A 70,171-nucleotide genomic window follows, 5' to 3' on the forward strand; every position below is an offset into this window, starting at 1 on the left:
AGGTGTATACATTTTTTTTCTATTTTTAGTTTGAAAGGAGAAAATTTTGACTGAGATACTGATAATTTCAGCACACCCCTCTCAAGTGAGAAAACTACCACCCAAAAAAACAAGAAAAAACCAACCAAAAGAAAGAGCAACTGAAACAAAACAAAGGAGAAGGCTAACCAACAGAACTAGGATGCAGATACTTGTACCTATTGTTGTTCCAATCATGTACCAAACCAATCAAAATATGTCACTTAATTGAGAAAAAAATTATAAAAAATAGAAATTAATATTTTATATTATTTTGAAAAATGTTATTGGTTAGAAACATATGAACATGATATTTTTGGGATAGAAAATCCTTGTCCACCAAACTAACCCAGAAAAACCAGTTGACAGCGAACAAAGCCAGAACCAAATACATGACTTACTTGAAAAATTTAGTCTAATATACAATTTATAGACATATCTAATATAATGTTTATCCGTCATGGCATATAAAGTATAGTAGGATATATTCGATAAAATATGTTATACGATCATGCATGATATGACATATTCCATCAAATATGTGTGTAGCATACATATTTGTTATTATGTTTAATAGTTTTTTTAAATGTTAATTAGTATTTGTTATCATCAAAACTTGATACATTAAGGCATTAGAGATGCACACATTTACGTTATACTTTTCAAATGTATGCTTATATAAGTTTTCTATTTAAACAAAATAATCTAACATTTTAATGAAACTAAGCATGTGTACTTAACTATCCTCTAACACTCAAAATGATATGATTGAATAATAACCAGTAATTCTGAATTTCAAATGGGGTGGGAGTTGCTAAGGAATTTGTAAGAATATAACAAATTTTTAAATATAAAATAAAATTATTAAATTAAGTGTAAACGTTTCTTCCAAGCACAACCTGATCAGAAAAGCTATTCAGCAACATTTTCTTGTCTCATTCAATACGGTCAAACTCATTACTTGGGGGAATCTCGAGATAAAATTAAGTCTAAAAATATTAGAGTAAAAATATATTTTATTCTGTCATCCTTAAAAAATTAAAAAACTCAAAATAATTCTTATAAAAATTAGGTATGAATCAAATAAGTACACTTTAATATCTTTTATAATCTTCTCCAAAAACTATTTTGATTCATAATTATAATTATGATGTTTGAGTATTAATTCTGACTTTTACTCTTCCATAATCAAAATTGGATAGTGGAAAATGTATACAGAACAAATTGATGAGAAAAAACAAAATAAAGACTGAGTCAACTTCCACATGGAAATAAAAAATAACCAGACGGTGACCAACCAACCATGTGCTCCATGAACCTGAGAGGGAAACTTCCAGAAAGCGAAATACCAATATTGACCCAAAACTATGTTAGAGTATGTCATAAATTATGAGATTCTGTAGGGACATTTCAGTCTACAGCGTGTAACGGTGGTTTTCTTAGAAAAAATCAACCAAACCAAACACGTTTAACCACTTACATAAGTCAATTTCCACTACCCCAATAATCCTCATTTTTCTTCACTTTCATTCATAGAACATAATTGCAAGCAGAAACTTCTACAGTTTAGAGAGAGACAAAGAAACTATGGAAGATGAAGGATGCGAATGCAGGCCATTGGGTTTCTTGCTTGGATTGCCCTTTGCGTTAGTAGCTTTGGTTTTATCTCTTGTGGGTGCAGTTATTTGGGTTCTTGGGTAAGTAACTTTGTATTTAATGTTCTATCTTTAATTTTTGCTTATACTTGTTTCTTTTTCTCCAATTTTATTATCTATATTGGTGTTAACTTTTTTAATTTGAACTCGTTTATTCATCAGATTCAGTAGTCCAATGTTGTACTGTGTGTTATTTTCTGACATATATGTTTTTTTAATGCAGGACAATATTGAGTTGCTTGTGCCCATGTTGCATTTGCTGTTCTGGATTGGCAAATTTGGCTGTAAGTCTTGTAAAGCTTCCAATTCGAGTCCTTAGATGGTTCATTCGAAAAATCCCTTGTTAAAGGGGAAAGGATCATATCTTCAACTGATAACTTTACATTTATATACAGGAGTAAAAATATCATTATATTATATCTTAGATATAAGAGTATTAAATTACATTATATGTTTTCTGTTTTTTAAGTATACTTGTCTCTCGATACATTTTTTTCACCTCCCCTTACGTGTTTGACTCGTTTGTAGCCAGTTTTTTTTAATATATATTTGAAGCAATTATTTGCCCTTGTATTTTATTTTTATTTTGAGATTTTGCCTGTGTTACGATTAATTGGATTTATTCCAATATTCAGTCTTTTATATTTGATTCTTTTTTATATAGATGGCAAATTCCTAATTTACATAGTTAATTTTATATAGTACTAATTAATCTATATGGTTCTTTCTTTCACGGTTAATCTTTCTATCTATCACATTCACATGTGATAACTATAATGATGAGTTGGAGCATCAATCTAAATGGTCATAAATACATTGGGAACAACCATCGACCTATTCTATTTTATTCTTTCTTTTGTATTCTATTGATCTTAATATTAAACCCAACCTATATCAAACATGGCCATGGTGTGCATTTGTTAAAATTTAGAAAGGTTTTGATTATTCAATTACTATTAGCATTGGTAATAATATGGGCAAAGTCTTTGGCTGCCAGTTATTTGGTTGATAAGGCATGAAAATTGTGTTTATTGACATTAATCTATTTCATGTGTTCATAGTACCCAGTCTTGCTTGTAGATAATTTTGTTTGTTATCCATTGAATATATTGAAATCTTATTTATATATATATATATATATATATAATTTATATTGTAAATTTTCTTTCTGATTTTTGTAATTTAAAAAAGTGAGATAAAATTGTTTTAATTTTATTCGATTTTAGATAATTTTTTATAATATTTTGTTTATTAGGAAGGGATTAACTGATTTTAAGAATAAGTGAAAAAGTCTTCATTTTAGGAAATTAATTCATTTTTTTCACTTATAAGTGGATCCCATCCTCCTTTTTATCTTATAGGATTTTCCTTAGTACATTTTTATTACAAAATTATATTAGGTAACCCACAAACTAGCCCACTCTAAATATTTGAGTAAGCAAAACATGATATTTCATCTATTTTCATTAATGAGCATGTTCATCGTGTCCTAGTTCATATAGGTATTGCATGGGCATTGATAGAGTAAACAAGATGACCATAATTATCAATGTTAATTGCGATTATGATTATTCACATCAAAAAATGGAGGGGAAACTTAAGAGATGTAAATGGAAAATGTGAGTAAGCTATTCCAGCTATATACATCCTTTTCTCATGCAGATTCTGTGTTGGGAACAAGCGAACAATCAAATAGTAAAGAGTATAGAGAAAAGAGAATAACACAAGATATTTGGTAACGAGGTTCGGCCAATTTGCCTACGTCCCCGGGAGCGTTGAGCGGCTACCACTATATATTATTAGAGAATAAGAATTAGGGTTTTTACTATTCTTTTCCTTGTTACATTAGGTTTAAATAACATCAATATATATAGTCTTCTACCTCAACTCCTTTACATCAGCCCAAACCCATAACTTATATTGTTGTTATCTAGATATATGAGTTATTGCACAACATTGAATGTTATTCAACACATGCATAAATTCTAATGAGTTTTATGATATGAGATATGATTACAAACAACTTGACATATTGTTTTTTATTTCATTTTAAGGTAACTTTTTTCTTAGAGACTTTTGAAATAGCTTGGTACTAATTTATGATTTTAGCTGTGCTTGATACTAATTTTAGTAATTTATTCAAACCTATCGGGCTCACGAATATATATGGGTTTAACACCCTTATTCATATCCATATACTTGGAGTAAGGTAAGAAATATAGGGAGTTTCTTAGAGGTTGGGGGAGTTGGTGGCCTACTCCACAACTGAAATGAAAATAGATGTGGTGATCAATTTTAACACCGGATATTTTTAAGAGAAAATAGGATATAAAATTACTATATAACGGTTTTTAACATTTCCAATATATTTATTATTATTCAATTATTTTTAATTTTTAAATATAAATCATATTGAAACAAGCAATATATTAACTCCGTTTTAAAATACATTTCTTTATAAAAGTCAAACAAGACAAAAAAAATTATGTAAACACATCACATTTTATAATTTTTTGGGATTGAAACCAGTGATGTGAAACCCAAGCCGGACGTCAAACCGACAGAGGTCCCGTATTAGGTTTAACCGATTTAAACGGTTAAACCGTCCGGTCTGACCGCGTGATTTCGTACATAATTAATAATTTTTATTTATAAATATATAGTTATATATAAATGTAAAACTTTATATAATTAATAATTATGTATAATTATATTGAAATAATACTTTTTTATCTTTTTTTGGACCATAGTAAAATAAAATATTAGAACATTGTCCCATTTTTTTTATTTTTAAGTGAGCCGTTCGGTTTACTTCCCGGGTTAATCCGGTTTAACCGGGTTTAACATGGTCGGACCGGATTTTTTCCGGTTCAAAGCGGTTCAACTTTCATTCGGTTAAGACAGCAAACCAGAGCCATTTTCAAGTCCGGTCAGCGGTCAGACCGGTCGGACCGTCCGGTCCGGTCCGGTTCCAACAACACTGATTGAAACTCCAAGTTTGTTTTCAAGTCTAGTGGATGGTTTGTATTCTACATTCCAATAAATCTTTGTTTTATTTGATTTTTTCTTTCCTATCTTATATTTTTTTGTTACTTTTCTTTTACTTTTTTTAACGGAAGCATATGAGAGATTCAAGGCTTTCTCTTGTCTCAAGTATACTCGCTTTCTAATTTTTCTTAACTATTTCATCATATTTGGAGATGTTCATCGTCATTGTATATATTTTTCCACCTTTTTCAAATGTTCAAATTTCTTGTATTCATTTATCTTTTCCCAAATATTAGTAAGATAAAATTTCATCATACGAAATCACAATATTTTGTACATCTACTCATGGGATCTAGGGCTGACAACATGCATTGGCAAACATGGATTATAGTAACCCGTTATCTATTCTACAAATCAAATTTTTTAACTATATTCACTCGTACCTGCATAGGCCGTATCCGCTTGCGGTTTTTATGCAATACCCAGAGATTTAACGGGTACCCATTGATATCTATGCTTTCAAATTGAAAAAACTTTTTAGAATGCTTAGTTGAAAAATGACAATGAAAATAATATTTGTTTCAACAATATAAATGTACACCACCAAATTCAAGGGTGATACAAATTTAAAAATCTAATTCAACAAAGATTTTAAAATTTATCAATATATTGCGGGTACATGCACACAAGTGTACCACTATACTTGTGCCCCTCAACCATATATATTGTGGATAGTCTGAAGAATCTGTTTCTAAAATTCATCAATATCTATTTGCAATATATGTTTGTACGGATTTTAACAACAAATAGTTACAAGTTTAGATTTTTTTGCTAAGAACAACCCTAATGACAAATAATATTTACATTCTTATGTGAGTCTCACATTATTTTATAATTTATTATAACTCCAGATGAAATGAGAACAACATCTTTATTACAATAGCAAACATAATTCTTATTCTTATTTGGGTCCCACCATTTACATCTCTCCTCCCGTTCCCTTGGTTAAGAACAACATAAAATATTCTTATTTACAAACAAAAAGTAAAAAAAAATAATAATAATGCCACAATAAAATTCAGAATAAGAATGTTCTTATTCTATTAAGAACAAACTATTGTATTTGTGCTAACATGTCAAACAAGTTAAGACAAAAAGAGACTAAAAGGATGGATAAGGAAAGATTTGGAACACAAGTGAAAAAGGCCTTCTTCAGAACTCAAATTGTCCAATCCTTTTACACTTTCCAACTATTGATGATATATTTGTCTTATAATATATGAGGCCGCCAAACAGCCTGGTAGTTAATGCTTTTATGGATCACGACATCGAGAAGGAACTATGCCAAATACAATGTGAGAAATTATTTCTTAAATTATAAAAGGACCCATTTGGCTCTAGTCATGATTAATAAAGATGAATGACAAAAATCATTAATTTCTTAAAATAATTCAATAAATACATATATCATTATTGATCTATATGTTAAATTTATTTTTAAACCCAAACATTATATACTATTTTTCAACTAAGGAAATTTTAGGATGTAGTTGTGCAAATGAGTTATACATACATCATTGTCTTTTTGGGTATCATACATACATCATTGTTATTTCCATTTCAAGGTATGGATTTATGTGCGGGTAATATTTGGCCCGAGCCCGCCCCATTACTTTTGTGCTTAAAAGGATTAAAGGTTATGATAATATATTTATTGTCCCACAAATTGTATTACTATATTATCATCAGTCTATGGTTGATTGAAAAATATATATTTAAGTTTAAAAAATTAATGATTAACTATTTTTTGACCAATTATAATTGATGACACATATAGTGACACAACTTGTGAAAATTAAATGTGTATCTATAACCTATATTAAGTATGAGAACATATCTATTGTCTCACTTTGTTAAAAAATATATAAGTTAAAAAACTATTAATTAATTAATTTTTTTAGCCACTCAAAACAAATGACAAATATAGTGATGTATTTGTGAGAGAGAAAATGTGCTTGCTTCTCATCAGATTTAGGATAATCTTAAACTTTTTGTTAGATATTATTGATTGAAAAATAGTTAGTGAGTTACATATTGGAGTTTAAAACGATTTTTTGACAAAATTATAGGAGTGTGATACCTTCACTAAGGTTTCCAACAAAATCAATTAATTTTAATTATTAAATGTTAAAATTTGAAGATGTTAAAATTTGATCTAATATCATGATGTTGATAAAGACGTTATAACTCTATGCACATCTAATCATCTATTATATTGCTATTTCTGGTAAATTCAAATCAACTTTTATGTCACCATATGATAAACACTCAAATTTGGTATAATATTATTTATGTTGATGAGTTCACATCACCAATCTCCCTTCTTTTCTTTGTTCATTTCTTAACTTAAACTTTAGCGAAAATCTGGTTTATCATTTACAGGAAACCAATTCACTAAAGAATCACCAATTTTACTTTCTCTAAGAGAATTGTTTTTGAATGTTAGTAAAACTTTGGATGCATGAAAAGTCTACGTGAAGGAATGAAATTCTGGTTGGCCCAAACTGTTTTCTTCAATCTTATGCTTACTTTTTCTGGTATTTTTATTTCTAGCTTTATCTACACTCCAGGGTGACATCAGACCTAAGTTCTCATTTCATGCTTATACATTATGTTGCCCAAATCCCACTCAACTCTTCTACCCATATTTTAATTGTTTCTTCCCACGTTAAAACTGGTTTTATTTTAGATTTTAGTTAAAGCTAAACTACCCTTTGTCAGAGTATAAAGGACAAAAAAACCTATATTTATTCTTCTACAAGCTTTCATACAAATGCAAAGCAACATAAAACTTGATATCAAAGCAATCTTATGATTTTTTATTGTTCTCTCTATGTGCAACTAACCCTGTCTCTAGTTGTTAATTTCATTCTCATTTTAGAATTCTTAGGTATCTCTCTTATTATTCCTAAGAACAAGAGGAAGTTGGGAAGGTATGCAACATTCACTCATGCAAAAGAAAGCACCAAAAAAAGTGAGAGAGAATTTAATTCCTTCCTACTCCTCTCAATATGAACTGGCATTAGAGTAGCAACCTTTAGAATAGACACACTTTTCTTTTCATCCTCTTATTAACTATTCCTACCTTAAGTTCATCTCTTATAGCACCAAAAGAGGAAACAAGGTGCTATATAGGAAATCACAAATGGAATGAAGGAGAAAAGAGAATAACAAGGAAATGACTCAGTGCAGTTACCCTGAAAACAATCATAGTATCACAGTGGAGAGGTGCAAAGATAGCTTAATTGGAACATGCCCTACATGTGGTCATCATATCAAATGCAAAGAGAAGGTTCATATATATAACTCCTTAGTTAATGAACATTTACTATTACTTCTTTCTTTGGAGAAATTAATGACCCAAGTGTCTTCATTTTGGTATCTTTGAGGCTAGAAAGACACCTTATTTTATGGTGCTATGCATCGTTAGACGAAAATCGGTTGGCTTAACTAGATTCTTATTTGTGCCTTTTGCTTATAATTTATTGAGATCGAAATTTAATACATCTGATTTTCATCTAATGGTGTAGATGAACTGAAGTTACATGACTTTCTTGTGTTAAAGCCATTGAATCCATTACTCTTCATTCTTATATTATGTTGGAGTGTTCATATATAAATATAAAACTGTTCCATTGATTAGGCTGCAGGAATGCTTGACTTACCTGGACTACCTGCTGGGGTGAAGTTTGATCCTACTGATCAGGAGATTTTGGAACATTTGGAGGCAAAGGTTCGCTCCGATATTCAGAAGCTTCACCCGTTAATTGATGAGTTCATCCCTACTCTTGAAGGGGAGAATGGAATCTGTTGTACCCATCCAGAGAAGTTGCCAGGTCCATTAAACACAAGCTATCAGATACCCATGATTGATTTTCATTTCATATAATTTATGATGATGAATCTCATGTCTTATATGTTACATTTTAATTTTAGTTTTTTATCATATATTGATTGGCAACATAATATACAAGTCATGAAAATGTATGCTCAGAAGTTTGTGTCAGCATAGAATGAATAGAAGAAAAATCAGTTTTGTTAATTTACATACTTTTGTGGCAGAAGATGTAACAATTTAGTCATGCATGTAACAATTTTTTTGGTGCAAAAATTCATATATAGCATCCACCAACTAATTAACCATGATATCCTAGATGCATGCTAGTGACAGATAAGGTGGAACCATTCACCCAAACCTTGCATTACAAGCCACTTTTCTCTTCCCTCACAAGCTCTTCATCTACTTGTTTTAATAAATTCTACTACAGGAGTTAGCATGGATGGTCTAATTAGACATTTCTTTCACCGGCCATCGAAAGCATATATGACAGGAACCAGAAAAAGGAGAAAGGTGCACACAGATGCAGATGGTAGCGAAACCCGGTGGCATAAAACAGGCAAGACTAGGCCAATCTATATCAATGGCAAGTTAAAAGGGTACAAGAAAATTCTAGTGCTCTACACTAACTACAAAAGAGAAAGAAAGCCAGAGAAAACAAATTGGGTTATGCACCAGTACCACCTTGGCAATAATGAAGAAGAGAAGGAAGGAGAATTGGTTGTCTCCAAAGTTTTCTACCAAACACAACCTAGACAATGTGGTTTACTGATGAAAGGTTCATTCCCTGCAAGACTAAATGGTGAAGGTGTGCATAATGTAACTAACCACATAAACAATGAGTTTGTTGAAGAATATAATACTTCTATTATATCCTTTGATCAAGGTGATCAACATAGACTTATCAAAAAACAAGGTGATCAACATAGATTTAGCAATGCAGAAGTTGTTTCCCATTTTCCTGTCCATGATCATGGTGCTTTCATTCCTTGAAAGAAGTAGTGGATAATAAGAGGGTGAGGCCAAGAAAAGGCAAAGGAGGAAATATTAAAGAGGTATAATTCTGTGGCATACAATTGTATTCTGCAATGAAGAAATAAATTAATAACAATCTGAAGTTAGGAGGGGAAAGATGGGATTGTGGGAAGGGATAAGGAGAAACTCTTCATCTGAAAATTAGTAGTCACATACTTCTGTAGAGGAAAAACAGAGAAGTAAATAAATGTTTTGGCTGTAACTCTTTTCTGTTTTTGTTTTCTTTTAACTTTTTGAAGGGTAGCTTCAATCATGTTTTGTACATTCATTAGCACACAAACAAATATGTCAAAGGTTTTATGTCCTTGGATAAATATTAACCATTAGTGTGTACAAAGTACAAACATGAATTTTACCTTAAGGAGTCTTTAACTACATATAGATTCTCAGTGCCTTTTTTGCTTGAGTTCTGATTATATATGGTGAGATTATATATGGTGAAATTATATATTGGCTAGAAAGTTTCACGTGTTATAAAAGTTTGCTATTTTCTAAGAAAAATATGTACATGCCAAAATAAAACCAGTATGATTAAATCAAAGTAGTCAAAGGAAACTATACAGTGTTCACTAACTTCACAACATTTCAATGAGACTTGAACAAAACAACTATACAGTAGAAAATTATTTTCCTCAATCGTGAATATTAGTCAACAACTCAGATCCAAATAACACATAATGTTAGTAAAGTGACACACTGACAGTCTGACACTAGCTAATGAAACATATATTTGAGTCAACTACATAAAAACAATTATGAACCGGTAGAACTAATGTAGAACATGATGCGAGAATGAAAACATAATATGTATTTCTTAAATGATTGGCTCATGGAACAAAAACCAAACATTAGGCTTCTATTCATCTGCATCTTCTTGGTTTTTGCCATTTCATCCACGGCAGACCTTATCCACCCTCCATGACCTCCTGTTGTTTTTCTTGAGTATGTAATCATATTGCCTCAATACAGATGTTGTAATTTACCTGATGCAATCAAGTCAAGCAACATTAGAACGAGAATTCAATAATTTTGGAAGAGTGGGATACTATTAATTAGTTAGAACTCCTGGACCTACAAAACACAGATATTGATGCGTGTACTGGGTACGATCCATATCCAATATGTCGATAAACATATTCTTGAAATGCAAGATATGATACGTTTGGAATGAGCGTATAAAACATGTGTAAAATTCAAAAAATATAACAAACATATAATTGTTCTGAAATTCTAAATCAAGTAAATATTTCTTCGAAATCACTAGATATAAAATGAAAGTCATATTGTCATAACTCATATGAAATGATTGCTTAGTGCCCTCGAATAGGAATAATATTGATCTCGTTTAATCAATAATCAACATCATGCATATGCATTTCTCCTTTCTTCTCTATGCAATAGACATGATCTGTCCTTTTTTCTCTCACTATAGTTCAAACAACTGTGTATGCACTTGTATCGGTGCAACATAGCTTAAAAAACACATACTAACAAAACATTGGTCTAGTGATGTAAGGCTCCATTAGATCCCCAGAAAGACCAAAAAGTCAAAGGTTTGATTCCTGATAACGACATTTGTTGGAGGGACAGTCACACACCTCAAAATAATTAGTTTCCTTAGTGTAGGACGAGGAGATACCCTTAACGGTAACAAAAAAATAGCTCGAATCACACTCTTGAAGCTTACAGCCTACATCTAGAAAGTGAAATTTGTAGAACTGGACATCTATGAATGGCCAATCATCAATCAAGATATGTCCTAATGCCATATTATAGTAACAAAGTTTAACTCCTTTGGAAAATCTAACTAATAGCGGAAGAGTTTCTCAATCTATAATAAACAGTTCTTAACTCAACCACATGGAACTTTTAACACTAAAAAAAGCCATCAACTTCACCAATCACCGTAAAAAAGGTCATTTGAAGAACACAATGCCTTCAACACAGTATCACTAAATCAAATCTCTATTTAGTAGGTCAAATATGAAATTCAAATTCAACTAACACTAAAAAACAAAAACAAATTTTTTTACCTATAACTCTTTCTTCTTCTTCTTCATTATATAAACATCAGCTTCCTCATACGCATATTCAGGATGCAAGTGATCATGAGGAACCATATCAATGTCAAAAACTTCATTACACAATTCCCAAAACCGTTTATGCGCCTCAGGGGACCTAACCTGGTACCCAAGCAAAACGACACCGTTTTCAGAAACAAGCGCCTCCATTGCCGAAACCAAAAGCCCCACTGATTCCTCAATATAAACGACGTCGGTTGCAATAACGAAATCAAACGGAGGGTTAAGAGCTCTAATCTGATCGATATTGTTCCAATACAGAATAGAGTGTTTCAGATTCTTCCCAAGCACGCGCTTATTAACCTTGAGGTTTCTCTTCAGCGCGGGCATCACGGGTGATATATCGGTGAGGACGATGTCAGTGAGGCCGAGGAGGAAGAGGCCCATGCCGGCGACGCCGCATCCGGTGCCGAGTTCGACGGCGCGTTTGGATTTGAAGTCTAGGAGGTGAGAGTATGGGTTTTCGGGAGTGGTGAGTGGGGCCCAGCGGTCTATGAATTTGACGAGGACGAGGGAGCATGGCCAGACGGAGGTGCCGACGTGCATGGAGCCGTTGTCTTGTTGAAGAGAGAGGACGGCGGTGCCGACGGGGAGTTCGACGACCGGCGAGTCTGTGAACTTCATGTTTCTATGTTTCTGTCTCTCGCTTTGGGAAATTGATTGGATTATATTTTGTTTGTGGTTGTGTGGGCTTTTGAGAAAGTGAGGTTGGTTAGAATGTTCTTCAATAACTGATTATGGGCTTGAATTTTATAGCCTTATAACAAGCCCAAAAGTTATCAAATCCACACAAACTTCTTGTACAATTAGGATCTGTTTTTAAGTTTTGGGTTTTCAAGAGGTATGAATCATCCATAAAATACAATAATAAGATAACTCTAAAATCTTATATCTTCAATCTAAAACTAAACTCATAATTTTTTTAAAAGATTTAGTTTTCTGGTTCATTTTCAACCACGGACAATAAAAACCCCTTCCCATTTTTATTATGAAAAATCTAAAATACCTTTCAATGTTAGACATGCGTGACCAAGGTCATGTATAGGCGAGTTTGGTCACAAATTGTAATTCTATATAATTTTTACATATTTGTAAAGATCACATATATATCACTAGGCTTATTATCTATAAAAAATTGCATCTACCTGAGTAAGTTAATGTACATATGGCCTATGGGGTAAATTTTATTGGGGTTAAAATGAAATCATTTTATATTGAAAAATAATATTGTTCTTTACTAGAACACAAAGATACGGAAAATGGTTGATCAGCTGTTGAGGAAGGAGAAGAGGATAGTCGTCAAAGTAGCAAGATGAGGTAGGAGGGCTGGACCCGCCGGTGGAGATACCTGAAAAGGTTCTCCGACGATCAAGTCAGTGTATGAACTAAGTAAAATGGGAATATGAGAGTAGTGAAGACAGATAGCAGTAGAGTGAGTAATGTTAAAGAGTAAAGAGGTTAAGATACTTCCTGTTGGTAGAGATCCCTATTTATAGAAGGGAGAGTTGACTTTGGGTTCTTGGTTGGTGGTGCGACGCGTGGCCGACCAAAGGTATTGTCGGGAGTTGCTTTTCCCGTGTCAGGCGGTCTGCCAGGACCGTACACTGCGCCACTCTTGTCTTTTAGTCTGTGGTTGGTTTGGTAGCTGTTCTGCAGCCTGCCTGCCGTGCTGGCAGGTGGGTTGGTGAGGTACTGAAGGCATGCTGTCTCTTAGGTCAACTCTGGTGGTCCCAACATGCGGGGCCCACCTCGGCGACCAAGCATGTGACTCTTCGGTTCGCCGGGAGGAACAAATATATTAAGTGAAGTAATTGAAATATTTTTTTCGTGATACTATCATTATTTTCAGTTAACTGTCTTTTAATAGTGTATCCCACAAGTTAAGAAATATATTGTTATTTTTTATTAAATTAATGTAATATATACTATTTGGTCTATAAATGAAAATGAGTTAAGTCGATGTTAGCTCGATTTATTAAGAAGTGGAGTTAAATTCAAATTACCTTTTCATTTTTAGGATATTTCAGTTAAAGTTCAAGTGAGTTAATGAGTGATAGAATGACGTTTGGTTTTAGATAGTAATTTTGTACAGTTTGATAGATGAAAAAATTATAGCATCTTGTTGGGTTCTTTTTTTTGTTTGTAATAAATTTTGCAGTAAGGTACTCTATTAGCATTATTTATTAGCATATAAGTTTCAACTCAATTTGTTAAAACCTACCATAAATTTATTTTTATTATTATTTGAAAGTAATGTAGTTAATAAATTCTAAAATAATTGATATAGTCTCAACATTATTATTAATTAATTAATTTCAACAAATAGATCGAGTGATATAGGCAAGAAAAATGAAAGATATGTTGAGAATCCTTCCTAATTGATGTGGAAGTAAGACTAACGAGTCTTGGTAGATGAACCATTGAGTATATGCAATGGTGACTATTCCAAAGTCTTGGAATTATTCTTTGACTCTTGAGAATTATGAAGTCTAACTTAGAAAGTTGGAGTAATACTTTTCAAAGTGTCTTGAAAAGTATGACAATAATTAATCATCCACAATATGTTTATGATGGAGCCTTCCTCCCCTTCACTATATATAGGAGACTTGTGAGGAAGAGAAGCAACAAGCAAGTAAGAAAGAACAACATAGAGAGAAAGTGAGAGAGTTTATATCCACGTAGTGTGAGATTTGTATTCCTAGTGATATACTAGAGAGAATTAGTATTTCCATCCTTTTTGGGTGAGATTGAGTGTTATCCTCTTTATAAGAGAGAGTCAAATATTGTAATCCTACTTTCTATAGTGGAGATATATTCTAGACTAGGTCTTGTGGTTGTTTCCTTCTCATATTGATGATGTTTTTTCCATGTTAAAAATTCTTGGTGTTATTCTTCTACTCTTCTCTATTTTCTTTATACACTTGTTGCTTTCGCAAGTGCTCATTTTGCATCACACAGAGAAGGGAAATTGATTATGGATTTCCCAACAGTGATATCAGAGCTCCCAGGTTCATTCAGGGAGCTTAGCCTGTCTAGCCCAAGATGGAAGAAGCCGCTAATATCTCATTTGATGGAGATATGTTCAAGTTGATAGCTGACAACTATTCCTATTGGAAGCCCATGATGAATGATCATTTATATTGCAAGGATACACATGAGCCTATTTCTTGCAAAGACAAACCATCCGATAAGGGTGATAGAGATTGTGAGCTTTCGAATCGAAAAGTTGTTGCAATGGTTCATAAGTATAATGATAGAAGTTTTTGAGAATGTGTCCACATACACAAATGCTTATGAGTTATGGTCGAAACTTGAATCTATGATTCAAAAGAAAACTCCCAAAAATAAAGCATCTATTGTCAAAAGGCTGGTGAAACTCGACTACAGAGATGGTCAGAGCATGATAGAGCACTTGAATTCTTTCAAGGGTCTTGTCAATCAATTGACAAAGATGGATATGAAGATAGATGATCAGGTGCAAGCACTTCTGCTACTGAGTTCATTGCCTAAAAGCTGGGATACATTGGTGGTCACGCTCAGCAACTCAATCCCTGATGGGAAGGTCTCAATGGACATTGTTTCAGACAGACTATTGAATGAAGAATCCAGAAGAAAAGAACTGAGTACATCCTTCCACTCTGAAGCAAATATTGTGGAGAGAAGTGGGATAAATGAAACTCATGGGAGGAATGGATATCGTGGAAAAAGTAAAAGTAAATTCAGAGGTCGCTTTCAATCTCGCATGAGATCAATAACATGCTATTATTGTAGTAAAGAAGGACATAAAAGGTCTGAATGTAGGTCCTTGAAGAGAGACCAAAAAGTTGGAAATGTCCATGAAGATTTAGTTGATCCAAGGAAAAATGGTCATAACTCTACCACATCCGTCGCCGTAGATGATGATGTTCTCCCCATTGGAGAAGACGATTACCTAAATATTGCATATGATGATTGTGCTTGGATCATTGACTCCAGTGTTTCTTTCCATGTAAGTCCATATGAAGGTTTCTTCTCAAACTACAAGAAAGGTGATTATGGTACTGTGAAAATAGGAAACCATGTTACAAGCAAGATTGTAGGAATTGGTGATATTGTGCTGCTAATAGACATAGGAGGAAAGCTTGTACTGAAGGAGGTGAGACATGTCCTAGATAAGCGTCTCAACCTTATCTCAACGGGTAAGTTGGATGATGCTAGTTTTGTAAGCCACTTTGGTGCTGGAAAGTGGAAACTAGCAAAAGGCAACCTCATTATTGCTAGAGGCTCAAAGGAAGGATCTTTGTACATTATATAAGAAGGAGTTTGTTACGGGGAAGCAAATGTTGCTACCGACTCCACAGATCTTTGGCATAGGCGATCGGGGCACATGAGTGAGAAGGCACTTCAGATGCTCGCCAAAGACCACCTTCCAGGTATAAAAGGTCAAATTTTAGATTCTTGTACTGATTGTCTTTATGGTAAACAACATAAAGTCAATTTTCAGAGAATAGACAATCCCTCACAGAGAGATGAAGTACTTGAATTGGTGCATTCAGATGTTTGTGCACCATCTGAAAGATCTCTTGGAGGAGCCTACTACTTCGTCACATTCATAGATGATCACTCGAGAATAGTATGGGTGTACTTGTTGAAAAGCAAAGATCGATTACTATCATCATTTAAAGAGTTACATGCACTAGTAGAACGTGAGACTGAGAAGAAGTTGAAGTGTTTGAAAGCAGAAAGTGGTGGAGAGTATCGTGGTCGATTTGAAGCCTATTGCAAGGTTCACAGTATTAGACTAGAGAAGACACCACCAAAGACTCCTCATTTGAATGGAGTAGCTGAGAGGATGAACTGCACAATTGAGGAGAAGATCATATGTATGTTGCAAGATGCCAATCTCCCCAAGCCTTTCTAGGGTGAAGTAGTGAAGACTACACTAGACCTCATAAATCGGACACCTTCAAGACCCCTGAACAGAGAAATTCCAGAGGAAGTATGGTACAAAAAGAAGGCATCCTTCAACCACATGAGAGTATTCAGATGCAGAGCCTTCATTCACATTCCAAAAGATGAGAGAAAGAAGCTGGATGCTAAGACCAAGGAGTGCATTTACCTTGAGTCTCCAAAAGATGAATTTGGGTACAAACTATAGGATCTGATAAACAAGAAATTTGTGAGAAGCAAAGATGTTGTGTTCTTTGAGGATTAGACGATTAAAGATGTTCATAAGAAAAGCCATTGCAAGTTCAAAGTTCGCATTGATTCAGGGGGACAGATTCCTCAATATACATATCGTGATCATCAGATAGATCCAGAATAGATAAACCAACAAGCAGATCTTGCTCACACGGAACTTGACTAGATTAATGAAGAGTCAGATCACGATGAAGTGGTGGTAGACACATAAATGCATCATGAATCCGAGCCAGTAGAGCATTAGATGCAAATTGAACCGAGGCGCTCTGGAAGAGGCATAATACCTTCTTCAAAGTATCATGAAGAATTTTATATCACACTCACAAATAATGGTGAACCTCAAGACTTCTCAGAAGCTATGCAGACATATGATAAATAAGAGTGGATTAAAGCCACAGAAGATGAGATGAACTCGTTACATGAGAACCACGCTTATGATCTGGTGGAGTTTCCAAAATGAAGAAAAGCCTTGAAAAACAAATGGGTTTATAGGCTTAAAGTTGAATAAGGAAGCTCGAGGCCAAGGTACAATGCTCAGATTATTGTGAAAGGATGCAATCAGAAGAAAGGAGTTGATTTTGATGAGATATTCTCACTAGTGGTGAAGTATTCCTCCATAAGAGTAGCATCGGGTCTAGCAATTAGCCTAGACTTAGAAGTTGAACAACTTGATGTCAAAATATCTTTCTTACATGGAGACATCAATAAAGAAATCTATATGGAGCAACCGGAAGGTTACAAAGAACTAGGAAAGGAACACTTAGTGTGTCGTCTGAATAAGAGTTTATATGGTCTGAAACAAGCCCCGAGATAGTGGTACAAGAAGTTTGAATCCTTCATGACCAAATACTATTACAAGAAGACAACTAGTGATCATTGTGTATTCATTAAAAGGTATGAAGATAAAAACTTTATTATCCTCCTCTTATATGTTGATGATATGTTAATCATTGGGCGTGACAAAATGAAGATTGCTAGTTTGAAGAATGCTTTAAGCAAGTCTTTTGCTATGAAAGACTTGGGTCCTGCAAAACCGATCCTTGGAATAAGGATAATCAGAGATCTTTCATAGAAGTTGTTATGGCTATCACAAGAGAAGTACATTGAGAAAGTTCTTAAGAGATTCAACATGGATATGGCAAAGTCTGTCAGTGTTCCACTTGCTGGACATTTTAAGTTAACAACAATGCAACGTCCAACTAGTGATGAAGAAAGGAAAGAAATGAGCAGAGTTCATTATTCCTCTGTGATAGGAAGCCTAATGTATGCTACGATTTTTACAAGACCAGATATTGCCCACGCAGTTGGAGTTGTGAGTCGGTTCTTGTCCAATCCCGACAAAGAGCAATGGAAGGCAATAAAGTGAATATTGAGATATCTGAGGAGAACTACCAAAAAATGTTTATGCTTTGGTAATGAAGATCCTATGTTAGTTGGATACACAGATGCTGACATGGTTGGAGATGTAGATTCCAAAAAATCTACATCGGCCTATCTAACTACTTTTGCATGGGGAGTTGTATCTTGCTAAGAATCCTACATTTCATTCTCGGACAAAGCACATTGATTATCGTTATCATCGGATACGAAATGCTTTGGAGGATGGTGAGTTGCATCTAGAGAAAATTCATACAGATGACAACTGGTCCGACATGATGACCAAGATAGTTTCACTCAAGAAACTAACTGAATGTTGCAGATGTGCAAGACTGGTGATACCCATCAATTAATTCAAGAATGGGGAGATTTGTTGGGAACCCTTCCTAATTGATGTGGAAGCAAGACCAATGAATCTTGGTAAATGAACCATTGAGTACATTCAATGATGACTATGTCTTTATGATGGAGCATTCCTCCCCTTTACTATATATAGGGGACTTGCGAGGAAGAAATATAACAAGCAAGTGAGAAAGAACAACATAGAGAGAAAGTGAGAGAGTTTATATCCACATAGTGTGAGATTTTTATTCCTAGTGATATACTAGAGAGTTTGTATTTCCATCCTTTTTGGGTGAAATTGAGTGTTATCCTCTTTGTAAGAAAGAGTTAAATATTGTAATTTTACTTTCTATAATGAAGATGTTTTCTAGACTAGGTATTGTGGTTGTTTCCTTCTCATATTGACGAGGTTTTTCCACATTAAAAATTCATGGTGTTATTCTTCTACTCTTCTATATTTTCTTTATACACTTGATGCTTCCACGAGTATCCATTTTGCATTACATAGAGGAGGGAAATTAGTTCTGAATTTCCCAACAAGATGAACACATTTTTTGAATCAATTGTTATTTGAAAAGGAAATCACTTGTTATTTGAGTTATGAAAATCTATAATTGGGTGAATGTAACTCGACAAACGTTATTTTCTATACACAAGTCAGTTAATTAATAAAAGTATTCACTAGATTTGGGCACCATATTTTGTAGCTGAGGTTATTTAAATTTTCTTATAAACATAGCATATATGTATAGACAAATTTCATGATTGATGTCTACTTGTATTTGCATAGGGCTAATGACAGAAACCTTAATTATCCTAGATATCTATAGACAAAATAAACTAATTGTGTTCAGAGGACTGCAGACAAATTTACTCTAGTGGTGTAATTTGACTATATTATTACCAAACTAGTGTAGCTTTTTTATTTATTACCAAAGTAGTGCACCTTTATGTAAATCGGTCATAAGATATGTGTTTTACTTATTTTTTTCTTCTCTTGGTCCCACCAAAATCGACAACCTTGTAGGAGATTTTTTATTTTAACAATTTCTTACGAACCTCATTAACAGGGAAGGAGTTTCATTCTTTATTCATTATTCCACCCAACTAAAATCGTCAATAGGGTTGGAGGTTTATTTTTTTTAACAATATCTACTCTAATCATCAATTGGAGATTTACTTTTTTTTTATTTTCCGTTGCAAACTCGTCTCCCACATGGGAGTTTTTAGTTTTTCTTTCTCACTCCAAAATCGGCACTTAGGTAGGAGTTTTATATTTTTTTTACTTTATAAATGGCCTACTCGATTGGAGTTTTATTTATACTCTACATAGTTTTGTAACAACATACTTTTCTATTCTTTTTTCCTATTTTTGTTTATGAAATATGTTGAGTAAAGCTTTTGCCTAGTGTTTTAATAAAGTTTGATTTGATACAAGTTAATTTTTCAAATTATGTCTTCATAATAAGGCTAATATGAGAAAAATTGTCAAGATTTTTGTTTGAAGTTGGCATTATGGAGTGATGATGATGGATGTTAATGACTATTTTAAGAAGCTTTGTCCGTATGGCAAATAAAGAAAGAAGCAATTTTGTCATTGAAAAAAAATTCTACACATTTGTTTCTTTGTCTTTAGAGTATCCCTACACGCAAGCAATGAGATTAACATATTTATGCAACTAAAATTAATATTGCAGGTGTTTTGGCATGGATTAAACAATAGATCAATTAATTAGTTTTCTTCATGTATAACACTATTATTTTTGGGGTACATTTTTTCAGAGGAAATATCATAATTCCTTTTTAAACAAATGGAACTGAGTTACTTTTGTCGTGTACAAGTTTAATCTAACTTATTTTAGGTTAAAAGTATCATACTTAAAATTATATTTGAAAGATTTTTTGAAAAACATATTGGAGTGATAAATAATAAATATAGATTTGTAATATTGATTAGATGTATTTATTAAAAGGAAAATGAAATATCCTCATACCTACGAGAAAATGACACATATCATAAAATTGTATTTTATTTATTAATGATTAATTTACAAGTGATATATTACTTTCTTGTGGGTATAAGAATTTAGTACGATATAGATACAAAATAAAACCTAGAAAAATAAATAAAACTGTAAAAAAATATAAAACTCCTACCTAAGTGCCGATTTTGGAGTGAGAAAAAAAACTAAAAACTCCCATGCGGGAGACGATTTTGCAACGGAAAATAAAAAAAAAAAGTAAATCTCCAACTCCATTGACGATTAGAGTAGATATTCTCAAAAAAGTAAACCTCCAACCTCATTGACGATTTCAGTTGGGAAGAATAATGAATAAAGAAGGAAACTCCTTCATTGTTAACAAGTTTCATAGGAAAATGTTAAGAAAATAATCTCCTACAAGGTTGGCGATTTTGGTGGAACCAAGAGAAAAAAAAAGGAAAACACCTATCTTATGACTGATTTACATAAAAGTGCAGTATTTTAATAATTAATAAAAAAATTACACTAAATTGATAATATTATGGTCAAACTACTCAACTACTAGAATAAATTTGCAGAGGACAGCATCACAATTGTGTTGTCAGATCACAAAGAAAGCAAAAATGCTTTACCACTGCACTCAAGCATGTCAATTACACGATTACATATCTTTCCAACATATAAATTAGCCTTTTAATTTATCAAATGCTGTTACATCTTTAGGCATGTCTTATATTTTCAATCGAATGTTACATTTTTAAGGTATAGTCGTGAACAGTAACTTCATAATAGGGAAGTAAATCTGTTATTCTACAATTTGTGTCATTCTATTGCCATTATATATAATTGTTTAAAAAATATATATTTAAATTAAAATTTTAATTATTAAATATTTTTCTAATTAACCACAATTAATAAAGTGACATAAATTATAGGATAAAATATGTGTTCCTAATTAATATTTCCCATCTATTATCCACCCATCATCATAGAGCAGAGAGTGTTGCGGTCAAAAGTCAAAAATGAAGAATGTGGCTTCTCTTTTACTGTTTCTTTCACTTTAATGCAATCAAGCATAGGGTCACTGTTAAATCTCATGCAAAACAGTGAAGGAGTCTGATACTTATACATGCACGCAAGTGTCTCTTGCCAACTGTTTTAGTACGCAGCATACATATAAAGATATAAATTAAAATAATGTTTGACTTGTACAATTACTAAATTCAGGAATTAAACTACGTACAAATGATGTTGAATTACATGGACTGATTATTTTGATACGGTGGTGTTTCCTTTCTTGTACTAATAAAGTTATATTTTTCTGATAAAAAAAACTAATCCTTAGTTTTAGATACATTATACTAACAAAGTTTAATCCAATTCACAAGGAATTTATTCATAACCCAAAAGGTTATGAGTTCAAAACTAGTACAAAACTTGTAATATCATTGTAGAAGTGGTTCTCAAATCAGATGCTAAGCTTGTTTTGTTACTTTGACTAGGAGTATTGATGTTGTAATTGGTGGCTTGGATTTTCATTTGTACTTAGATATGAGGTGTCTGTTGTATAGTCATTTAGGTGACAGAAATGGTAGCTCATGAAGTTGTTTGGGGTGCGGGGAGGGAATGCTCATGTTTGTTTGTTTACGGGTATGTGTAGTTGTTTACTTGAATCTTGGTGTACGTGTGGTAGGTCCATTTATCTATGTGCTTGCAAAAAATACTTTTGCTCATAAAATTGTGAGGTTTGCTCCATATTTGGGTATCTAGCTTACCTAAAATTTTATATAGAAGTTACACTATTAACTAAGAATCCACATTAGGATTTACCAAATACCAAGAGAATAACATTTTTTTGTACTACAAGTAGGATGAGCAGAACCCGACCCTACCTGCTTATTGTGTCTTAGTAGGTCCAGAGCTAGATTTGGATTAAAAAATTAGACTCATAAAATATTTAAGATCGGGAAGGAGACAAACATGACCCGACCCGTCCCAAGGTCACTCAATTATCATGTTTGTATGTGTCTCCTTTTAATTGTGTATAGAGTAATGCTATCTTTTTGGTCAAAAACATCATCGACTCTCTAATTTGTTCATCATATATCTATATATATATATATAATTAACAACATTATATATACATATGTCATTTGATATGTAAAATTACATATTTTTAATAACAAGTAAAATAATGAAAATACTTTATTTAAAAGAGATATGCATTATATTTAATCGGCTTTAGGATCGTGTTCAAGCTCAGAGGTTGTCCGAGTCGATATTTGAGGTCAGGTCTATGGCTGAGTCCGGGTTGAAAAAATAACCCTACATACCAACATTTAAGTTCGGGGAAGGGACAAGCCTTTCTGACCCATGCTCATCTCTACTATCAAATATATCATATCACCCTATTAGGTGAGAAGCTAATTTTTTTCTGGGTGTGTGATTGTCCCTCCCAACCAGCGTTGCTCCAAAGAATTGAACTCTTAATCTTTTTGATTTGGGATCTAGCAAAACCTTATATCACTAGATCAACGTTTTGTTGATACCAAAAGTATAACGTTTGTAACAACTTCAACACCATTAATACTTTTTTTTATAAATAAAATTTATTAAAAAATTAACAACATTAATACACTTACACCCCGCTTTACTCCTAGTAGCTACTGTTTTTCTTTCTTAATTATCATTTACAACTTCTATGTGGATTTTTTTCTTTATGCTCATAATTACATTAAGACAAGTGAATTTCAATACCACCTAGACGATGACAGCAAAAATATAACAATAGATTACTTGAAAATTTATTGTATGCTCCATATTCAATAGTCTCAATCATCCATTTTAAATAAAATAATTTACCTTGTGCATCTCTCCTTAATTAGTATCTATTTTTTAAAGTAAATTTATATAATAGATAGCTGGTCTCGTTATACTACACTAAGGCATTGTTGGAGGAATAAGAAGGCACATTAGTTTATTTTAATCAATAGGCTAAAAAGCCTAGTACTAGAATCATGCTTTTATGTGTCATTGAAAGTTCTCCTTTTGAGTCCAGTTTCATAGGCAACAAGCCAACAATTAACCACAACAGACATGAAACTAAGCAATAATGGAGTCAAAAAGTGGTCCTATCCTTTGCCCCCACTACCCCACAAACCCTCCAATCCCTTTATCATAAAAAATTAAAGCCACCCATTTTATAAAGGAGTCAGCTTTCATGATTCAAAAGAATATCTCTTCTTTCAGCCCTTCAAATAGTTTTCTAACAAACAAACTTTCCAGCCTTCATCAAGCACTCAATTCCCAACTTTTCCTCCCTGAAAAGGTTTAAGATATATACTCAAAGTCTGTGGTATCAAAAAGGTTTTAATTATATTATAGGCCTACGACTAACGACATTGGTGATCACAAATAGGACTACCATATTATTATGGTTTTAGTAGTCTTTACAACAACATTATAATTGTGAATGTCTTCCCACAATAATCCACAATGCTATAAATGCAACATAATTGTAACATTAAAGTTACCATATTTTAGAATAAGAGTTTAATATGTATGCATTAATGATGTAAATATTTATACATAGTCAATAAATCATTTATCATTTATTTGTATTACCTTTTTAAGAGTAAATGATGATTAAACATAAATGATATATAATATAATAAAAATGTATAAAACTCATACATTATCAATACATACATTTTTTTTCTTAGAATAATGCATGTAGATCCTTGTCAACTCTAACAACTTCATTCACCATTTTCCTCTTCTATTGAGGAAAAAATAACTAAAAATGAAATTCATATTAATTTGAATACATAATCAAATCAAATCCATCCGTTGATTGATGAAGGGTGGCAAATGGTCTGCATGGCTACACCAAGAAAATCTCTAGTTTGCCCCCCAGCTGCACCCTCTTCATTCTGTACATGCCTTCTTTTTGTAGGGGGCATATGTGACAAATAACTTAGAGAATTATCTTGCTCACTCCCAAGACTAGTGAGCGCTGAGCTTGAACCATACATGCCACAAAATTTGTTCCCATCTTGACCTTGACCATTACTGCATTTCAAACCAAAGCTCCCAAAGAATGATGGCTCAGTTGAAGAAGTTGCCCCAATTTGTGCAGCTTTTTGCAACAAAGCTGTGGCTGACATGTTTGCTGAAGTTGTTTGATTTGGTTGGTGTTGAGAACTATACAAGGAAGGAACACTTACAAGGTTGTTTGTAGTATCCTTAAAATTATTCACTAGTGGAAGTGAAGTAGTAGTGCTAGTTAAATCTTGATTTCCATTGGATGAGACCTTATTATCAAACACCCACTTTAGTTGATAATTAGAGGGTGGAGGGTTAGAGCATGAAACAACAAGTGGGTTGCCACCACTATATAGTGTAGCAGAACCAAGTGGATGAATCTCATGCAAATTGCCATTGACCAATGTTTCATGAGCCTGAGATGTTTGACCCATATTCCAAAGGGATAGTTCCCTATATGTTTGGTCACTTGGTTCCTCAGTGTTTGAATTTGGCTTGAAAATTGAAGAGAAACGGGTTGCCATGTTAGGCCTTATAGAAGTTTGCATGAGGCTGTAAGCCATGTTTGATCCTGCGTTAACCTTAGCTGTTTCTTCTGCTAAGGCATCACAGAAGGCCCTGTGAGTGATGAAGCTATCCCTCCTGCTCCATCAATATTGATAATAAGCAATAATTAAGATAAAATAAATGGAATAAGGCATGTAAGAATGCCAATATCAGATCCAATAATAATATTTATGCAACATTTTTATCTAAAACGTTTCGAAAATACTATCCAAAATCGAAAGATGTTCCTATTTGGTTGAATGTATCACATGGAAAATGTAAAAAAATGGTATCAGTTTTATGCTGGGCAAATTTAATTTTTGTATAAGCTCAAACAAAGTCTAAATGCAAGAAACTTGACAGTAATTGCCTAATTGGAGAAGAAAGTTTTATGTTCTTACGTAATAAGGGAGATGCACTTTTATACCATTCGGTGTATATTATTTCAATTATAACATTAAAATTATAATTAAGAAAATAACTAAATTCAGTATATACTAAAGTTCAATTATAATTAACATAAATTAAGTATTGATATTTGCACACAAGTTTTGATAACATCACTTTTCACACTTACCTTATAACTATTAAGTAAAAGACTTCTACTTTATAATAATTGTTTTCTTTTTTCATGTGATTATAAAGTAGATGTAAAAATTATATAAAGGAACTAGTGTGAATAGGAGATTACCATTTTCCATATAACATTTAACATATTTTCCGTACTCTTAAGAATCTGAAGCATTAGTTCAACCCCATATTAGTCAAGGCAAAACACAATTAATAATCACTTAAAGGAAATGTTAAAACTTTTGTCTTTTCATCATATGGTTGCAAAAAATAATAAGAACTTGTGGAGTTCTTTCAAGTTCTTTCTCTAACTCTACTACTATTATTCTCCTCGCGCAGATATACATCGAGTCACAACCACATACACCATAGACAAAAGGAGTTAGAAACAACGATATCACCACCACAGATTTCAGCTAGATGAATCATTTTTTCCCTCTATCTTTTAGGTTTGACAGCAACTAGATCTATCTTCTCTATCAATAATATTTTATTTTGCAGATAAAAAAAAGGTTTGAGAGCAACTAGTCCACTACTGCATGAAGAGAGCTATACTCTTTATTTTGTCACAAACTAAGATAAAGATAGTAATTTCCTATGTCATTTTCTTAAAAAATTTCAAGACCACTAGACAAGTTACCACTTTTGCATAAGATTTGGTTACTATCACTATTTACCCTATATATATATATATATATATATATTCTGATATGCAAGATAAGATAGACAGATAATTACCGTGAAAAGATAGTTCCACAGTCACATTTGTATTCTTTGGTGCCACAAGTCTTTGAGTGTGCTTTCCAATCTGACTGCACAGCATACCTTTTTGAGCACTTCTCACACTTCCATTTCTTCTCACCATGCTTTCTGCAGAAGTGCTTTTTAATCCCAGTTAAGTCTCCAAGAGCCCTTGAGGGATGGTTGTGCACACAAGTCTTCTCTGGACACACATAAACTCGCTTCTTTACTTCTTTGCTTGTTCTCTGCTTTAGCTTCCAAGGAAGGTTATGCCCACGTCTATGGAGTTGAAGATTTTGATCCCTTTGGAAACCCTTTAGACAAATTTCACAAACGAATCTGTTTGTGGCCATTAGTGTCTTTGGTGATAAGGCTATCACTTCAGCTTCAGGATCTGCAGTGCATAAATAAGATTCATATAACAAATCATTTTTTATTTTCAATAAAAAGCAATTGCTCAGCTTTGAATATACATCTGATTCAGCTTTGAATATACTTGTTTAAATGAAAATGTTTGGTTAAAGCTGATCGCCTAGTAACTTTTCATGTTTATGGCATAAAGTGCTTGCGTTTTGTACTATAAACATGAAAGATGTTGCCAAAAATATCACCCCTAAGTTTACACATTACAATGCTCTATGATTAAGCAAAAGGTAGAGAAAATAAGGAAGCTAAGAATATAACTATAAGCAACAATGAAAGAAAAAAACATGCCTGGGTTTCCAGGGAGGTTTCTCTTCCTCTTTAAAGCAGGAGTGTTACTAGATGCACCAGTTGTGTTCTGATGAGTGAAACCATATGAGATTTCTCCATCATCCATTTTTTCTAGCATATCAAAGCTATTTCTTCAACTATAGGTTTGACTCAGATTATAAGAAAAGAAAAAGCAGTTAAAATTATGAGTAAACCCAAGAGAATGGGGAGCTAGCCTTGTTAATTATATAGTTCCATGTTTCCAACCCTAAACAATACAAACTGATATATGCTATATGGAATCCTATGTTCTTGCCTTTCTCTCTCTTATATGTTACAGTGTCAATTTAATTATCTACTTTTTAGGTTGAATAAAAAACTAAGATGTTATGGGTGGCGTTGAAAAGCTACAGGGAAGAGAGAAGAAAAGGGTGAGAATCAAGACAGAGAAATATAGAGAAGAGGAGGTGAAGCAAGTGTGTATGATGACACATGATGAGGTCGGAAGAAAGTTGAACTCCTATTTGGAATGATTATCCCATAATTTGTTACTTTTTGGTTTCTTATTTTTTAAAAGAAACATGTTAACTACACCATCTCTTTCACAGTTTTTATGTTTTGTACTCAACTATGCTTATTAACATTTCTTGTTTCCCATTTATATGTGGGTATATGGTAAAAGCAAAATGTAGGTGTGAAAATTATGTAAAGTTGTAATCATATATAATGTGTGTGATGTAGAATAAGACTACATAAACTTATCTCTTCTTGCATTCTATTTGATAACTTTTTGTACATTAAGTCTCTCTTTACTATATATCCACTACAACAATTTTCCACTCCACCAATGGCTCCAAACAATTGTCAAATTTAGAAAAATGTACTTTTTACTTCAGGCCATAGTTTTATAACTGTTGTTATTTGGGGCGTTATCTATTGCTTTTTGTTTAGGCCATAATTTTTTGATACACTGCAACAGTTTTCCAAATTGTTACCCTAATAAAGAATATATACAATGATTTCCAAGATCATTAACACGAAATAAGAGTTAAATCTTTATAATTTATGAGTAAGGGGTGTTCTTTTGAGGAAATTGTTTATCTCAACATTTTGTCTATCAATTTTTTAGAGTTAAATCTTAATAATATATATATATATATATATATATATATATATATATTTATTGTTGTTTTAAAATATTAATAATTCACAATGCCAGATTTGGTCCTATTGCTAGGTTAATATTTCAGCTTAATCTTATCAACGACAAAAAGTTATTTCAGCTTAATTAATCTACTCTCACTTTCAACCATTTAAATCATAAGGAATGCTGTTTCTGTCAAAAAGTGAAAACGATTATGTTTCATAAATGAGCGTGACTGGAAAACAGAAGCCTACCACCTTTATTAATCTTCATTTTCCACAAAAAGGAAAATCTTGTGTCCTTTAAACCTACTCAAAGTGATAGTATGGGTCATTTCCCTAATTGATAGATGCCAAAATAATGTTGTAAAAATGCTTACAATGGAGTAGTGCCATTAGAATTTAAAGATCAGTTTGGCAAGCTATTTATTAATGGCATTCTATGCATTGAAGTATAAAACATTAATTTTTATTATTTTTATTTAAGAATTAATAATAATTGAAAATAAATAGTAAATAATCCACCGAAATAAAAGAAACTTTTGTATATATATATTTTTCTTCTTATATTATATTAGAAAACAACCATGTGCACGTGTCCAAACACTCACCATGCTGTCAAGGAAGGTAAATCCAAAGGAAACGACGAAAAAACATAGAAAAGGGAATAATCGTCCCTATGACAACATGACTATGTCTCACATTGACTGAATTTCTAGCCCATCCTGGTTTTTATACACATCTAAATAATTGTTGTTACTTGTATCTTTTATTAATATATATTTAATTTAAAGAATATATTAATATACATTTAATTATTACTATCATCACATCACGATGATGGTGTAACAAGCAGTCAAACATACTTTTGGTTTCTTATCATAAGTTGAAGACCCTCTTTGGGCAGTCACTTTTTGAGTGCATGGTACATATGTATTGAACCTTTTACCATTCTCTTGTTAAGTTTTAGATGCTAGATATTTTTTCTGATTTTAAAGCTTTTGGATCTTTAGCCCTAGTCTTTTCTTTTATCTCAAGATTAATTTAGATGGAAATGTTTAACCTGTGTGGGCATAAATAAGTATTTTATATTGTGGTTATGGTTAAGTTAACTATGGAAATTTGTGTATGATATGGACACAGTTATGATCACGATACTATTAAGAAGGCTCACAAAAGTATACTATGGTGGTCAAAATAGCAATTGCAGAATATAATTTAAAACACTATTATCTGTTGAATTTGGTGATATATTTTAAGGTATACTCTATTGATTTTAAGGTAAAAATTACTACTTCTCTATTTCTATTCTTATAACACTTACTAATATTTTTATAATGTTGGACTAAAACTAAGATTATTTGGTAAAATAATGTTAGGAGACAGCCAGGTGACAACGGCAGTGAATTTTTTAGAAGTGTGAGTAACCGGGTCCTTGTAGGCTGACTTTTTTCTGCAAAATTTGTACTCCTTAATCATAATCTAATGATGTTTTCCTTTCTAGCATTGAAAATATAAAACTTTGGACTTTAGCTGTTGAACTCTGGTGGCCCTAGAATATTATCTCCTCTCCAGCACTACCCTCAATGGCTTCAACTTTCAAGGCCTTCTCAGATTCCTATTCAAACTCCACAAGTCTTTGCCACACCCTCTTCTATTACCTCAATTCTTTTTATCACATCCAATTATTTTTCCTTTTCCTTTACTGTATAAAATATGGATGTAATATTTATATACAATCAGGTAAAGATTTATATATAATCATTGTATTATCTATCATTTATTTATTTTACTTTTATTTAAGAATCAATAATGATTAAACATGAATAATCGTTGATATAATGATAGTATAAAAAACTTTATATTATTGATGTATTCTACTTTTTCTCATAAAATATATTGGGTGATGAGAATGTCATTTTATGAGTCCTCTATCCCTTGACAATAAGATTTAAATAAGCTCAACTTATTAGAAAGGGTAATCTTGTAAAGTCCAAAATTTTAAATTTTCAAGGAGTAGGTTCAGCTTAATTAAATTTGAATGATTGCCTAAAAGTAGAACAGAGATTTAGATCTTGGATTCAATTACAGAAATCCACATGCATCTAATTATCAAAAGGTGAAGAATATTGCCTTTTAATAATAAAGAATTTCCTTTGTTTAATATTATGATGTTACAATTAACTTTATTTTTCAAAAAAAAAAAACAAATTTTGAATAAATTACATCCATACCCTTGAATTTAGTTAAATTGATGTAAGTAATTTATATATGAGTAAATTACACTGACATCCCCTGAGTTTTAGTGAAATTACACAAACCACCTCTCACTTTTCTAAACTTACACAAACCTCCCCTAGTTTTATACTTTCATTACACTGACCACCCCTGTATAAGAAATAAATAAGTGTAATTTTTTAAACAAAAAATGTGATAAATGCAATTAAGTTAAACAAAACATGATATATTGTGTAGACAAGTCTAAATAATATACAAATCAATGTATCTTTATTATTTTTTGTTACAAAATGCATCAACAATTATAAAGAAATATTGTTTAAATCACTCTTATAATGTAGTGTAACAAACCAAAAATAATAAATATACATTGATTTGTATATTATTTAGACTTGTCTACACAATATATCATGTTTTGTTTAACTTAATTGCATTTATCACATTTTTTTTAAAAAATTACACTTATTTATTATACAGGGGGTGGTCAGTGTAATGAAAGTACAAAACTAGGGGAGGTTTGTGTAAGTTTAGAAAAGTGAGGGGTGGTTTGTGTAATTTCACTAAAACTCAGGGGGTGTCAGTGTAATTTACTCTTTATATATATATATATTGCATAAGTGAAAAGTGTAACATTTTAAACCGTAAATAGTAATAAATATAATTAAGTTAAACAAAATATGTTATATTGCGGAAACAAGTCCGAATAATATATGAGTTAACATTTCTTTATTCTTTTTTTTATTACAATATAGTATAAAAGTTAGACAATATCTTCTTAGAATTATTGATGCATTGTGTAACGAATCAAAAATATTAATTCTTATACTGTTTGGATTTGTCTCAACCATATAATATATTTTAACATAATTATATTTATAACTATTTTTATTTAAAAAATCACACTTATTTCTCGTACATAAATAATTTGTATAACACATGTATATAATAAGGATAATTTACGGGCATAAAAAAGAAAGATATAATTTGTGTAATTTCATTAAAATTTGTCAATTTAAGTTAATCAAAAACTTTTTTGCTCATGTACGAATGGCAAGATGCTACAAGATCTTAGCCAAACAAACTTTACCACACACAGAAAAACACCACTTGACATGAATATTCTCTTTTCGATTTGCAACATAATTTGTACTTCACTTTTTTCGTAATATATGCACGGTTTCTTGATAACGTATACTTGCAATTTATATGTTTCCATCTTGGAATGTAAATGTAGCAAAGTTTCTTCATTTTATTTGTCATCAAATCAAAGATATGAGTCAAGGAACAGCAAAGTTACAATAAAGCAAAACAACTCATCCACTATATATTGTCTCAAATTTATGTAACACAAAAAATGTAGGCACATAAAGATTAACTAAATTAAGTTACGATTACAATCTAAGAATCATTCATAAATTATATGAAATTAGAACGCAAGTTGTACTAACTTCATGAAGGCATGTTCACGAATCCGATGAAATGTCATGTCTAAGTCGAGTTTAAAAAAAAATGAAAGAGAAGTTCATGTATGATCTGTTCATACGCTCAAATCACATCTTCTTGGGACTAAAGACCATGATAAGATTTAATAAGAAAAAATAGCATTGAGATTTAACGTGGTTCAGTTATGTGACATACATCAAAAGGTATTCGTTAAAATTTTCTTGTTTCTAAGAGAACTATTTACAATGAGACGAGACATATGTACAGTGCACCAAATATAAAGAATTTATCCTAAACCCAATAAAAAAAATAAAAATAAGCGGAAGAAATTGGATAAGCTAGTCACATATGATAAGCCAATAAGATAAGATAACTCTATGATACATAGTTACAAATTTATAATTTCTAATTAAGGTGAACATCATATACTTAATACAATTATATTGACTATTTATTTTGGGATTACAAAACAAGTGATGTAATTAATGACAACCTAAATGACTTTTGAAACTGATAGTGGATATGAGCTTAAACAATGGATACACAAATAGTTGACCTATAAGGGTTAATGAGAACCCCTCTAAGTTAACACATAAGGAACGCTTATGATCCTTAGACACCAAATCACAAATAATTTTCACCTCTCCTCATCAGAGAGAAAACGAAGGTCCCAAAAAGAATTAAAGATTTGGTTGAGGAAAGTCATCATACCAAAACTCTCTCAAAATGTATATCAAATGAGTAGATCAGAGAATATAGATTCAGGGATCTAGGTATGATTTTGTATTATTGTTTTATATTATGTGTGAGAATCATGATATTCAAGATCCTAAGATTGATATTTCACTAATCATCAAGAAATATCTAACAAGTGGTATGAGAGCTTTAGGTTCTAAATTTTATGGTTTTTCATTAAAGATGATTTTCCTCCCTTTTTTATGAACCCTAACTTTTAAATTTGTGAATTTTTATGCTTCCGCTATTGGTTATGAAATTGGGTATTTAGGAATAATGATGATAACTTTTATCCGCTTCCACTTATTTGAATTATGAGTAATTTGTATTATGAATCATTGCAACATGGGTTGATGTAATATTCAGATATGTACATGAACAATGCATTAACTTTTATGATTCTGTTATGCAATATGTATATTATATGTGCACTAATGTCTTACTGTTGGACATTGACTTTTGTCACTCTATAATTTTGCAATTTGTTAAAGTATATGTATAAGGTATATATGTGTTAAGATGTGTTTTTATTTTATACATATACAATCTAGAATTCATTACCTTTTATATATTGAGAATTAAAATATATACACATATATATACATATATATGTGTGTATTTTTTTCCAACTTGAGGTTGTTGTGATGTTTGAAATTACTTATTAAAGTTAATATACATATAATAGTTACAGTTAATGCTTAAAATTATATATATTTTACTATGTTATTGTGTGAAAGTGTATATATATATGTTTTAAGATATGCATGATCATATTCGATTTGGAATTTTTTATAATGAGTTGCATATATTCTTTTATGCTTTTCACTCTAGATCTATTTTGTATTTGATTAAGATTGCATTCAGTTTTATGCGTCGATATATATGTAATATATTTTTTTATTTGAAATTATATTATTGGATTAGATTTGTTAATCATAAAAGATACCAAATCTGAAGGTTTTAATTCCAAGATCATATTTTTTTTTCATAATGTAACAATTTTCTTTTCCTTTTGTATGGTAATTATTTTTGAATTAATTGATGCAATATGTTGCTAAAGTAACCTCTATTGTGGAAATTGATTAATACTGCACAGATGAGTATGAGATTATTTATGCAAATTTTGTTCGGCTCAAAGGAAGACACAATTTGGCCAAGTAGTAACATACATGTGACGATAAATAAATAAAAATTATAAAGTTTATTTTCATGTGAATAATAGTCGGTCCAAAGAAAGGCTATTGTTTTATAGAAGTATTTGTTAATATTTGATCATTATGTTGAGAGTACCACTTACAAATTAATTTTTCTGTCCAAAGACGTAAAATTGATGTTGTGCTAGGTATCTTGTGATGAGTCTATTTAACATGTCTTATTTATATATATTACCTGAATTGTTTGTTTAAATGGTTGCAACACTTATGGTTTGTTGCATTGGTTGGTGGCTAATTGCATTATTAAGTAGATGTTATTGTTGAAGTGTTGTTTAAATTTGGACAACTTGCCTTACCATTATTAATCATGTATAAAATGGTAATATTTTCTTTTATGGAAAATTCAAAAGGACCATTACTGGAATTCAAGATGAAGTCTTTATGATGAGATTGATGCAATACTACCATTAGGCTATAATGGATATATGTATTTATATGTGGATATAAATAATATATGTTTTGGTTTAAGGTTATGTTGAATCAAACTCAACTAAATGGTTTTTTTTTAGAAAATAAAATTGTTTGACATTTTAAGTGAACATATTCAACAAGAAGTTGACAAAGTGACATCTTTTTTGTGAATTATTCATAATAAATGTCAAATGCTAGTGCGTATATGTATCCATGCGAGTATTAATCGACCCAAAGGAAGATTGTTATTCGGCCGGATTATATACACACTTGTGATGGTAAACATGTAATTATTATAATGTTGAATATGTAAATGATAAATCAATCCAAAGAAGGATTTATTATTTGACATGCGTTATGATCAATGTATGACCATTATAAACAAGAATATCATTAGTGATTGATATGAAATATCAAGTCAATTGTATGTTTATATTTTATGTGAATAGTGATCGGCCCAAATGAAGATTTTTATTTGGCCCAAATTACTAACATACTTGTAGCAATAAATATGTGATAATCATATGACTTTCCATGTGAATAGTAAGTCAGTCCAAAGAAAGATTTATTGTTTGACAAGACTGATTATCATTGTTTGATTACTACATTGAGTGTACCACTTTCAAGTTAATATTTTTGTCCAAAGACTGAATATTAATATTGTAATAGGTAACTTGTGATGTGCTCCATTATCATTTGAATTTAAGTATTAAAGATGAATTGCAAGAAAGATTGCAATTTGTTTTGTTCTTTTACTAGTGTTACAAATATTTCTGCTCAAATTAAGAACATTTCATTGCTGAATGGGACAAACTTTAAGGTGTGGAAGGAAGCCGTAGAAATTATTCTCGGTTGTATGGATTTAGATCTGGCACTTCAGGTGGAGAAATCCATTTATACTCTGGAAATCCTCGATGATGTTAAAATTGAGAAATTGGAACACTCTAACTGAATGTGTATAATGATCATGAAACACTCTATTCTAGAAGCATTTCATGGCTCTATTTCTGAGGGTGAAAGTGCACGAAAGTTCTTTGAAGAAATAGAACCATACTATGTCAAAAAAATCAAAAAGCGTAGACGACTAACCTTTTGGTTAAACTCATCTCCATTAACTATAATGGTAAAGGGAACATATGGGAGTATATTATGGAGATGTCTAATCTCACATCAAAACTCAAGTCATATAAGTTAGATATTGGTGATGACTTGCTCGTGCACTTGGTTTTGATCTCACTTCCTGCACACTTTGGGCCATTCAAAGTGAGCTATAACACTCAGAATGACAAATGGTCTCACAATGAGTTTATATCTTAGCGTGTGCAAGAGAAAGAGAGATAGGACTGAAAGTGCTCATTTGACTATGACCTTTCAGAATAAGAAAACAAAGAACAATAAGGATGTTGTGAAATGGCTATTTGTGTTTTTCCTCAGAGAATGTGAAATTGTTCTGCAATACACTATGCTAGGAAAACTTAGCATGAAGGATGTTGTTGAGTGATTACACCGAGCTCTTATAGATATGGTGAGATGCGTGATTAGTCATTCTTTCTTACCAGCGTTTCTTTGTTGGAGCTTTGAAGACCACATTTTACATCCGTAATAAGGTGCCAAGTAAAACAATTAACAAAATCACATATGAGCTTTGGAGTAATAAAAGACCAAGCTTAAAACAGTTGCACATTTGAGGGTTTTCAGTTGAGGCACGACCTGATAGGTCGCATGAAAGAAAACTGGACTCAAGAACAATTAACTGTTATTTTGTTGGCTGTGTTGAACGCTCTTAGGGCTATAAATTTTATGATCCCACTTCAAGACTTTTTTTGAGACGGGAAATGCAAGATTTCTTGAGGAAGTTGATTTTGGGAAGGAAGAGAACATAAAGAATGTTGTCTTTGAGGAAGAACCTGTCACTAATGGTGAACAAGTTCTTGTGCCTATTACCATTCAAGGAATAAATTCAGTAATAGGAGATAATGTTTAGAATATTGTCCCTGGCAATATTTTAGAACAAGACAACAATGAGGTTCTCCTTCAAGTACCTATAGAACAAATTCAACAACCTCAAGAAGTAGAAGTGTCATTAAGGAGATCCACTAGAGAGAGGAGAAGTACAATTCTTGATGATTATATTGTATTTCTTCAAGAACATGAGGATGGCATTAGGTTAACAGAAGATGATCCATTGAACTTCTGCAAATGGATATTTAAAACCAAGAGGGATTCGAATGGTAATATTGACAGATATAAAGCTCTGCTATTATCTAAAGGCTTCACTGAGAAAGAAGTTATTGATTATAAAGAAATCTTCTCTCCAATATCTTCGAAGGATTCTTTTAGAATAATATTGACACTAGTAGCTCATTTTGATTTACAGCTACATCAGATGGATGTTAAGACAACGTTTCTAAATGGTGACATTAAAGAAATGATCTATAAGGTGCAACCAGAAAACTTTGTGTTAATTAGCTCAAAGTCAATGGTATACAAATTAAAGAAATTCATCTATGGTCTTAAACAAGCTTCTCATTAATGGAATCATAAGTTTCAACAAATTATTACCTCGTATGATTTTGAGGCAAATAAAGTTGATAATTGTGTTTACTACAAGTCTAGTGGGAGTAAAGTTATATCTCTGGTATTATATATCAATGATATACTGCTTGCGAGTAGTGATTTGGAACTATTTCATGAGATCAAGAGATTTCTAACGAATAATTTCTAAATGAAAGATTTTGGGGAAACTTCTTTTGTATTAGGTATTCAGATACTAAGAGATCGCTCTCAAGGCATCCTATGGTTATCACACGATAGCTGTATAGATAAAGTACTGGATAGATTTGGCATGAAAGACAGTAAACCAGGGGATACCCCTATAGCTAAGGGAGACAAGTTTAGTCTCGAACAGTGCCCTGAAAATGGCCTTAAAGATACGAGATGCAAAGTATCCCTTATGCATATGTAGTAGGAAGTCTAATGTATGCTCAAGTTTGTACACCTCCGGACATATGGTTTGTCGTAGGAGTTTTTAAAAGATATTTGAGCCATCATGTAATGCATCACTTGAAGGCAGTCAAACATGTTATTCTTTACTTAAAGAGAACAAAAAAGTACATGCTCACTTATCGGAGGTATGAGAATTTAGAGATCATTGGGTACTCTGACTCCGTTTTTTTTGGGTGTCTAAACAATAGACACTCCACCTCTGGATATGTGTTTATCTTGGCTAAAGGTGATATATCTTAGAAGTCTGCTAAATAGATGCTCATAGCTCCTTTTAACCATGGTTACAGAGTTCATGGTTTGTTTTAAAACATTAGACCATGACATATGGTTGCGGAGATTTTATCAGTGGCTTACGTGTGGTTGATGGTACTAAAAGACCACCAAGAATTTATTGTGATAGTAAGTCCGCGATTCTTTACTCCAACAATAATAGGAGTTCTACAAAGTCAAAATTTATTGACATCAAGTTTTTGGGTATTAAAGAAAGTGTTCAAAATAGAAAAATTTCCAAAGAACATATAGAGACAAATTTTATGCTAGATGATCTATTGACTAAAGGTTTGGTACCTAAAGTCTTTCATGAGCATATTGCTCATATGAGTATTGCTCCTTAGGATACCTTAATTTAGTGGGAGTCTATATGTTTTATGATATACTTTGGACGTCATATATAATTTTATCCATAATAAAGTTGATGTTTTTTTGTTTTTTTGAACTTATGCATTGTAACTATTATGTTGCAATTAAAGACTTTGGATTGATCTCAATAAAGAATAAAGAAGGACCAATTGAAAATAGACATGTTTGAGATCACATTGCATGGAATTTTCATGTCACTCATCCATATTTGATCTGTTATTAAGTATATTAATATGGTGATCATCGTAGTTGAGTCACATTTGAATGTGATGAAGGTCACAGTGGTTCCATAGTTGATATATGAGATGAACCAGATTGTGTTAAAGAGACGTCTAAATATAAATAGCATACAAATGTGTGCCTAAAGAATATGTGATATAATTGTTTCAGGAAAAATATAAAGTCCAAGTGGGAGATTGTTAGAAATTCATAATTTCTAATTAAGGTGAGCATCATATATTTAATACAATTATATTGGTTATTTATTTCGGGATTACAAAACAAGTGATCTAATTAATGACAATCTAAAGGACTTTTGAAACTGATAATGAATATGGACTTAAACAATGGATACCCAAACAGTTGACCTATAGGGGATAATGAGAACCCTATAAGTTAACACATAAGGAACAATTATGATCTCCAAGACACCAAATCACAAATATTTTTCACCTCTCCCCATCATAGGAAAACGGAGGTCCCAAAAGGAATTAATGATTTGGTTGAGGAAGACCATCATACCAAAACTCTCAAAAGGTATATCATAGGAGTAGATCAGAGAATATTAATTCAAGGATTCAGGTACATGACTTTGTATCTTTGTCTTATATTATGTGTGAGAATCATGATATTCAAAATTCTAAGATTTGTATTTCACCAATCATCAGAAAATATCTAACATCACAATGAATATTTAATTAGTTATTATTCTTCTTAGAAAAATATTCCTCTATTTTTCAAAATTATCATTATAAATTATTTTATACATATAATATCATACTATAAACACGCACTTAGTATATGTATATCTTCCAAAAAATGCACTTACTATATGAAGAACAGTATGAGATTATTTATGTTTCTGAACATGATTAGAAGCTGAAGAGGCAATTCCTCACATGTATAAAACTCACCACCATTACAAGAGTAATAATTATCTTTATTAATGGAAAGATACATATTATAAAAAATAAAAGAAATAATAATATGATAAGATAATTTTATCCCTTTATATACAATAAAATAACATTTTTATCATTAAAAATACATATAAGAGTAAGTATCTGCATCTTCATTGATGGAGATGATCTTTGTTCCCATTACAACATAAATCATCCTAATTATAAATTGCAACCTAGTATTACAAGTTTTGAAATCTTCTATTTCTAAACTAAAAAGCAAAACTAAGGCACCCAATTAGGGATGACAATGGATTAGAAAGGTGTGAGTAGTGTTTTTTTCATTCTCAAATCTGCATTATTTGTGGATATTCATGCAGGTAGCGGGTATATGTAGTTACCCAACAAATTTTTAATTTTAATTATATATTTTGCAATAATCAATATCTAAAAATAAATATTACATTAATAATAAGATATTTATATAATAACTTATGATTATAGTTATATCACTACAATTTATTATGAAATAATAATAAAGTAGATAATATACAATTTTAAAATAATAAAAAAAGTAGAATATATATAAATATTTAATTAAAAAATAAATTGATAAATATGCGGGTACCCATGAGACGAATATCATAAAACATATTTTTACTCATAAACTATTATTATGGGTAACCATTGTAGATATTTTTGCGGGTAGCCTTGTGTTATTTCGCCATCCCTACACCCATCAGTGGCTTCTCTCTTCTTTTTCTTTCGAGGTGAATCAAGTAGTTATTATCAGTTAATTACCTTACGCGAGTTTCATTAATTGAACACCTAAATTTGAAAACTTCGTCTTATAATAAATGATTTTATCTATATTTTTCACAAAATCTAAGGAGCAACAAATGATATCCCAAATTTAGCGCAAACAAAACTTGGGGTGTCAGTAGTTCTAGTTTAAATCGTGAAATCAGTGAGACCGAACCAAACCATAAAACATTGTTCAGTTTAGTTTCACATTTCATTTTGGTTTTTTTTGTTATTGTATAAGTTCGACTCGGTTTATGGTTTTGAAAATATAGAAACTGTTCGAACCGAACTGTATATTAAAGAAATAGATATTGAGGAATAATGTTGCACCATTGTTTGAATTCTTCAGTCAATTTTGTGACTTAAATTACTAATTTTGTGTGTATTTTACTGTCATATGTTACTAAATTGTTATATATGTTGTTACTTATTAAATTGTTATATTTATGTGTGCTACTTTTCCAATGTCTTGATGATTTAGAACTCATCTTCTAACTTTTCGCGGTATCAAATATATGAATCTAACATATATCATAAATTGTATGTATAATATTAGTGTTATATGTGTGACTAATCATTATATATGTTACTATTATATGCCTTACTAATAAATTGTTATATATGTTACTAGTATATATATGTAGTACTAAATTGTTATATATGTTACTAATTATGATATATGTTACTAATTATAATATATGTTACTAATTATGAATTATAATAATAATTGTGTTTTCCTTTTATGGACAAACAATATCTGGTGAAATATATTTTGAATTTTTAATTGATGCAATATTTAAAAAAGAAATAAGAAAACTATGGAACCGAACCAAATCATTAATGACTGATTCGATTTCTACAATAAAATTTATAGTTAATTGAAGTAAACAAAATCATGTTTGTGTCATTAATTACTAAACTAGTAGGATATTCATGTATTCACACGGGTGATACTGTGTATTGCATAAATTTAATTCAAGAACGACAATATAATTTGTTAATGAAAATAATATCGAGGATTACCTATTAAAACATGGTTTGTAATAATTTATCCTTGATATAAACATATTGAAATAATGAAATGGTATTGAACCTCAAATGTTAAAAAAGAAAATATGTTAAGAAGAAAAGTTTAGAAATAAGAACTAAAGGAAGAAACATAGTTCAAGAGGATAGGGTTTAAGTAAATAAGAACTACTTGTGGAAAAGTAAACAAAAAAGGAAGAAACAAAGTGGGATAACCCCAACTCGTCAGAAACGTAAAGCATAAGAAGGAGATGATGAAATGCTCTTTTGGATAGTTACCTGTGAAGTTTAAGAAGCTTGGAGAATAGTAAACTCTAGAAATGTTTTGGAAAGAGGAGAGATGTTATGGGAGGAAGAGAGATGTTATGGAATGAGTGTATGTGAAGATTTTTTCTACTTTTCAAATTTTTGGGATGAAGAAGAGTTAGATTATTTTTTTAAAAATTTCAATGCTCTCTATGATTAAATAAATATAAGTATTAGCTTGTAATGTTACACAATACCTTTTTGGTGATTTGAGAAATTGCATCACATAAAGATTCATCATTTTGTTGGGTTTGTCAAGGTTATGTAGCCTTCAATACGTCAACTCACCTGCAAATAATGAACACTTATAACGAACACTTAAATAAGAAAATAATAAGTATTAAAAATAATTGACAATAAGATTATCCAACACCAATTAGTCACAAAGGTTATTTAAATATATGTACTATTTGATATTCCAATTATAATGTATGTGATCCTATATTTAATGCACATGTATATCTTCATAAAAATTAGTATAAATAAGTGAAATTTATAATAAACACTTAAATAAGAAAATAAAAAGTATTAAAAATAATTGACAATAAAATTTAAATTATCCAACTATTTTTAATTTAAATTATAATGTATGTGTATTTAAAGTTATGAAAAAGAATTCAATTGTCAATTCATTTTCAGCTATATACCTTTAACATAAAAAGTTTTAGATCAATCTTTTGTTTAACTAAAAAGATGGAGGTGAATTAACAAACTTGTTTTGAAACAACAAAAAACCTATTCATGTTAGTCAAGATTCATCACCTAAACGTCATGGTCTGTGATTAAAAAGTTCATAGATTATGAAGGTCATAATCTATCAAAAAACTCATTGATGTTAGTAATAAACACATTGTATTTTTACAAAGTTACTGTTTTCTTTTATCTCAAATCATATCCTCATTTTTAACGAATGATTTTTTTAAATATCTTTGGTCGATGCTTTTTTTGAAGGTAAAAAAAAATAGATGGAATTATGTTGAGCTGATTACCCAATTATGTTAGTTAAACAACTTCATAGCATGGGATTCCGGATTCCCATAGGGCACACGTGATAACATCACCACTAATTAAAAACTCCAAATGCAAAAATTGTGTCAAAAACGTAATTCAATCTTCATATACATAAAAGACAAAAAACACAATTGACTTACATAAAATCTTTCACATTAAAAATATTATTCTTCAAATTTGCTTGTGTATGCGAGAAAATCAACTTGTCAACCGCTCCAATGATATCTAATTCAATCATATAAAAAATGTGTTACAATAATATAATTGAAATAAAAAATATGGATATTACAACATCTATGCTAGAAAACTGACCTACTAACAAACCAGGTTGAAAGTTCTCAACAAGTATTTCACCGAATTTCTTGAAATCATATTCAAATTGAGGAATATTAGGAAAGTCTCTCTCTTTTAAGGTTGTACCCACAATGAACTGCATTATGTATGGATGATCACATGCCTTAAATTGCAGATCATTATGCATCACATAAGTGTTATTCTCCACCAACTTTTCTCTTACTCATTGAAATCATCCTTTTTAACATACACTTGAATTTTTTTCCCTAAATTCATTTAAAAATATAAAATTAATACTCTAACAAATATATTTTTACATAAAATATATATTATTACCTTATAATCCATCAATATCATTTCTAGATGTCCAGGTTTGGGTAATAAGTGCACATACCAAATTTTATTAACTCTAACAACAATCTTCCACAAGTGTTTTGAATCATTCAAATCTTTTAACAGGTAGAATGAGCGTGATATTGAAATATGCTGGTTAATTCTGTTATACGACTAATTTATATTAATAAAATTGAAGAAAAATACATTATTAAGTTATAGAAAAAATGGAATTAGACACAAATTAAGCAAACATTGAGTAAAAAATGAATATAAGTAATATATGCTACCAAACTTGAAATCAATCATATAAGATCATTAAGAAAATGAAAGAAGGCTATTGAAGTTACAATATATGTTAAGGCCATTTTCCGAGGTGAGTTAATAAGCAAACTTCCATATAATATGAAGACCTTGTTTTTTTTTTGAAGACATGACTCTTTACATAAGACTCAATCATATCCATCACCAAAAAAGGTTTTAAAAAAAATTAGGAAATAAAATATTTACATAACACCATATAGAAAGACTGAAGTAGTAAACAAATAAAATTAAAGCTATAATAATGTAAGTCACTAAGGAGGATATGACAACAATTTTGAAGACACCATTATACATTTAGATGTAGTAGTAAACTTGTAGATGCAAAAAATGAAATTTCATAAACCTCACATATGCTACTCAAGTGTAATCATAAAAGGCATATTGTTTTATCTATAAGTACAATTTTTTAGAAAGATAGATGGTAGAAGCGTAGAACTCTGTAGAAATGCATATTGTTTTATATGTAAGTAGAATAACATTATAGCATGTATTTTAATGTATTTTAGCAAGTAATAATAAAAGTAATAATAAATGTTATTCTAATTAACCACCCCTTACATTGGCCCCTATGGAATAGAAATGTACCTCATATAAAAAAGTGATCTTACTTAATGCACAAATTGATGGTGGACTCTAATAGTTTGTATGTGAGCGTAGTTTTGGAGGAGAATAGAAGTGAGGAGGAGAATATAAGGGAAAATGTGACTTTAGAAAGTTTTATCTTTGTCTGAGAGTTGAATGAAAGAGAGAAAGGTTTTAGAGGGTTTCTCAAACTCTCCAAAACCTTTCATGTGTCTATTTTATAAGTTCCACAAATTGAGGTTTTTTTAGAGATAAAATGTCAAAATACATAAATATTTTTAGTAATATTATATAATTATATATTATTTTCAATTTCTCATTATTAATTACATTTTTAAAGGAAAAATAACAAATATTTTTGCACTATAATTAGTTTACATTCCTCCATCTAACCCTTTCATCTTCTTCATAACCCTTAGCCATTTTCCTCCCCTTCCTAACCCTTTCATCTCTTCTTCCCAACCATTGATCTCTCTCATTCCCTTACCTCATAACTCCCAAACAAAGTCTAAGGTTGTGTTTGAGAGTAATGAGTGAATATGAAAAAGAGAGATCAAAGAGCTAGGAAGAGGAGGAGCAAAGAGAAAATGAATGCAATTATTTCTCTTGTATGAAAGTATAAAATTCAAATGAGAGGATAAACTAATGATAATGTTAGAAAATTTTTATTTTTTATTTTAAAATGTATTTAACATCATAAACGAACAATAATATATAATTATATAATTTTACTTAAAATATTTAGGTTTTTTTTACAAATAGACATATTGAGGGATGGATAAACCTTCTAAAACCTTTCATTCTCATTCATCCAACTTCCAAACAATAGAGAAACTTTCTAAAGTCATCATTTCTCTTCTCTTTCCCTTCAAAATGTACTTCTAAATAAAGCCTAAGAAACTTTTGGTGCACAAAATACTTTTCAGTAAGATAGTGCACCCTATATTCTTTAAGTATAATATCTATGCAGTGTTAGTTTAGAGATTTATACACAATTACCACATCATTCATTACTTATTTGGATTACTTTTTTGAAAAGTCAATAATGATTAAATATGAACGGTGAATGATGTAATAACACTGTATAAAATTCATACAATATCACGACATACATTTTTTTCTCATATTCTTTTTATCAGCAAAAGTTTTATTCCAACACAATACAAAGGGAAATCGCCCTTACAAAATAAGACTCAACTCATCCTGTTAATACAATGTAAGGAACTCAACTACTCATACACCAATACTCTGAAACTAAATCAGGACTTAACCTTTAAGATATTATTACACGCTAGATAATATTTTAGCTCAATTAAAAAGAAAGAAATGTTAGTTAGAAACTAGAATTCTGCGTAGAGAAAGGGCATTAGTAATAGGCACTGTTTAACCAAAATAAAGAACAAACAGTAAACGCTCTAAAAGTATGCTAAAGAGTAAAAAATATTGAATTTAGGTCCATATGGCATGCTATATTTAGGTTATATAAGATAGATTAATACAATTTATTATTATTATTGTTTGGTATGAGCATAATATTATGGAGAGGTATTTAAACTTACTCCTCGTCCTGACCATCAATTCTATGAACATCTAATAGTTTAAATTTACTTATTAATTCAAACTATTGGATTTCCTTAGAATTGATGACTAGGATGAGAAGTAAGTCAAAACTTACTCTTCGAGTAAGTGTATCCTCCCCTAATATTATATACAAACTTGTTTATCAAACCCTTCTCACATATTAAAATAATTGATAAAATAATCATATCTAGTAGTGGGATTAGGCCATTACACTTTGATGTATAAGTTTATTTACCAACCTTTTCATTACATAAGCCTATTACACACTACTGATCAACTAGGTTGATTATCCTATCATATCTATGATTGTTGTTGTCACCAATAATAGCCGCCAGCTCCAACATTAAATTGTGTCCAATGTTAAGGAAAAATTATGGAGGGTCAAATGTTATCTTTTAGTGAATTGTTTTGAGTGTGGAGCTATACACACTCCACTGAAAGCGTGTGTATTTGTTTTCTGGAAACTCTCTTCTTTTAAGATGAATACATTTTTGCTCCTGGTTTAATAAATTTGTTTTCTTCGTTCCTACTTTATTCTGTGTTGTTGACCATTTTATATATATATATATATATGTATGTGGAGTATATATTAGTAGAGACAAAAAAAAATTGAAGTATATAATATTTATAGGAAAAAGATATTAATTAGATTAAATTAATATATAGCTTCATCGATTATTTGGGATGTTCAAATATGTCCTTGAATTATAAAATAGTATATGCTTGTTATAGAATAAAAATCTTTTATGGTATTTGAGAGAAAAATTATAACTTTTGTATGTGTATTTAAAGGTAAAAATATCATTTCATTATATCTCAATGATAAAAGATATATTTTATTATATCTCAATGATAAAAGTGTCGAATCATGTTATATTTTTCATATTTTTTTCAATAAGTGTTAGAACGGTAGAACCATGCATGAATCTTGATAAAGTTAGAAAGAAAGAATGAGAAAATCCATGAAAAGAAAGCTTCTTGATGAATCAAGAAGTACGAGAGAAAATAAAAACTTTCTATATAGAATTGAATCACAAGGAATAAGATATCACTCTTTATATACTACAATGTCTAACTAATAACGACAACAATATTACAACTAACAAACTGAAATCAACTAACAACTTTAGCATCTCCCCTCAAGCTGGAATGTGTCAAACATTCCAAGCTTGAAATGATTGTGATGAACACCACACATACTCTCCTACTCTTGAAATCTGAACGTGAAACAATATTGACGCTTAACCACCATTTGGCAGAAGCAATTTCATCCAATGCTTAACCATCTTTTTGAAAGAGAGAAATGAGATGAACCTTAATCTTGATCCTTATATGTTGCTTCAATGAGGAAAAAATTACACATTGTAATGTTGTGTGTTTAATGAGAGAGAGAGGGTAAAGAAACTAGAGTAATAAATAAAAAAATAATTGGGGGTAGTTGATGAAGAATAAGAAGAAAAAGATGTTAAGTGACCAAGAATCTCAAGAACTTTGAAAGATCTAAAAGGGTGATGTTGATGAACAGTAGTGGATAACTACAAAATACATTTTCTCAACTTGGGTTCTTTGACAAAGTGAATTCGATAAGAATGAAATACCAAAGGGTGGATCTTGATACATATTTTCACATGATCAAATGAGTTACCAACTTCCATACACCATCATATAAGTCGCCTCCATGAATGTGAAACCAACCTTTTTTTAGAGCCATGAACGAAATAATGATTATTTGTTGAATCTTGGAATGATAGAAGTATAAGCGGAAGTCATCAAAACAATAATTATTGCTCTGATACCATGTTAGAATGGTAGAGCCATGCATGAATCTTGATAAAACAAGAAAGAAAGAATAAGAAAATCCATGAAAAGAAAGCTTCTTGATGAATCAAGAAGTATGGGAGAAAATGAAAATTTTCTATATAGAATTGAATCACAAGGAATAAGAGATCACTCTTTATATACTACAATGCCTAACTAATAACTAACTAGTTAATCGATTAATTAAACTCTTAATTGATTAACGAAAACAATATTACAACTAACAAACTAAAATCAACTAACAACTTTAACAATAAACAAAAATATATAAAAAAAGGCACAAGGGTGCCAACTTTTAGATATATTTGTGTTTCCAATATTGTATATGGTCATATGTTAAATAACACATGCATTTGTATATATCTTTATGCATTTTGTCATCCATCTCCTTTTTCTTGGTTGTATTAAGAGTTGAATCATTCATTTAATGCAAAACTTATTTTTAGATTCAAACTTTCGCTTTTAAAGTTCTACTTAACATTAAAAAAGGTAACTAATTTTTTATTGTTATTCTTTTGGTAAAATGGATGAAAATGTCCTAAACTTCATGTTTTTTTATGCAGTAGCTATGAATTACTTTTCTTTCTAATTACCCTTTAAACTTTATCTGTTAAGAAATTAGTATGTCCGTAAAAATAATATTATATTATTAATAGGTCAATGAGGAAACCACTATCATCACACTAATAAAAGTAGAAACATAATGATGTATGTTAGCCAACATCGATGACTAAAGGAAACAACCGTCAAAATAAAAATTGACTGAGAGGAAGAAGACATGCAAATTTTAGTGTTAAAACAAGATAATATAGTAATTTAACATCATACGAGTCCAAATTTATTACTATTTATAGCATAATCAATTTCATCCACAATTAAAGTTTTAAGGATAATTATGAAGAAAAATTAATTCATGATGATTATTTGTAATGCTTAGGAGTGCTTATGAATTTTTACCTATTTTGTTGAAGCAAAGATGAAAGAAGGATTGAGATTAGAAGAGAAGAATAGAAAACAGAGAGTGATAGATAATGATGGATTAAAGTGTGTATATTGTGATTGAAAAAAATCAATTGAAATCAACCACAATGTAGCCATTTATACAAGTTTCTATAAATGGTTTAATTAACACTAACTACCAATCTAAAATCAGAAACTCTTAACTAATATTCAATTTCCTAACCATTTGATTAATTCTTTCAACACCCTCCGATAATCAAAGAGTTACAATGCAACAAATTAATCATACAAATGTATACCCTTCTATCCTAGCTAAAACTTAGGATATTTAGCATTTTCCTTAGCTTCTTGAATCTTTCAACCTTCAAGCCTTTGGTTAGAACATCCGCAATCTAAATCTCGGTAGGGCAATGAACAAGTTTCACCTTCTCCTTTTCAACTTGTAACGCCCCGAAAATCACTTCATAAATAATATAATTAATCTCTTGGAAAAATGGTAATTTTTTCTTCTTTATGTATCATATAATTACCACAAAATATTTTCCTTAAATCCATTCCTTTTTCAAGACGTCACATTTTTATAAACTGTAGAAAGTAAATAACTAATGCCTAACGGTAATTGAAAATGACACAACACTTTTCTCAATACCTCTTTGTTAATAATTAGACTTGACCATACAACACATTTAACGACGTGTTGCTTGGTCAAGGAAAATGCTAGTACAAAATACAAGGCATAATATAATCATCGCCTAAACTAAAAATATACAAAATAGGCTGAGTTATTCAACACTATAAAAGTACCCTACATAGATACCCTAACCCCAAAAATCAAAACAGAAAAGGAAATGGCTCCTAACGTCTAGCTTCAATGTCAATGGGAACACTAGAACCCTCACTCGGATCCTCCTCCATCTCGGAGTCAGAAGAGATGTCTACCACTTTGATGGAGTCCTCTATGCAGATCAACTTCACACAATCCTCCTCCTTAGCTTCCATCTCCTCCATAGTATCATAGGCCGAACCTAGTGACCTAATCCATGTTCTCGCCTCTGCCTGCGGTTCTGGCATGGTTCGTTGAACGACCTTTGATCTAGCAGAGTGAAGGAAGCCTCTAAGTCCGCATGATGGGATGGGAAGCGCATCGTGGTGCCATCACACACCATCTCCAGTTCCAAGGCACAAGGGTCAGTGTAGGTGTAGCAACTTCCACCAATCCTTCATGCCCCCTCTTGGGACATCGAGAACGTGTACCGAAAACATGCATAAAGAAAGGGAGTAAGACATCTAATGACTATTTTTCATCGACATCATAGAATTATACAAAATATCACATTCAGACATAACACACATAATATACATTCTGTATTATCACATACATAAATTCAAATGATGAATGATGTTGTAACTCAGACTATGAGGATCAAAATCCACAAGTTCAATGTTTGCATGCTATGTTTATTTCATCCATCCTTACACCAATATCCTCCCAATAAACTATTCGGAAATAACCGAGAGTACAGGTCCCATAACAAGCCGATTTGAACGCACAAACTTATTCCTTGCAAGGATATATGATCGATCTGTTCCAAAGGAACTGTCAATTTCAGGATGGTGTCGTATCAAACACTTTCTGGGCATCCTCTTGTCGATCCTGATTGCAAAGAGGGATTGTCAGAGATTGTCTAGTTTGCGCTATGTGAGCTGTCTGATACAACAGAATACCTCATCTAGGAATACATGAGACTCGTCTCACCTGGAATCTCTCTCAAGGCTTTGCTGACACATCACCGCCATCACCGACCCTCTCGATATATCGGGGCTCGTTTGTCTCCCATAGTTTTCCTCTCCACTATTTCATTATTCACAATGAGTATGCACACTAACTGAGGTTAGCACATTAAATCTTTTAATCATTCTTTTATATCGATCGACCCATCCTAAGACATCTTCCGTCGGGAATGCTTCCAGTAGGACTCAATCTTATCATCAATAGAGGAAAACCTCATCTCCACTATGAACCATCGCTGAATCACCCTGGACGGCCCAATGGCCAAGCCTCTTATGGTCAAAGGATCTCACTGCATGGGAAAAACATAACCTTATGGGCCTCGCCTTTAACAATTTAATTTTTAACACTTATTACTTTGGTTATGGTGAAATTCTTGTACAAACTCTCAAGAGTCTAATGTGATTGTTCCTTCTTACGAAGTTTACATCTTTGGAGTACATTATCCCCAACGAAGGGTGTTTATAGGTTTTATTGAAGAAGAATGGGTTTGAGAAACTAGAACTTGAAGAAAAGGAAACCTTGGTGGAATGGTTATCATTGGACTCTATCCGAAGTGAGAGTTGACACTCGAACGATAAAAATTATCCAACCTTCTTGGAGACCTCTCCTCCAAGCGAAAGCTATCGCTCAAGCGAGGATTCTGTTAATTCATTATACCTAAACTTTGATCGATTATCACATTTGCATGATAAGATTTATGGGACTTCTCGCCTAAGTGAGAGAATGGCGCTCAAGCGACAAAAACAAGTAAAAAATTAGTAGGACCTCTCGCCCAAGCGAGATCTGTCGCTCAAGTGACAAAAAGACACCCTACTCGCTGGAGGCTTCTCACCCAAGTGATAGCCTGACTCACAAGCGAGGGTTTTTATAATCAGTTATACCTAAGTGTTAATCCATTATCACAGTTACAGTTATTCGAATAATGTTCATCCATAGATAACCACAACATTACTCCACGCAAAGACCTAAATTAAACAATATGGCTTAAGAAACCATACGTACTTAATCCAAACAAACATATAATTGATTAAGTACAGGATTTCTTAATACCCAAAACAACTTCAAACTTTTGAGGTAGTTTAGGAGGTCCATATATCATATTTTGACACCACTATCACAATGTATTCTCCCTCACCCTAGGTTGTCGAGTGAGTGATTCCCTTTAAGTGTGAACAAGTAGGTTGTCCAACTTCAGAAGCTTCAGAACTAAACACAAAAACAAATTAGTGGATTTGCGAATTAATTTTTTGCATGATAACCCTAAGGTGAAGACACATTTTAACATATCATGAACTCAATCACTATCATCCATCCAATTCAAGATTATATATTCTTGAACAATCCTTTATCATCGAAAGTCTTGTTTAAGAAAACACTCATTTTTAAACTTTAACTTTAACACAAATTAATACTTTCATGAACTTTCTAAGGCATACTCACCACATTAAGAGAAGTTTCCTAACCAAAATCAACACTTTAAATCAAGATCTCTTAAGTTAAACTTACCACTTTTAAGTAATCTAACTCAAGTGGATTCAATAAAACTCTATGGTCATCTCAACACATTTTCATTCGTAACCATCTGGGTTGTTAGTGTTGATCACATAACCAAGAACAACATATTAAAAGTTAACTTTTTAAATGAAGATTTCTTAAGTTACACTTACCACTTTAAAACAAGCTTATCTTAACAATGTTCCCACTTTAACTAGTTTACCATCCAAGACTTCATAACACTTCAAGTTTATAAATTCAAGACTTTTATAAGTCATATTTTATCCCAATAATTACTTGAACTTGGAAGTTAAAGGATATCATTTACTAATCAAACCCTCAACACATAATACTTTAAAACAACACTTTTCACAAAAACTCATCATTTTTCTTAATATGGTACTTTAGTGTTGATAACACATTCATTATGCATTACTAACAACACTACTTTACACTTTCAAAAACACTCAACTCATAAACATTTTTTTATTTCAAAGATAGAAACTAAACTTTTCCTAAACACATATAGGTCACGATTTTTAGACATAATACCAAGGAAAGTTTTGATTTTTCAACTTATGATTAAACACATTAAAGATTCATTTGACGTCCAAATCATCACCTTTAAAACACATTCAAACACCAATATTAAATCTTATAGCAATAACATAAAAAATATATCATTCTAAACTTGTCCAAGACTATGGTTTTTCAAGCATAAAACAAGTGAACAAATCATAACTTTACATGGTTTAAAAACTCTTTAAATGTTCATTTGTTATACAAATCATCACATTTAAAATCATTCAAACTCTAACATTATATTTTCTAGCATTTAAATAGAAAAATAAACTATCCTACACTTGTTCATGGCTATGATTTTTCAAGCAAAAAACAAGTGGAATACAGCTCAATCAACAACATAACTAAAATAATAACTATCTACTATGTATGCGGAAGAGAATGAAAAAACAATGAAAGACTACATTGATATCTCTTTGAAATGCCTAAGATATAAGTGAGAAGTGAGGAGAGCAAATGTTCTCCTTAAGGCCAAGAATTGCCTTTTATAGAGAGGAAATCAGATTTTTGTGGGAAAAATCAAAGGGGGATATCCAAAATCTTGGTGATGTAAGGGTTGATGAGTGATTTTAAGGATTGTGCAAAACGTTTGTGGGGAAAATCAATGGGGGATTTCCCGAGTCTGGTCGGCTAAAACTAGGCCGAAGATTAACAATCTTCCGATTTACGGTTACGTTTAAAACGTTGAAACTTGGATTTCGGAATGAAAAATATATAGAGATGATTTATGGACAAACTTGGTATCTATTTTGACTCAAAATAATATTTTGAAGCCAATGGCGCAATCAGAATTCGATTCTGAGTTATATAACTCAAATATCACCTTTTGGGCCGAATTTAGGGTAAATTTGGGTCCGAAGGAAGCCCGAAGACGTTTAGTCTCTGAAAATTATGAAAATTTACCATAAATTAAGAAATCACAATAAAAGACTAAAAATCAACTGAGGTTTAGCTTAAATAAATAGTGAATATTTCTAAAATTAATCGCTTGTCAATTAAATAATTAATAAAACGTGCACAAAAAATCAGTGTTATACAATTTGATCTTTTAGGAAATGTAACCTTGTTTAATATGTTTGCATCTTCCATGGCTAACTGGATTCTTGGCCAACTTTATAGTTGGTTTTTTGTCAAATTTCAACTCAAACTGTCCAATTTTTCCACAATTTAGTACTGCTATCAAGGATGTCAACCACAATCCTTGACATGGTGCATTGCAGGCGGCAATATATTCAGCTTCACAAGTAGAGAGGGCCACAACATCTTGTTTCTTAGAACTCCATGATACAGGGGTACCAAACATGAAGAAAACATACCCAGAAGTACTTTTCCTATCTTCCTTATCTCCACACCAATCTGAGTATGAATAGCCAATAAAACATGACTTACCTTTCTCTTTCTGATTAGGAAACTGAATTCCATAGTTCATGGTTCCTTTCAGATACCTCATGATCCTCTTGGCTGCAATCATCTGAGATTGCTTAGGATTTGCCATATTCCTACTTATAACTCTAGTAGCATAGCTTATCTCATGTTTAAAGTGCCATATGAACCCGAGACAACCTACAATCTGCCCATAGAGTGTTGGATCAATTAGTTTTTCAGTTGTTGATTCACTTGAACCAACCTTACCTTCCAGCATTTGGAATCTGTTTAGTACATCTACAATGTACTTTCTTTGATGCATCATAATTCCACTTTTGGTCTTCATGAATTCTAATCCCAGGAAGTATGCCAATTCCCTGAAGTCTATCATCTCAAACTCAGAATTAAGCTTTCCTTTTAGTTTCAAAATCTCAGTTTCACTACTTTTTGTGATGACTAAGTCATCTACATAAAGGCATAGTAGAATTATATCCCCATGTTTGTTGAGTTCACGTAGACTCCATTCTCCACCTTGCATTTGATGAATCTAATGGATTTCAAAAAGGATTCAATTCTTTTGTTTCAAGATCTTGGAGTTTGCTTCAAGCCATAAAGAGCTTTGTTCAATTTCAGCACTTTGGTTCCATCATCACTTATACCAAAACCAGGAGGTTGCACACCAACATATTTTGTATTTAGTGGAGGTTGTTTTGCGATTAGCAGATGTTTTTAACCTCCACAATATAACTAGCGAAGGTCTCAAAAACCTCCAAAGTTATGACCGTTAGAAGCATTTTGTGGAGGTTTTAAAAAACCTATGGTATCTATACATTTGTAGTGGTTTATTTGTGGAGGTTTTTAAAATCAACTATTTGTGGAGGTTTTTAACCTCCACTATTTGGTGAGGTCTTTGTAATGTCTACCATGGTGGCTTTAAACCTCTATTATTTGAGAATGTTAATTGTAGAGATTTTCAACCTCCACAACTTGAAATAACATATAGAGACCTGCTGAAAGAGGTAACTATTATATGTTTCTAGAAAATTTTAACCTCAAGTTAATTTTCACAACTTTAATATCATTAATTTATAATTATTATGTAAGTATACAATAATAAATACAAATTTTCTTAACAATAATAAAATTTCATTGTAAATAACCAAGGTAGCTTAACATAGTTGAAAGAGTTATAATTCATCCTTCATTATAAATCCAAATACACCATAAAATCTCAAAAAACTAAAAGTAGTCTCATATCACACTTGAAAAACAAAATACATAACATAAATCCTAAATGTTGCTGGCTCTAGATGATCCTCTTGCACTCAAAGGTATATTAGGTATACTTGCATCATCATTTTCCTGAAATAATAAAATGAAAACATTTAGTTGAAACAATAAAAATATTGATAATTATCGCATCATTATATACACTTGGTTCATATAATATTGCATGTCCTATGATTATGCATACTTGAGTAATACATTCCCATAGATGGTATTCATACCTTACAATTGTTGTAGTACACAAGCTTGAATTTACTTTAATTTTATCAATTTTCTATGAACCAAACACTGCAATATTATATGAACCAAACATTGCAAAACAAACATTGTCTAATTATACACTCCATAGAACCAAAAACTCCAATATTATATGAACCAAGCACTGCAATATTATATGATTCAAATACTAAAAATCAAACATTGTCTAATTGGTATATAAATATGATATAATATGTTGCTTAAAGTTTAATACGTATTGCTGCTGATTATTTGTATCTAAAGGTAGTTTTGTGCTTGTGATGAACTTTATCTTCATGTTTGCATCCAGTACCAAAATTAATAATATAAACAGAACCAAATTTCATTATATTCAAATCAGGAAAATCAAACTATAAAACAAACAAAATACTGAATATAGTAATGATACTTGCACTTACATATGTAAAGAAGTTAGCCAATCCTTCAAGGATCCCTCCTTGTTTCATTATGATGTAGGACTTAAATGCTGATTCCAAATTGTTGCATCTCTCACCAATTGTTAGATGATGAAGAAGCAACAATAAATGATGAAGAGTGGCTCAAATCAGAAACTCGAAGTCTAGTATTCCTATATGTATTCGCAAGAACTGCTCTCATGCACATGGTTTGCACTCTCCCAGAGTGATATGATCTCATCACTCTACTTACTGAATTATGAGGAGAAGCTTCAGATTCATCAACGTTGGTTTGAGTCAAAGCCTCTTGAATTTGTTCCTACAATTATGCAAAAATGTAACCAATTGTAAAAAAATTGAAGATTAAAATTCATTGCATGCAAACAAGATTACTTAATTAGATTGAACCTACCGCTACATTTCTTGCCGCTTCATTTACAAATGTTCCATCCTTCCTTTTATGAGTGGCAACGTATAAGTTTCCACGACCTGGTGGCTTCTCATTCGCCATCTAAAATATAGAAAACTTAATTCAAAAATAAGCTTTTCTAAATAAATAAAAAGTAATAAGTTCAAAGTATAAATAAATAAAAAGTAACATCATAATGTCACTACCATCTCTCACCTTCCTCTTGAATTAGGTTTAGAACCACCAATAGTGGAATTACTTGCTTCTTTCGAATTTCTTTGTTTTTCCTACAAAGTTATGAAAAAACAATTACACATTCACACAGTAATCAAATAAATATCTATAGCAAAATTCAAATAACCAAAGTAATGTCAATTTATATACCATAGTTGACGGTCTCAGACGATAGTGAACAAAATGATTCCATTGACCTTTGTCTAGGCCAATTGAAACATTTCTTATGATTTCATATCTAGTCTTGGTTGGATCAGAGAACTCATCTCATAATCTTTGCCTACTTGCACACCATTTTCTCCCAAGATAATAAGGGTGAGCATCATTAATTACAGTAATCATCTTCCATTTGCAAACACAAAGTTCCACTGCCTTTGAAACATAAATTTAGAATTTAGAATTTGAAACATAGATTTCATATTTTCAGATGGACTCAAACAGTGAAAGAAAGTAGGATGACATCACTTTATTGAAGGAAGAAAGGGAAGCTAACATCTTAAAGCCTATTCACAGATGCAAACAAAAGTTTATTTATTTATGGAGGTTGAGTGTGTTTAGGGTTTCTAGCAACCACATATCTAATATTGTCTCATGTGTTGGCCCTTATGACAACAGTTGAATAAAAATTAGAGTTCTATTTTTTTGGAGACTAATATTTCAAAGCATTTAATAAGGACAAATAAAAATGGGTATATTGGTGAGTTTCTAAAGAACTATATTGGTGATGGTGAATAAAATAACTCATGGTTCATATGTTTTGAAGAGTAAATCAAAATGCTCCTTGTAGGAACCAAACAGAGAAATAGAGACATATTGAATATCTTGCACATGTGAGGCTTTGTTTCCTTTTGAGCTTGTACAAGACTTGAATGAGAGGGTAGAGGAAAAACAAGCACACTAATCACAACTTTGACATTAGTTTTTTTCTTCTTTTTGAACTTGATCCTTTGTGTCGTATGTTTCTCTCTTATCTAAAGCTATTTCCTAAAAGATGTGTTAATTTAGTGTTTTTAGTATTGAGATGTGTTGTAATTTCCATCTTGCTAATTTGCAATCTCAGCAAGGACAAAGAAATCTCCATTTGGTATGTTAAGTTCTTAAGAATAGTCTTTGGTTGGTTAACTTTTGTTTGCATCTGTTAATGGTTGGAAAATCCGAAATGGAGATTTCCTTAATCTATACTTAGCTCATATGTATGATGGAATTATCACCAGAATCACATTGTCTTAACTAGCTTTACTTATAACTATTTTGCTACTAAGGACTATTCTTAATACAACCTCATCATCGCAACTCTTATGGTTATGTAAGACAAATTAATTTGATCTTGTTGGTGTTGCTTCTTCTCTCAAAGTTGAGGTATATCATATCATATTAGTCTATTATTAGTAGAACATATATTAGTTACTCAAACAGTGAAAGAAAGTAGGATAACATCACTTTATTGAAGGAAAAAGTGGAAGGTAACATCTTGAAGCCTATTAACAGATGCAAACAAAAGTTAATTTATTTGTGGAGGTTAAGTGTGTTTGGGGTTTCTAGCAACCATATATCTAATATTGTCTCATGAGTTGGCCCTTATGACAACAGTTGGATAAAAATTAGAGTTCTATTTTTTTGAAGACTAATATTTCAAAGCATTTAATAAGGAAAAATAAAAAATGGGTATATTAGTGAGTTTCTAAAGAACAATATTGGTGATGGTGAGGGTGGATAAAATAACTTATGGTTCATATGTTTTGAAGAGTAAATCAAAATGCTCTTTGTAGGAACCAAACAGAGAAATAGAGACATATTGAATATCTTGCCCATGTGAGGCTTTGTCTCCTTTTGAGCTTGTACAAGACTTGAATCAGAGGGTGGAGGAAAAACAAGCACACTAATCACAACTTTGGTATTATTTTTTTTCTTTTTTTTTAACTTGATCCTTTGTGTCGGATGTTATTCTCTTATTTAAATCTATTGCCTAAAAGATGTGTTATTTTAGTGTTTGTAGTATTGAGATGTGTTGCAATTTCCATCTTGTTAAATTGCAATCTCAACAAGGAAAAAGAAATCTCCATTTGGTATGTTAAGTTCTTAAGAATAGTCTTTGGTTGGTTAATTTTTGTTTGCATCTGTTAATGGTTGGAATATCCCAAATGGAGATTTCCTTAATCTATACTTGTTTGAACTATATGCAACAAAGGGAAACAAATAGAAAATCATAGATCGAAGAATAATAGAGAACGATTATGTACCAAAGCAGTGCTAGAAAATCAAAGATGAAGGTCACCGGTGTGCGAATCAACGACGAGGAGTAGGTTTGATGCGTATGAAATGGAAGAATGAAATGGAAGAATCGTTGTTGCATGTTTATGGTTTGTTGCATGTAAGGAGGGCGAGTGTGTTTGGGGTTTGTTGCTTAGGTTTTGTAATGGGAAGTTGATAGTGGAGGTTGAAAATTAAATAAAAACCTCCACTATCTATTTAGTTAATTGTCTGTCCCACTTGTTTAATTTATTTGTGGAGGTTTCAATGACCTCCACACAAAAATCTCCATAAAATGCAAAATTTGGTGTAGTGTTGAGTTACGTAAACTTCTTACTCAAGAGGCCCATTAAGGAAAGCACTCTTGACATCAAGCTTCCATAGTTTCCATAAGTGCCAGGTGAATCAGATCACCTTCATCTGTGAAAGCATCATTAGGAAACAACTCATATTCTCTTAGCCTCATTAGTGGATGCTCACTCTTGTTGGTCATGATGAAGCACTAGTAGCATCTGACTTTGGAGTTGAGTTAACATCAATTAGCACATCACGATGTTCATAATCTTCTATTGTATGAATTAGAGGCAAAGTCTTCTTTTGCTCAACCCTTTTGAGAACATCATTCCAAGATCTCAACTCATCAAAGAATACATCTATACTAAACGCTACTTGGTTTGTTGTAGGGTTTAAGAGTTTGTATGATCATGTTGGATGGTATCCAACAAAGAACATTAGTTCACTCTTGTCATCTAGTTTCCTTCTGGTCTGATCAGGTATGTGCTTGTAGCATATTGGACCAAATACCTTCAAACGTTTCACAGATGGCCTTTTTCCAGTCCTCACTTCTTTGGGAACTCTATTGTTCAAGCTATGAGTTGGACATCTATTCAGTACATAGGTGGCTGTGGTGACAGCTTCAGCCCATAGATTGTGTGGTAATCCTTTGCATTTGAGCATACATCTTACCATGTTCATGACAGTCTTATTTATTCTCTCAACAACTTCATCGTGTTGGGGTATGTAGGGAGTTGTTATTTCATGGATTATGCTTTGATCAACACAAAAGTTCTCAAATTACTTTGATATGAATTCCCCTCCTCCATCAGTTCTTATGACTTTTATGTGATTTCCAGATTGCTTTTCAACCACTACCTTGAACCTCTTTAGATGTTCAAACACCTCATTTTTAGCTTTAATGAGGTATATCCACATTCTCCTGTTGAAATCATCAATAAAGAAGACAAAATATTTGTTTCCTCCTAGTATGGAACCTCAAAGGGTCCACACACATCTGAATATACTATGTGCAACATATCAGTAGCTCTGACATGTGTATGTTTGCTAAAGGAGTTTCTAGTTTGTTTTCTAGTTATGCAGCTATCACAAGTTCGCAATTGTAATTTTATTTCAGGAAATCCAATAACAAGATTTTGTTGTTTAGTAGTCTAAGATCTCTGAAATTAAGGTGACCATACCTCAAGTGCAAAAGCCATGATTCTTCTATACTAGTTTTAGCATTCAGACATTGGGAATTCATTGCTCCTAACTTCACTTGAAAAGTTCTATTGCTTGAGAGTGGTGCAACTAGAACTCTCCTCTTCAAGCTATCACATATCTCCATGAATCCATTGTGTAGTTCCATATTGAGTCATTTTTCATGTAGTTAGCCTATGCTTATGAGATATGTCTTCATGTTGGGGACAAACAATACATTTGTTATGTATGCCCTTCTACAATCCTGCATCCTTAATGGTATATCTTCTAACCGCTCAGCTGTCACAAATCTATTGTCAGCAAACTTCACCTTGTTTCTTCTAGTTGAATCAAAATTTACCAACCAATCCTTATGTCATGTGATTGGAACACCCTGAATCAAGGTACCAAGTCTCTGTTCTAATCTTGATGCTGATAGTTTTCATCATTAGTTGCACAAACTCATCCTCAAAGTCATCATTCTAACCTTTGGCAAGGTTTGCCTCATGATCTTGATTCACTTGGTGTTGATTCTTGTTTGGTGCATAGCATTCAGATGAGTAGTGACATGTTTTTGTAAGACTGAGATGACAACTAAGAGGGGGGTGAATTAGTTGTTTAAAACTATAACTGATTTTTCTGCATAATTCAAGAGTTAATAGCAACGGAAAATGATATGTAGAAATAATTAAGCAAATGTAAAGAGATAAAGGAGAATAATGTACACATATGTTTTTATATTGATTCACCTTCTTGTCCACCGAAGGCTACGTCCAATACTCTTGCACCACAAGAGATTTCTTCACTTAGATATTAAGAGTAGTAATTACAATTTCTCACCCCGAGATTCCCTTGTACCTTACTCACTCTCTAATACCTATATCACTTTTTGAAAACTTCCTTTCCAAGTGACTCTATCCCTTTTCTTATCACACCCTTGTAAAAGAAAGTAATTCAATACTTTGAATGAAGAAAAATGCTTAACAATGACAATGGATTGCCTTTACAAGATTTTGAAGTTATAAACTCTTGTAATCCAATAACTCAATGTATACTTTAGTACTAATCTCAGAAGGTTTGAATACCTTGTAATAACACTTAAGGCAACTTTATAAATCAAGTTCTGAAAGTTATGAACAAGTTGCACCAAGTGTAGAACAAGTATTTCAGAAAATTGTAGATTTAACAAGTGATTTCAATCTGAGTTATATTATGTATATGTGTGTATTTGAAATGAGTTTCAATGTCTTTATATAGACTTGCCAATCAACCAGAATACCTCAATGAAAATGTAGGATTCGTTTGAAATGAAATCATTTCATTTGGGTTGAAAGTTGTGTGGTTTAAATATAAAAACTGGTGTAACAGCTCTCAGTAATCGATTACCCAACAAGTCTGTTCAACTGAGAAATTAATTTTCATATGTAGTAATCGATTACTCAAAAGGTGTAATCGATTACCCAACTGTTTTGTCCAACTAGGTAATTATTTATCGTGTTGTGTAATCGGTTACCAACATGGTGCAATCGATTACCCTGATCATTTTTTGTTGGATAACTTGTTTCTCATTCATGTAACCTATTACTTAGTTCTTGTAACCTGTTACTTAATGACAATAAGCTATTACTTAGATCTAGTAACCTGTTACACAATATTTTGAAAATTGTTTTCATTTATACTTGTGTTTATCAATTTTCTTTTAAAATACTTTTGAGCATTACTACTAAGTGTATCGATTAGAGTATAAGGATAGAAGTACCTAAATACTTAGATTCTAATTTGTTGAAGCTTTGTCTTCATAAGTATTATTCCTTTTCTTCTTTTATGTGATGTTGATATCTTCATCAAAACCTTGCCAAGGTCAGGAACCAAATCTTCTTCACAATATCCCTTTTTTTATATGATGGCAACCCAATATCTTCTTGACAGTATAGTTTTTTAGAGTAGCATACTTTGTGATATTCTTGACTTGTCTTGAGTATGCTTCCCCTATTTTGTATGCTCCCACTTTGATTTGGAGTTATGTGCCTGAAATGTTTTATCCAGAGAATACACTATCTCAACTTTTCTCCCTTTTGACTTCATCAAAAATAATATATATATATATATATATATATATATATATATAACAAGCATAAAGGTAATCATAAAAGTGATATCGCATAGAAGAAATTTTAAAAGATGTTCGTACAAATTCAACCATAATTAGAAAAACAGCAAACAAACAAAAAATTATACACAATCATGCAACATTACAAATATAGTTTCTAGACAAACAGAGATCTAAGGTTCAGGTTCAGTGTTATCGTCATCAAGGTCCATGCTATTTATATTATAAAAAGATGTTGAAGCTCGAATTGGACTTGTTGATTCTGAGCGTCAAGAGCATCCATCCAATTAGAGATGTAGCCTCGAAGAGATAATAACTCATTCATGATTATCTGGTTAGTAGGCATGAGAATAGATGACGAAGACTAAACAGGAAACTCAAAAGTTTGTTATTCAGGAGGGTTGGCATAGGCATTCACATTAGGATCAGCAGGTGCAGCCTGTCTATCACTTGATGTTTATAGAGTCTATTAATGGGATCTCAGAAGAAGCCCATTTTGTGGATCACATTAATCTTGATATCACGTGCATCAAGTGTGACTTTGGATTCACCAGAAGTGGATACACCAAAATGTTCAAGAATATTGGTTATGAAGATAGCATAAGGCAAAGGGTTGTGAGATTCTCGAACAGACTATATATGTCTCATTACTGTGTTAGCCCAATTGATAGAAAGGTTATCCTTAAGAGCATACATAAATTGCAATTCCATGTCATTTATTTGAGAATTATTTGAATATTTTGGAAGGATGACATAGCTCAAAAAGTAATGAAGCAAGCGATCTTCGAGATTAAGATTTCCTACAGCAAGGATATCTTTACTCTTTACAGTTTTACCTAGGGTCATTTGCTTACGCATTTCTATTTTCCTCTTGGAGAATCTACACATAGAGTAATAGAACTTTTTTCTATCATAATCATCTTAATTGCATGCAAGACTTAAATCTTTGATGCTACCTTGAAAAGGTATGTTACAGCAAATTGAACTAAAGGTCTTAATATCCAAAACAATTTCTTTTCCTTTAACATAGGATGTAAGACAATTTTTCCTATATTTCAAGTTACAGTAAAACACTTTAACAAGTTCAGGATAATAGGCTTTTTATTCCTCATAGAAATCAAAAAGATCATGTTGCCTTAGAAGAGTAGGAAAATGAAAAGTTTCAAACTCAAAATTACTGACATTACCATAATTAGGAGTGAAAATGGAGCGTCCAAGAAATACATATCGGATCCATCTCATGTGATTGAGCTAGATAACCTTACCTTGAGAGAGAATCTTACTTTCGAAGCTACGCTTGTGCAAATTGCAGACAGGAAAGTAAAATAGCTTCGAGGAAGAGAGATTCCATTAGTAAAGGTCATATAGAATAAAAACCAAGAAGAGGATGTCGGATGGGAGAAATGTAACATCCCGTCTAAGTGACCACCTAATCCTTGTTTAAATCTTAATGACACCCAACCCAAAATATCTTCCTCCACCAACTCATCCCTAACACTTATATATACATGACCTTAAGGGGGGTGGGGGGCTGAATTCTCACACTCTCATACCTCCTCACCAACACTCCATCTTCACTCATCTTCTCCACTCTTTCTTCCTAACGTTAGTACCAAGGAGGAAGGGAGAAAGCCTCCATCTTCTTCTCCAAACTCACATGCAAGTGAGAAATCGGAATCCCCAAGGTATCTAGTTCACCTCCATGGCTTTTAATCTACACTTTCTTAAGGTTTTTTTGGTTGGATTCTCATTAAGATTTCATGAACTAAAAGTGGTGCAACTATGGATTATAGTGTAGAGTTTGCTTGGATTTCCTCCTAATTTCTCTTCAAAGATTCTACCCAACCATTTCAAGGTATGGAGAACTCAAATTTCACCCCTGATTCACGAAAAAATGACATGCAAGGGCTGTCTTTACTATTTTAAAAATTCTGCTCTAAGTGTGGGTAGGGAAATCATGCATTGTTGTGGTTGTTGTTGAGTTGTAAGCTTAGGGTTATGTTAGAAATGATCATGGCTATGTTTAGAACTCTTTGAATGTTGGAAATATTCTATGTGCATGTCTTTTTATCCCAAGAATTTCGTGGTGAAAGGGTTTCTAAACCCAATCACCTCCTTGTGTTGTTGATAGATCCAAAAAGGTATTTTAGGTGTTGTTGTGATTGTTCTAGGGTGTTTAGGATTGAAAAACCCTTGAATGTGTTATAAGCTTTGTTTAACACACTGAACTCATGATCTTTAACTCATTCCGAAGGTTATAACTCGAAATTTTTTAAGGCTAAGAAGTCATGCAAATCGGTCTGAATTAGGGTTATGTTAGAAATGATCATGGCTATGTTTAGAACTCTTTGAATGTTGGAAATATTCTATGTGCATGTCTTTTTATCCCAAGAATTTCGTGGTGAAAGGGTTTCTAAACCCAATCACCTCCTTGTGTTGTTGATAGATCCAAAAAGGTATTTTAGGTGTTGTTGTGATTGTTCTAGGGTGTTTAGGATTGAAAAACCCTTGAATGTGTTATAAGCTTTGTTTAACACACTGAACTCATGATCTTTAACTCATTCCGAAGGTTATAACTCGAAATTTTTTAAGGCTAAGAAGTCATGCAAATCGGTCTGAAGTATTCAAGAGTTAAGGAAAACCCTAATACCTTAGTTCCTTGATAACTTGAGTTCCTAACGTCTACATTTTACATATAATATATGCATGGGTTCATATTTTAAATTCCTAGCTAAATATCATTCCTTCAGGGACAAAAAAAATTCGAAATACTCACTGTTTAAAGGGAAAAACGAAAACAGTCCCTAGTTGGCACTCCAAACTATCTAATTTTTGACTATATGTTAGTCTATATTTCAAATTGCATTATGGTTTATAAGTTCTGAGTTTTATGAGCCTAAACTTATATTAGTACTCTGTTTTTTGAAGATAAAGTGTGTATCCCGAGATAGTAATTTTTCTAAAGCTTTTCTGAAGCGAATCCATGCCTCCTAAGTCAAATTCTGAGTTTTAAACCAATAGCGTCTCTAAAAATCTTTTCGTGCCAAATCAAGATTTTAGTTATATCCAAACTAGATATTTGATTATTTTCTAATGTATAGAGCCTCATTTAGGTGTTTTCCTTTGCAATCTGAATAAACTTAGTGATATCGAAATTAATGGTTTATGACCTAATCAGGTACGCGACACTCGGGCAATCAGCAACAAAGGAACATTAAGTTCGGTAAGGTTAAAGGTATGGAGAGAAATGTCTTTATATAGGTGCTTAGAAATGATGCCAAAGATATTCATGCATCTCTAAGCTAGGCCATGTGCGGATATAGTCGAATACTATTTTTGTGGCCGCAAACAATCGAGTAGCGAGACTTAGTTGTTCGTAAATTAATTTAAACTCTAAATTATGATGGATATGTTTGGTTGAAGTGGTTCAATGGAATTTAATGGTTATTTTTGTTGATATGAATGATCACTATGACTGAAAGTTTGATAATGAAAGTACTGATTTAACTGAATATTCTGTTGAATTTTGAACTGTGAAATATTGTTGAGTTGACTATTCAACTGTCATCAAACATTCTCATGGCATAGCATATGAAAATTCTTGATGAAACTTAAATAATGAAAGTTTTGCTTATGAAAGATATGACGAAGGATGAAGGGGAAACGTTTTTCTGACTTATATTAGAACTGGCGTATTTTTACAATGATTAGAAAATCCTTTTGATCAATAAGCTAGTTAGTTAGAACTTGAAGAAGATGTTATAATTGAGTTTCAAAGATTTTTTTTTTGTTATTACCCTCAAAAGGCTTCCCCTGATTCTTCTTTTTAAAAGGAAAAAAAAGCTATGCTTTGTATGAATCGGAAGATTCATGTCACTATGTTTACCGTTTGTAATATATCTGCGGGAAGATACAACACTGAGATTATGTTGAGAACCCAGAGGGGTACGTTGTCTGTGTGACTTGGTTGAGGGGACATTGTGGGTGGAGATTGATTTGTCAGGAATAGGGTAGCTCCCTTGAGCCGACAGAACTCTTCGCAATAACTACAGCGACCTCTGACACCCCCTTGAAGGTATCATGCTCATGGTGATGCAGCGTTTATCTTTGCCAATCCGAGGGTATTTCTGGCGCTATTGAGTGCACAATAGTTATATGCCTTTTGGTTACCAATGGTTGGCACGGCGTTGTATTCGTCATGTTCGCTTCCTAAGAACAGCAAATGGTTGGTCGGGCTCGATCAGTCGGTACCATTGTTGTTGAGGTATCGTTAGGGGCCCAGTTAGGAGACGTTTTCTCCATGCATTCATCTACAAAATAGTTAGTCTCATTAGATTAACGAGTGCATTCATTATTACATCATGCTCACACATATGATTAAATTGTTATATTAATACATGTTTGACCTGTTTTATGTTATGACTTTATTAATTGTTGATTGTTTATCTTATATAGAGATGCTTACTCTCCAATCTCACATTATAGGTAGTGATGGACCCAGAGGCTTCTTTTGTGGTTCCTCCTTGTCGAGTAGAGATCATGCCTCTCCCGTCGGGGAGGTTGAGGTGGACCGGTCTAGGGCGGTGTTTAGGGGAGACATAGAAATCAGGTGTTCGTACTCGGACAGGCATAGAGTGATACTCCCCCGCCGCTCTACCGTTCCAGCGGTCTATATCATACACATACCAGAAGGTTACGAGTTACGACACATGACTCTTCTTGCTCCTGCCAGGTATATTTTGTCTCCTACTGCTCCTCTTGACCTATCTTCTAGATCCTATCATGCCCGGACACGTAGGGTTGCGCCATTCTGGTGTACACCCAGAGCCTCGGTGAGACATTCTGCTGGGGGACCACCTGTGACCCCGGCTAGTCTTACTGAGACGACTCAGGGAGTTCAGACTTGTTGATGTATCCGATGTCTTTCTTTACGGCAGAGTCATATGGATTCACCCGCTATTATTGTGAGAGAGAATCTGGAGTTTTCTCCTGGGTCCTCTTCTCACGGGGTACGTGGGAAGATTCAGAATGACGAGGTTGATATTCGTGGCTCGATAAGGAGGGCCCGACTATCTCCTTCACCATCATACTCCCCTGCGCCAGCCGAGCCTATGGTTAGGGAGGATATTATATATATTTCCAGTAATGATGAGGATCCAGAGGAAGACCCTGAGGAGGGTAGTTGTGAGGGACAGTAGCAGGAGGATGTTGGGTCGAGATTCTGACGGTCTGTCTATGCATGGTATAACTGTATAGTTTTCTTTTGGTGCGGTTGTTGTGAGTTCAGTGTACACCCAACCATAGGATCTTCTGCGTGTGTATATTTGCGTATATATATGTCCTATTATGCTGGAGTGTATATATGGATGGCATGACTTGGATGGTGTACTCTCTTTTTTTGGACTATGACGCTTTTTGAACTGATGATATATATATATATATATAAATATGTGTATGTTACTATGTTGTATTGGTGTGTAGTATATAGTTCATGTGGTGAGTTATGAAAGAACAATATGTTCATATATTATAAAGAAAAAAACATTATACGCTATTTTCGCAAAAAGGAAAATATAATTAACCAAGATCGTAAGTAATGATCTTGTATGTAATTGCTTTAAACGTTAGGAAAAGGGTGTTACACAAAATCGGATCAAAAATGAGGTTTTTTGCTAGGTTGAACACGAAAAAGAGGGTTTGAGGAGGAAAAGGAAGTGTTTGAAAAATGAGGAGGGAAACTTAAATACTGATCAGAGTAATTGATTACACAAAGTGAGTAATCGGTTACTCACCACAAAATGATTCTCAGATTTCAAACAGACACCTTAGGTAATCAATTACACGGGTGGGTAATCGATTACTGAGGCTTCCTGCTCAATTATGTAACTGGTTACTCTCTAGAGTAATTGGTTGCTGAACCCAAAATTTGAATTTTCAGGCATACATGATGCTTGGTAATCGGTTACTCATCATATGTAATCGATTACATATCCAATAATTTGAAAATTTTGAAAAGATTTAAGCAATTTTAAATACAAGTCGGTATATTATAAGCATAATGAAGCACACATATAATCAAGAATAAGCCTTTAAGATAAGTAAGCTTCATCAAGTACGCCTAATTCACGTCTAATTTTATAGAAAGGTTCTTTTGCTAAGGATTTAGTGAATATATCTGCTAGTTGATCATGAGTATCAACAAATTCTACAGGTATATCTTTCTATTGAACATGGTCACTAAGGAAATGATGTCTTATATCTATGTGTTTGGTTCTAGAATGCATTATTGGATTCTTTGTGAGATTTATAACACTGTTATTGTCACATTTTAGGGGTATGCAGCCTAAGTCCAAGCCATAATCTTGCAATTGTTGTTTAAGTCATAGCACTTGGGCACAACAACTATCTGCCGCTATGTATTTTGCCTCAATAGTACTTAGAGCAATGCAGACTTGTTTCTTGCATAACCATGAGACCAATGCATTACCTATTTTATGACAAGTACCACTTGTATTTTTTTCTCTCGGTTTTGCATACAACAAAATATGAATATCCAACCAAATCACATATACTTCCTTTTGGATACCATAGTTCAACGTCAGTAGTACCTTTTAGACATTTAATGATTCTTTTGACAACAACTAAATGTGACTCTTTTGGTTTAGATTGATATCGAGCACACAAGAAGACACTAAACATTATATCAGGTCTATTGGCAGTTAAATAAAGTAGGGAACCGATCATACCTCGATACTTTGATGTATCAATTCATTTTACAGCTTCATCTATATCAATGTATATATATGCCAAAACCCATAGGAGTGGTAATTGGCTTGCAGTCATCCATTTCAAATCTTTTCAGCAAGTCTCCATAGTATTTGGATTGACTCACAAAAATACCATCCTTGAGTTGTTTGATTTGTAATCCAGGGAAGTAATTTAGCTTCCCCATCATAGACATTTCAAACTCCCCTTACATCATTTCTGCCAAAATCACTACACAAGGTTTCATTAGTAGAACCCAAAATAATATCATCTACATATATTTGAACAAGAAGAGTGTGATGATTTATTTTCTTAAAAAATATTGTAGTATGGACCTTTCCATTTGTAAAACCTTTTTCAATAAGAAAGTTTGTTAGACGTTCGTACCAAGCACTTGAAGCTTGATTTAGGCCATATAGAGCTTTCTTTAGTTTATAGACATGAGAAGGATGTTTGTAGTCATCAAAACCTAGAGGTTGTTCTACAAACACTTCCTCTTGTATATAACCATTAAGAAATTCACTCTTTACGTCCATTTGATATAACTAAAAATTTAAAGAGCATACATATCCAAGTAGCAACTGAATAGCCTTAAGTCTAGCAACAGGAACGAAGGTATCATCAAAATCTATACCTTCTTCTTGGTTATATCCTTGTGCTACCAGTCTAGCTTTATTTCTAACAATAATTCTATTTCCCTTGTTCTTTTGAAATAAAATATTTTGAAAACAATGTAGTGACATCATCCAAATTAACCATGTAAATATTATTTATACGATGACCAACAAATTTAACATTATTAGATAAAATGTCACGAATAATACAACAATCAGAATCGAAAGATACACGGTTACCTTTGTCACAGAGTTGGCTTATGCTCAAGAGATTATGTTCTAATCCTTCAACATAAAGAACATTTTCAATAAGAGTCTGAGATGACTTACTAACTGTTTCGGTGCCAATAATCTTTCCTTTGTTGTTGTCTCCGTACGTGATCTTTCCCTTGTTGTTGTCTCCGTACGTGACGTATCCTTTACCTTTAAGTGAAAGATCCAGGAAGTTTGATCTGTCACCTATCATATGTCTCGAACACCCACAGTCTAGGTACCATTTCTGCCCTTGTGTTCAAAGATATACCTGCAAAAAGATCACTTGCTTTTCTCAGGTACCCAATTTATGTTGGGTCCTTTTCTGTTAGTGATCAGGGAGTCATCTCCCTTCTTTATCCATACATAAACTTCGCTAGGTATACCATATTTTCTAATATAACATGAATGAGAAGTATGACCATATGTATTGCAATAAAAACATGTAGGTGAATGCTTGTGATGTTTATTTTTAGTATGAGCTACAGGTTTTCTATATGGTCTTTTATTTTTAGCAAAGCGAATATAACCTAGACCTGTACGGTCACTAACGTTTCTTGTCTTCTTGCAAAGTCTCGCAAGTCTCACAGACAGGTTTTTGACATAAATTATTTTCAGAGCAGTTACATGTGCTACAAGAATAGATGAGGTCTAATGTTTCATTTTCTAATTTCAATTCATCTAATTATTTTTGTAGTTTACTTATTTTTTGTTCATTTTGTAGCATTAATCTTTTTCTATCAATGTTTATCCT

General features: G+C 32.0%; 4 protein-coding genes and 1 pseudogene across 5 annotated transcripts; 2 read left to right on the plus strand and 3 right to left on the minus strand.

Moving 5' to 3' along the window:
• Nucleotides 1–1,464: 1,464 nt before the first annotated feature.
• LOC109338523 lies at nt 1,465–2,032 on the plus strand. Its single transcript, XM_019575784.1, has 2 exons — nt 1,465–1,715; nt 1,897–2,032. Exons 1-2 carry the CDS (start codon nt 1,606–1,608, stop codon nt 2,018–2,020), a joined length of 234 nt encoding a protein of 77 aa, XP_019431329.1. The 5' UTR covers nt 1,465–1,605; the 3' UTR covers nt 2,021–2,032.
• A 5,377-nt stretch (nt 2,033–7,409) lies between these two features.
• Nucleotides 7,410–9,858, plus strand: LOC109338521 (NAC domain-containing protein 73-like). Its single transcript, XM_019575782.1, has 3 exons — nt 7,410–8,013; nt 8,365–8,557; nt 8,990–9,858. Exons 1-3 carry the CDS (start codon nt 7,900–7,902, stop codon nt 9,550–9,552), a joined length of 870 nt encoding a protein of 289 aa, XP_019431327.1. The 5' UTR covers nt 7,410–7,899; the 3' UTR covers nt 9,553–9,858.
• A 345-nt stretch (nt 9,859–10,203) lies between these two features.
• LOC109338525 (protein-lysine methyltransferase METTL21D) lies at nt 10,204–12,347 on the minus strand. 2 transcript variants are annotated; one of them, XM_019575785.1, is made up of 2 exons: nt 11,628–12,347; nt 10,204–10,566 (listed from the first exon to the last, which is right to left on the minus strand). In XM_019575785.1, the coding sequence occupies exon 1, from the start codon at nt 12,297–12,299 to the stop codon at nt 11,628–11,630; it is 672 nt and encodes a 223-aa protein (XP_019431330.1). In that variant the 5' UTR covers nt 12,300–12,347; the 3' UTR covers nt 10,204–10,566. The 2 variants fall into 2 exon arrangements, with proteins under 2 accessions (XP_019431330.1, XP_019431331.1); XM_019575786.1 differs by having other exon boundaries at nt 10,204–10,577.
• Nucleotides 12,348–24,314: 11,967 nt separating this feature from the next.
• LOC109338524 lies at nt 24,315–27,716 on the minus strand (annotated as a pseudogene).
• Nucleotides 27,717–53,053: 25,337 nt separating this feature from the next.
• On the minus strand, nt 53,054–53,908 carry LOC109338522 (uncharacterized mitochondrial protein AtMg00810-like). Its single transcript, XM_019575783.1, has one exon. It carries the CDS (start codon nt 53,906–53,908, stop codon nt 53,054–53,056), a length of 855 nt encoding a protein of 284 aa, XP_019431328.1.
• Nucleotides 53,909–70,171: the final 16,263 nt, after the last annotated feature.

The sequence above is a fragment of the Lupinus angustifolius genome, unplaced genomic scaffold (genome assembly GCF_001865875.1).
Source record: "Lupinus angustifolius cultivar Tanjil unplaced genomic scaffold, LupAngTanjil_v1.0 Scaffold_28_32, whole genome shotgun sequence".
NCBI lineage: Eukaryota > Viridiplantae > Streptophyta > Magnoliopsida > Fabales > Fabaceae > Lupinus > Lupinus angustifolius.

Excerpts from the sequence above, each read along its gene's own strand:
- LOC109338523 (XM_019575784.1), top strand. The coding sequence starts at position 1,606 with ATGGAAGATGAAGGATGCGAATGCAGGCCATTGGGTTTCTTGCTTGGA. Across the intron at positions 1,716-1,896 it reads GCAGTTATTTGGGTTCTTGG|GACAATATTGAGTTGCTTGT; the intron begins GTAAGTAACTTT and ends TTTTTAATGCAG.
- LOC109338521 (XM_019575782.1), top strand. The coding sequence starts at position 7,900 with ATGACTCAGTGCAGTTACCCTGAAAACAATCATAGTATCACAGTGGAG. Across the intron at positions 8,014-8,364 it reads ATATCAAATGCAAAGAGAAG|GCTGCAGGAATGCTTGACTT; the intron begins GTTCATATATAT and ends TCCATTGATTAG. Across the intron at positions 8,558-8,989 it reads CCATCCAGAGAAGTTGCCAG|GAGTTAGCATGGATGGTCTA; the intron begins GTCCATTAAACA and ends ATTCTACTACAG.
- LOC109338525 (XM_019575785.1), bottom strand. The coding sequence starts at position 12,299 with ATGAAGTTCACAGACTCGCCGGTCGTCGAACTCCCCGTCGGCACCGCC.
- LOC109338522 (XM_019575783.1), bottom strand. The coding sequence starts at position 53,908 with ATGCAAGGTGGAGAATGGAGTCTACGTGAACTCAACAAACATGGGGAT.